Raw genomic sequence first — 72089 nt, forward strand, 5'->3', positions numbered from 1 at the left:
ATGTATGATGGGTATATGGGCACGGGACTATGGGATGGAGGATATGTATGATGGGTATATGGGCACGGGACTATGGGATGGCGAATATGTATGATGGGTATATGGGCACGGGACTATGGGATGGAGGATATGTATGATGGGTATATGGGCACGGGACTATGGGATGGAGGATATGTATGATGGGTATATGGGCACGGGACTATGGGATGGAGGATATGTATGATGGGTATATGGGCACGGGACTATGGGATGGAGGATATGTATGATGTGTATATGGGCACGGGACTATGGGATGGAGGATGTGTGTGATGGGTATATGGGCACGGGACTATGGGATGGAGGATATGTATGATGGGTATATGGGCACGGGACTATGGGATGGAGGATATGTATGATGGGTATATGGGCACGGGACTATGGGATGGAGGATATGTATGATGGGTATATGGGCACGGGACTATGGGATGGAGGATATGTATGATGGGTATATGGGCACTGGGACTATGGGATGGAGGATGTGTGTGATGGGTATATGGGCACGGGACTATGGGATGGAGGATGTGTGATGGGTATATGGGCACTGGATTATGGGATGGAGGATATGTATGATGGATATATGGGCACTGGACTATGGGATGGTGGATATGTATGATGGGTATATGGGCACTCGACTATGGGATGGAGGATATGTTTGATGGGTATATGGGCACGGGACTATGGGATGGAGGATGTGTATGATGGGTATATGGGCACGGGACTATGGGATGGAGGATGTGTATGATGGGTATATGGGCACGGGACTATGGGATGGAGGATGTGTATGATGGGTATATGGGCACGGGACTATGGGATGGAAGATATGTATGATGGGTATATGGGCACGGGACTATGGGATGGAGGATATGTATGATGGGTATATGGGCACCGGACTATGGGATGGAGGATATGTATGATGGGTATATGGGCACCGGACTATGGGATGGAGGATATGTATGATGGGTATATGGGCACAGGACTATGGGATGGAGGATATGTATGATGGGTGTATGGGCAGGGGACTATGGGATGGAGGATATGTATGATGGGTATATGGGCACTGGACTATGGGATGGAGGATATGTATGATGGGTATATGGGCACAGGACTATGGGATGGAGGATATGTATGATGGGTATATGGGCACGGGACTATGGGATGGAGGATGTGTATGATGCGTATATGGGCACGGGACTATGGGATGGAGGATATGTATGATGGGTATATGGGCACGGGACTATGGGATGGAGGATATGTATGATGGGTATATGGGCACGGGACTATGGGATGGAAGATATGTATGATGGGTTTTTTAAGCACAGGACTATGGGATGGAAGATATGTATGATGGGTATATGGGCACTGGACTATGGGATGGAGGATATGTATGATGGGTATATGGGCACTGGACTATGGGATGGAAGATATGTATGATGGGTATATGGGCACGGGACTATGGGATGGAGGATGTGTATGATGGGTATATGGGCACTGGACTATGGGATGGAAGATATGTATGATGGGTATATGGGCACGGGACTATGGGATGGAGGATATGTATGATGGGTATATGGGCACGGGACTATGGGATGGAGGATATGTATGATGGGTATATGGGCACGGGACTATGGGATGGAGGATGTGTATGATGGGTATATGGGCACGGGACTATGGGATGGAGGATGTGTATGATGGGTATATGGGCACGGGACTATGGGATGGAGGATATGTATGATGGGTATATGGGCACGGGACTATGGGATGGAGGATATGTATGATGGGTATATGGGCACGGGACTATGGGATGGAGGATGTATGATGGGTATATGGGCACGGGACTATGAGATGGAGGATATGTATGATGGGTATATGGGCACGGGACTATGGGATGGAGGATATGTATGATGGGTATATGGGCACGGGACTATGGGATGGAGGATATGTATGATGGGTATATGGGCACGGGCCTATGGGATGGAGGATATATGATGGGTATATGGGCACAGGCCTATGGGATGGAGGATATGTATAATGGGTATATGGGCATGGGACTATGGGATGGAGGGTGTGTGATGGGTATATGGGCACGGGCCTATGGGATGGAGGATATGTATGATGGGTATATGGGCACGGGACTATGGGATGGAGGGTGTGTGATGGGTATATGGGCACGGGACTATGGGATGGAGGATATGTGTGATGGGTATATGGGCACGGGCCTATGGGATGGAGGATATGTATGATGGGTATATGGGCACGGGACTATGGGATGGAGGATATGTATGATGGGTATATGATCACTGGACTATGGGATGGAGGATATGTATGATGGGTATATGGGCACGGGACTATGGGATGGAGGCTATGTATGATGGGTATATGGGCACGGAACTATGGGATGGAGGATGTGTGATGGGTATATAGGCATTGGACTATGGGATGGAGGATATGTATGATAGGTATATGGCCACGGGACTATGGGATGGAGGATATGTATGATGGGTATATGGGCACGGGACTATGGGATGGAGGATGTGTGATGGGCATAAGGCCACGGGACAATGGGATAGAGGATATGTATGATGGGTATATGGGCACGGGATTATGGGATGGAGGATATGTATGATGGGTATATGGGCACTGGATTAAGGGATGGAGGATAATCATTACAATTTGTTATAACTAACCACAGTTACTATGCCCGGGCAGCGCTGGGCTCTTCAGCTAGTTAAACATAAAGACATTGCCCGTATGCTACAAAGGTATAGCAAAGAGGAAAACACAGTCTATCACACAGAGCGTATATCTGGCCTAGTGCAGGACGCGGCGGGCAGCAGTGCGCACGGCCGCAATGGCAACATGTAAGCAACAACCCGTATGGGAGGCCGAACAAAGAGTACAAGCCAGCACAAGAATATGGTGCACAATAGAGTGAACACCAATACAGTCAAAGTATTACAATGTCTAACATAACATTGATATTATTATATTGGCGTGCCCTTATAATTGATGCTTGTGGAGAAGAGTCGCTGCAGATGGTCACCTGTCAACACCATGGCCCACAAATGGCTCTGGATGGTGTAAGAAACAAAAAAAAATGAGAACACATAAAACAAATATTAAAAACGTGAACATTCGGAATAGAGGGTATAGAGATGGACACAAAGAACTACGGAAGAATACAAAATAGGAAGGTTTATCAATCTTTACAGAAAACAGGCAAAGCTCAGGGACTCATTTAAGCCCTTGGGGGCCATGGTGTACACAGTGACAATCCATTTAGTTTCTCTTTGGGCAAGAAGCTTCTTATTGTTACCCCTCTGATCCCCATATGGATAATATAAAACCCCTCAACATAAGTGATTTGGCGTCACAATTGTGATATTATATCTGGAGAGCAGCGATGTCACCGGTGTCTTTATCAACGATTTAGATGAAGGAATTGAGGGTAAACTATTTGCTGATGACAAAAAGCTAGGAGGGATAGCTAATACTAGAGAAGAGAGAGGATTCAAAAAGGTATAAACTGGAGCAGTGGGCAGCAACTAACAGAATGGTTTTTAACAGGGAAAAATGCAAAGTACTACATCTGGACAATAAAAATGAAAAAAGCATATACAGAATGGGAGGTATAGGGCTAAGCAACAGCACATGTGAAAAAGACTTGGGTATACTAATAGATCACAGACTGAACATGAGTCAACAGTGTGATGCAGCAGCAAAAAAGGCAAATGCAATTCTAGGATGTATTAACAGAAGCATACAGTCTAGATCACCTGAAGTCATTATTGCCCTCTACTCCTCTTTGGTCAGACCTCATCTGGAATACTGTGTCCAGTTTTGAGCGCCACATTTTAAAAAAGACATCAACAAACTGGAGCAAGTACAGAAAAGAGCGACCAGAATGGTGACCGGTCTGCAAACCCTGTCTTATGAGGAAAGGTTGCAGGATTTGGGATTGTTTAGTTTGCAAAAGAGAAGACTGAGAGGAGACTTAATAGCTGTCTACAAATATCTAAAGGGCTGTCACATTGTAGAAAGATCATCTTTATTCTCATTTGCAGAAGGAAAGACTAGAAGCAATGGGATGAAACTGAATGGGAGGAGTCACAGATTAGATATTAGAAAAGACTTTTTGACAGTTAGAGTGATCAATGAGTGGAACAAGCTGCCACGAGAAGAGGTGAGTTCTCCTTCAATGGAAGTCTTCAGAGGCTGGGCAGACATCTGACTGGGATGATTTAGTGAATCCTGCTTTGAGCAGGGGGTTGGACCAGATGACCCAGGAGGGACGCCCTGATGTCCAGAGTCTGTGCCGCACGCAGCTGTAGTCAGGACGCCCTAGGTCCGGACTCTGTGTCGCACACGGCTGCAGTCGGGAAGCCCTGACATCCAGAGTCTGTGCTGCACACGTCTGTAATTGGGATACCCTGATTTCCGTAGACTGTGCTGCGCACGGCTGTAGTCGGGACGCCCTGACGTCCAGAGTATGTGCCGCACACCTCTGAAGTCGGGACCCCATAAAGTTCGGAGTCTGTTCCGCACACGGCTGTAGTCGGGACGCCCTTTTGTCCGGAGTTTGTGTTGCACATGGCTGTAGTCGGGACGCCGAGGTCCGTACTCTGCGGCTTTCCTATGGTCTCTGCTGCACTCGCTGTTTGCACTCTGTTTTAATCTGATGATCGTCCCCGGGTGGCTCAGCGCTGTGCTAATTGAATTGCTTTGGTCTCAGTCTCTCCTTTTATTGTTTCTGGGGGGCAGGCGGACATACTTATTTGATCAGTCTCAGGGAGCCCTCTAACCCCCTGCTGTTTGCTTAAAGGCACAGCGCCGCACAATTAAAAACCAATCAAACAATCTCAGAGACTTGCGCTCTGCCCCATCTGTGCCGTGTCCAAGGCCAAGAAGACAAGAACAGAAACTCAGGAAAAGCCGGAGATCAGCAGTGTCCAACAGATCACACGACACTACTCATACTGTCTGCTGAGCCGTGTATCTAATCCTCTCCTGTGATACTGACTGCTGAGCCGTGTATCTAATCCTATGCTGTGTGATATTGACTGCTGAGCCGTGTATCTAATCCTCCCGTGTGATACTGCTTGCTGAGCTGTGTATCTATTCCTATCCTGTGTGATACTGACTGCTGAGCCGTGTATCTAATCCTATCCTGTGTGATAGACCACTGAGCCGCGTATCTAATCCTCTCCTGTATGATACTGACTGCTAAGCCGTGTATGTAATCCTATACTGTGTGATACTGACTGATGAGCCGCGTATCTAATCCTCTCCTGTGTGATACTGGCTGCTGAGCAGTGTATCTAATCCTATCCTGTGTGATACTGGCTGCTGAGCCGTGTATCTAATCCTATCCGGTGTGATACTGACTGATGAGCCGTGTATCTAATCCTCTCCTGTGTGATACTGGCTGCTGAGCCGTGTATGTAATCCTCTCATGTGTGATACTGACTGCTGAGCCGTGTATCTAATCCTATCCTGTGTGATAGACCACTGAGCCGCGTATCTAATCCTCTCCTGTATGATACTGACTGCTAAGCCGTGTATGTAATCCTATACTGTGTGATACTGACTGCTGAGCAATGTATCTAATCCTATCCTGTGTGATACTGACTGCTGAGCTGTGTATCTAATCCTCTCCTGTGTGATACTGGCTGCTGAGCCGCGTATCTAATCCTATCCTGTGTGATACTGACTGCTGAGCCGCGTATCTAATCCTATCCTGTGTGATGACTGCTCAGCCATGTACCTAATCCTCTCCTCTGTGATACTGACTGCTGAGCCGCGTATCTAATCCTCTCCTGTGTGATACTGACTGCTGAGCAATGTATCTAATCCTATCCTGTGTGATACTGACTGCTGAGCTGTGTATCTAATCCTCTCCTGCGTGATACTGGCTGCTGAGCCGCGTATCTAATCCTATCCTGTGTGATACTGACTGCTGAGCCGCGTATCTAATCCTATCCTGTGTGATGACTGCTCAGCCATGTATCTAATCCTATCCTGTGTGATACTGGCTGCTGAGCCGCATATCTAATCCCATCCTGTGTGATACTGACTGCTGAGCCGTGTATCTAATCCTCTCCTGTGTGATACTGACTGCTGAGCCGTGTATCTAATCCTCTCCTGTGTGATACTGACTGCTGAGCTGTGTATCTAATCCTATCCTGTGTGATACTGACTGATGAGCCGTGTATCTAATCCTCTCCTGTGTGATACTGACTGCTGAGCTGTGTATGTAATCCTCTCATGTGTGATACTGACTGCTGAGCAATGTATCTAATCCTATCCTGTGTGATACTGACTGCTGAGCTGTGTATCTAATCCTCTCCTGCGTGATACTGGCTGCTGAGCCGCGTATCTAATCCTATCCTGTGTGATACTGACTGCTGAGCCGCGTTTCTAATCCTATCCTGTGTGATGACTGCTCAGCCATGTATCTAATCCTATCCTGTGTGATACTGGCTGCTGAGCCGCGTATCTAATCCCATCCTGTGTGATACTGACTGCTGAGCAATGTATCTAATCTTATCCTGTGTGATACTGACTGCTGAGCCGTGTATCTAAAGGGGGTTTTACACATAGCGATATCGCTAGCAATATCGCTAAAACGTCACTGATTTTGTGACGTCCTAGCGATATCGCTATGTGTGATACTTACCTCCGACCGGCTCCCCCGCTGTCCATCGCTGATCGCGCCAGATCAGGCAGCTCCATTTCTCGTCGTCTGCTTCCTGCAGCGACGTGTGGAGGTGGGCGGGAGGACGTCAGGATCGCTGTGTGTGAAAGGCGAGTATCGTGCGCTGCGTCGCTGCTGCATCGCTGTGAGATCTGCCTGTGTGACAGCTCACTAGCGATCATTTAGCGATGCACCAGCGATCCTGATTGGGTCGTATCGCTGATCGGATCGCTGGTGCATCGCTAAATGTAAAAGGGCCTTAACCCTATCCTGTGTGATACTGGTTGCTGAGCCGCGTATCTAATCCTATCCTGTGTGATACTGACTGCTAAGCCGTGTATGTAATCCTCTCCTGTGTGATACTGTCTGCTGAGCCGTGTATCTAATCCTATCCTGTGTGATACTGACTGCTGAGCCGTGTATCTAATCCCATCCTGTGTGATACTGACTGCTGAGCCGTGTATCTAATCCTCTCCTGTGTGATACTTACTGCTGAGCCGTGTATCTAATCCTATCCTGTGTGATACTGGCTGCTGAGCCGTGTATCTAATCCTATCCTGTGTGATACTGACTGCTGAGCCGTGTATCTAATCCCATCCTGTGTGATACTGACTGCTGAGCCGCGTATCTAATTCTCTCTCCCTTCGCTGTCGGCAACGCAAGGCACCGCTCCCCTCGCATTTTGCGACACATGGCACCAACCCCACGCAGTCGGGGCCGACTGCGCGGGGGTCGGTGCTGCACGGCACTCACCCCCTCGCTGTTGTCGATGCTCAGTACCACCCCCTCGCCGTCAGCGACGTACGGCACTCACCCCTTCGCCGTCAGCGACGTACGGCACTCACCCCCTCGCCGTCAGCGACGCATGGTACCACTTCTCTCAGTGGTGTTATCAGTAACACACACCCGCTGTACATTGCTCTGAGTTTATTGCCGTGTGTTGTACATCAGAGCCCCCTTCAGGCTGAGTCACGTCCATCATGAGGCGCCCGGTTCCTTATATGAAGCCGCTGTTGTCGCTTCGCCCACCATGACCGCGGTAAAGTCCTCCCTGTGGCGGCTTCAGGAGAACGATGCGTCCTCCCGAGACAGCGGCTCCATGATGTTCAGTCTGCGGCCCGTGCTGCCCGGCTCCACCACCTCCAGACGCAGTCGGGGCGGCTTCCTCCTCTGCAGCCCCTCGTCCTCCTCAGTTGTCCCTTTACCTTTGAGTACGTGTTTATCGGAGTCATCCACTGTGATCCTCAACGTACAGCCACGGGGAAGCAGGTCCTGCTCATAGGCCGCCGCCAGCTGGTTCACCACCCGCCGGTCCACCTGATGGACAGAAACAAGGTGTGAGTAAACCTGGGAGATACCTGGGGTCGGGGGCACTGGCCGTCACCCAGCGTTCCCAGGATCCTCTTCCTCAGTTCCCACAGTCTACCCGAGCGCTGGGGGCGCGGGTGTACCGGAGCACTGGGGAGAGCCACCATCACTCAGTGATGGATCGGTACCTCATGTTTGATGGAGCGGGCGCCGTAGTGCACATTGTATCCATCGGCCAAGACGTCCATCACTTCCCGGTCCCAGATCAGTGTGATGTCGTGCCGCTGTTTGGCCTGAGGAGGAGAAACACAGTAAATGATCGGCACCTGCAGTGGGTGATGGCGGGAGATGGCACACCGGGGATGTGAGAAGACAAGGTGGGCAATGGAGGCAGATGGCACACCGGGGATGTGATGAGACCAGGTGGGCGATGGCGAGAGATGGCACACCGGGGATGTGATGAGATGCAGCAGATGATGGCAGGAGTTGGCACCCCGGGGAGGGGATGAGATGTAGCAGATGATGGCACCCCAGGAAGGGGATGAGACGGAGCAGATGATGGAGGAAGATGGCACCCCGGGGAGGGGATGAGACGGAGCAGATGATGGAGGAAGATGGCACCCCGGGGAGGGGATGAGACGGAGCAGATGATGGAGGAAGATGGCACCCCGGGGAGGGGATGAGACGGAGCAGATAATGGTGGGAGATGGCACCCCGGGGAGGGGATGAGACGGAGCAGATGATGGAGGAAGATGGCACCCCAGGGAGGGGATGAGACGCAGCAGATGATGGCGGGAGATGGCACCCCGGGCAGGGGATGAGATACAGCAGATGATGGTGGGAGATGGCACCCCGGGGAGGGGATGAGAAGCAGCAGATGATGGTGAGAGATGGCACCCCGGGGAGGGGATGAGAAGCAGCAGATGATGGTGAGAGATGGCACCACGGGCATGAGATGACAAGCAGCAGATGATGGCATGAGATGGCACCCCAGGGAAGGGATGAGATGCAGCAGATGATGGAGGAAGATGGCACCCCGGGGAGGGGATGAGACGGAGCAGATAATGGTGGGAGATGGCACCCCGGGGAGGGGATGAGACGGAGCAGATGATGGAGGAAGATGGCACCCCAGGGAGGGGATGAGACGCAGCAGATGATGGCGGGAGATGGCACCCCGGGCAGGGGATGAGATACAGCAGATGATGGTGGGAGATGGCACCCCGGGGAGGGGATGAGAAGCAGCAGATGATGGTGGGAGATGGCACCCCGGGGAGGGGATGAGAAGCAGCAGATGATGGTGAGAGATGGCACCACGGGCATGAGATGACAAGCAGCAGATGATGGCATGAGATGGCACCCCAGGGAAGGGATGAGATGCAGCAGATGATGGCTGCATTGGGGTGCTCTGATGCGGCACCAGTAGAGAAAACTCCCCTGTAACAGGTGTCAATCACGTTTGCTGCCATAATTTCTACTATACCAATCCCATCACCCACGTCACTGCACAGGAGACAGTCGCCCACAGGCGGAGCCTCGTGCCTCCATTTGTCTGTGAATGGCGCCACTGTTCAGCGTCCAGAACGCTACATTCTCTACTCGTATCCAGTGACAACGCCGGGGCCAGAGAAACCGCGTAGGACCGCTGCAAATTACTGGACCCCAGCCCCCAGCAAAAAAAAAAGGGGGATCACTGCTTCTCATCTGAGAGGGTAAAGAAATGTATCAGAACAGAGAATGCAGCTCTGGAGGTGAACAGAGACACAATGTGACCTGATCATATCATATAATGTTATAAGACTGCAGCTCTGGAGGTGAACAGAGACACAATGTGACCTGATCATATGATATAATGTTATACAACTGCAGCTCTGGAGGTGAGTGGAGGATAAGACACAATGTAACAGCAGAATAGTGACTACAGCTCTGGAGGTGACTGGAGGATAAAACATGATGTAACAGCAGAATAGTGACTGCAGCTCTGGAGGTGACTGGAGGACAAGACATGATGTAACAGCTGAATAGTGAGTGCAGCTCTGGAGGTGACTGGAGGATAAGATAATATAACAGCAGAATAGTGAGTGCAGCTCTGGAGGTGACTGGAGGATAAGACATGGTGTAACAGCAGAATAGTGAGTGCAGCTCTGGAAGTGACTGAAGGATAAGACACGATGTAACAGCAGAATAGTGACTGCAGCTCTGGAGATGACTGGAGGATAAGACATGATGTAACTGCAGAATAGTGACTGCAGCTCTGGAGGTGACAGGAGGACGAGACCTGAGACTACTGCTCTTGATGTACATAGAGGATAAAATGTGACCAGATTACAAGATATGATGTAATGTAACTGCAGCTTTGGATGTGAGTATTTTACTCTGGTCTCATCCAAAGCTGCAATCTGAATTCAAAGTTATTAGAGATAATGTAGACGTCTTGTTCTTGCAGCTTTGGATGTGTGCAGAGGATGCGGTGGGACTTGTAGGCCTTGCTTCGGCTGGTGACGGGTGATGTGCATTTAGGACCAGTCTCGTGTCTTACAGACGCTCCATTATTTAGTGAGGGGCGCACGCTCCTGCCTGCGGCCGTCCTCTGACCCGTCCCCATTATCTTGTGGCCCTCGGGGGTCGCTCCAGCTCCCTGGTTGTCGTAGAAACACAAAATAATATTTCTAGGGTCGGATTTGGTATAATTAACAAGGAAAAAGGAAGAAGTGAGGGCAGACTGCTGTGACCTGGGGAGTCTTGGGGTCACCGTCCCCCGGTCTCTCGCAGCTTATAACCTTCTATCCTTGCTGTTCTGCTGTCTATCAGGACGAGCAGACCTTCAGTGTAAAGCATGGGGAGGCACAGAGCATCTAGAGTTCACACTGTCTGGAAGTCACAGACGGTACAGCAAATATGGAATCATCAATCATATCTGATGGAGCAGAGCTGCAGTGTAAAGCATGGGGGACGAAGCGTCAGCCTGGCCTCTGGTCACGTTACCTTTTTGGCCCACATGTTCAGCTCCTTCAGGACCAGCTGCGACAGCTCCGAGCGGCAGAAGGGCAGGAAATACACAATCTCGTTGATCCTCCCGAGGAATTCATCTCTGCGGAAGTGCGCCTGCGAACAAGAGAGCAAAAAGCTTAAAATGGGGTCACCGAGACCCCCCGAAGAACCGTGCACCTCTAGTCACATCCAGAGCTGCACTCACACTCTGCTGTGAATCTGTTAACTCAATGCTGACAGTGCAGATGGGGCTGCAAACTGAGTGCAGCTCCGGAGGTGACTAGAGCATAAATAGAAGTGACTGATAACAGGGAGTACTAGCTTGCACGCACTAGCCCTTCCCGTGCAGCAGAGCCGGGTGTGCCAACAGTCAGGTGGGCTTCTTTATCATCCTGTAATTCCATCAAGGCCTCGGTCTGCGGACCCCCGCTTCCCGCCCCGGGGGGATGACATCAGCAGCAGATACACGGAAACTGAATTATCCTGCAGATCTGGATATGCTCACAGAGATCCGCTCCTCCCAGCCGGCGTCACCCTGCAGCGATCACAGGGGGTGCGGAGGCTGCCAGGAAGCAGCACCCCCCAATAACCGGGGCTCATGCCAACCACAGAGCGGACAGCACAGGGTTAACACACAGAAATCCGGTAACCAACCAGAAAACAGCAGCACAGAGGATTTCAGGAGCTCTTACGTTGGGAAAAATCACTGACTGACCGATAAATAGGGCGAGGAGCAGGATTCCCAGCAGCACAGAGTATTACAGGAACACATTGTAACACTGACACGTAATGCTGCATCTAGTGGGGGCTGCCGCCCAGCGGATCAGCCCGGAGCGCCCCCATAACACCCGACCTCCTGCCTCATCTCTGACTGCGCAGGGTTAATGTGAGCGCTGCTCGCGGTCCTGGAATCAGGAGCAGAAATCATCTGTAATGAAGCCTCTGATCAGTCTGGGGTTTATGAGACGCCCATTAATTGTGCCGCCATTAGGAGCAGAGACCGACCCAGAAATTCTAGGAACAGCTCCTGCCTCCAGCAATCAGATTTTGGTCAGAAGCGCTGGGAAGAGTCCAAACCAGAGACCGAAAGCAGCAGGAGGCGCCGAGATCCTCCATCACCTCATATCATCTGCGGAGCCATGACACATGTGACTGTGAGCAAATGTACGCTACATCAGGACAGCAGAGATGTCACCAACCTACTGCATGACATCACCACCTCCATGTGGGGCATCACCTGTGGTCTTCCTGTATTATACCCCAGAGCTGTACTCCCTATTCTGCTGGTGCAGTCACTGTATACATACATTACATTACTGATCCTGAGTTATATCCTGTATTATACTCCAGAGCTGCACTTACTATTCTGCTGGTGCAGTCACTGTGTACATACATTACATTACGGACCCTGAGTTACATCCTGTATTATACTCCAGAGCTGCACTCACTATTCTGCTGGTGCATTCACTGTATACATACATTACATTACTGATCCTGAGTTACATACTGTATTATACCCCAGAGCTGCACTCACTATTCTGCTGGTGCAGTCACTGTGTACATACATTACATTACGGACCCTGAGTTACATCCTGTATTATACTCCAGAGCTGCACTCACTATTCTGCTGGTGCATTCACTGTATACATACATTACATTACTGATCCTGAGTTACATACTGTATTATACCCCAGAGCTGCACTCACTATTCTGCTGGTGCAGTCACTGTGTACATACATAACTGATCCTGAGTTACATCCTGTATTATACTCCAGAGCTGCACTCACTATTCTGCTGGTACATTCAATGTATACATATATTACATTACTGATCCAGAGTTACATCCTGTATTATACTCCAGAGCTGCACTCACTATTCTGCTGGTGCAGTCACTGTGTACATATATTACATTACTGAGCCTGAGTTACATTCTGTATTATACTCAAGAACTCAGGATCAGTAATGTAATGTATGTACACAGTGACTGCAACGCAGAAAAGTGAGTGCAGCTCTGGGGTATAATACAGGATGTAACTCAGGATCAGTAATGTATGTACACAGTGACTGCACCAGCAGAATAGTGAGTGCAGCTCTGGAGTATAATACAGGAGGTAACTCAGGATCAGTAATGTAATGTATGTACACAGTGACTGCACCAGCAGAATAGTGAGTGCAGCTCTGGAGTATAATACAGGATGTAACTCAGGATCAATAATGTAATGTATGTACACAGTGACTGCACCAGCAGAATAGTGAGTGCAGCTCTGAGGTATAATACAGGATGTAACTCAGGATCAGTAATGTAATGTATGTACACAGTGACTGCACCAGCAGAATAGTAAGTGCAGCTCTGGAGTATAATACAGGAGGTAACTCAGGATCAGTAATGTAATGTATGTACACAGTGACTGCACCAGCAGAATAGTGAGTGCAGCTCTGGAGTATAATACAGGATGTAACTCAGGATCAGTAATGTAATGTATGTACACAGTGACTGCACCAGCAGAATAGTGAGTGCAGCTCTGGAGTATAATACAGGATGTAACTCAGGATCAATAATGTAATGTATGTACACAGTGACTGCACCAGCAGAATAGTGAGTGCAGCTCTGGGGTATAATACAGGATGTAACTCAGGATCAGTAATGTATGTACACAGTGACTGCACCAGCAGAATAGTGAGTGCAGCTCTGGAGTATAATACAGGATGTAACTCAGGATCAGTAATGTAATGTATGTACACAGTGACTGCACCAGCAGAATAGTGAGTGCAGCTCTGGAGTATAATACAGGATGTAACTCAGGATCAATAATGTAATGTATGTACACAGTGACTGCACCAGCAGAATAGTGAGTGCAGCTCTGAGGTATAATACAGGATGTAACTCAGGATCAGTAATGTAATGTAATGTACACAGTGACTGCACCAGCAGAATAGTAAGTGCAGCTCTGGAGTATAATACAGGAGGTAACTCAGGATCAGTAATGTAATGTATGTACACAGTGACTGCACCAGCAGAATAGTGAGTGCAGCTCTGGAGTATAATACAGGATGTAACTCAGGATCAGTAATGTAATGTATGTACACAGTGACTGCACCAGCAGAATAGTGAGTGCAGCTCTGGAGTATAATACAGGATGTAACTCAGGATCAGTAATGTAATGTATGTACACAGTGACTGCACCAGCAGAATAGTGAGTGCAGCTCTGGGGTATAATACAGGATGTAACTCAGGATCAGTAATGTAATGTATGTACACAGTGACTGCACCAGCAGAATAGTGAGTGCAGCTCTGGAGTATAATACAGGATGTAACTCAGGATCAATAATGTAATGTATGTACACAGTGACTGCACCAGCAGAATAGTGAGTGCAGCTCTGGGGTATAATACAGGCTGTAACTCAGGATCAGTAATTTAATGTATGTACACAGTGACTTCACCAGCAGAATAGTGAGTGCAGCTCTGGGGTATAATACAGGATGTAATACAGGATCAGTAATGTAATGTATGTACACAGTGACTGCACCAGCAGAATAGTGAGTGCAGCTCTGGGGTATAATACAGGATGTAACACAGGATCAGTAATGTAATGTATGTACACAGTGACTGCACCAGCAGAATAGTGAGTGCAGCTCTGGATTATAATACAGGATGTAACTCAGGATCAGTAATGTAATTTATGTACACAGTGACTGCACCAGCAGAATAGTGAGTGCAGCTCTGGGGTATAATACAGGCTGTAACTCAGGATCAGTAATTTAATGTATGTACACAGTGACTTCACCAGCAGAATAGTGAGTGCAGCTCTGGAGTATAATACAGGATGTAACACAGGATCAGTAATGTAATGTATGTACACAGTGACTGCTCCAGCAGAATAGTGAGTGCAGCTCTGGGGTATAATGCAGGAGGTACACAATGCTGGAGCTGTATTCTGTGTGGTCACGGATGATGATGGCTCTCACCTTCAGGATGGGCCGAATGACGTTCTCCTTGAATTGTTTGGAGATGGTGATTTTTTCGGTCTGGATGTCGTCTGCAGGGGGAAGACAGTGCGGTGTCAGCATGTACCCCACCTCTGTGGATTAGGGAAGACTACTCCAGACTAGCAGACGTTACAGACTATCAGACATGGGATGCTCAGTCAGTGCCCCCCTTTATGGACCGTGCGCCGTCGCCGCTCACCCAGGTTGCCGGCCAGTCTGTTCTTGTTCATCTCTTGTGCCTCCTGTCGCAGCTGCAGGGCGTGATGGGCGATCTCATCGCTCCCGGCATTGCAGGTCATGATGAAGATGGCGTCCTTACATTCTATGGTCTTTCCCTTCCCGTCTGTCAGACGACCCTATAAGGATAAAAGGGTCACCAATGGAGAGAGGGGAGATACAGCACTGCCTCAAATACCAGCCTCACCGGGGGGTGGGCATGGTGCCATTACACTGTATACAGGGTGCCGGGCCCCGGTTATTATAGGGGCCGTGGCTGCGCTCGCTGACAGAGCCAGCGCAGGGTCCTGGGTGCCATTATTCTGTATACAGGGTGCGGGGTCCCGGTTATTATAGGGGCCGTGGCTGAGCTCGCTGACAGAGCCGGCGCAGGGTCCTCGGTGCCATTATACTGTATACAGGGTGCGGGGTCCCGGTTATTATAGGGGCCGTGGCTGAGCTCGATGACAGAGCCGGCGCAGGGTCCTGGGTGCCATTATTCTGTATACGGGGTGCAGGGCCGTGGCTGCACTCGCTGACAGAGCTGGCGCAGGGTACCATTATTCTGTATACAGGGTGCGGCGCCCCGGTTATTATAGGGGCCGTGGCTGCGCTCGCTGACAGAGCCAGCGCAGGGTCCTGGGTGCCATTATTCTGTATACAGGGTGCGGGGTCCCGGTTATTATAGGGGCCGTGGCTGAGCTCGCTGACAGAGCCAGCGCAGGGTCCTGGGTGCCATTATTCTGTATACAGGGTGCGGGGTCCCGGTTATTATAGGGGCCGTGGCTGAGCTCGCTGACAGAGCCAGCGCAGGGTCCTGGGTGCCATTATTCTGTATACAGGGTGCGGGGTCCCGGTTATTATAGGGGCCGTGGCTGCGCTCGCTGACAGAGCCAGCGCAGGGTCCTGGGTGCCATTATTCTGTATACAGGGTGCGGGGTCCCGGTTATTATAGGGGCCGTGGCTGCGCTCGCTGACAGAGCCAGCGCAGGGTCCTGGGTGCCATTATTCTGTATACAGGGTGCGGGGTCCCGGTTATTATAGGGGCCGTGGCTGAGCTCGCTGACAGAGCCGGCGCAGGGTCCTCGGTGCCATTATACTGTATACAGGGTGCGGGGTCCCGGTTATTATAGGGGCCGTGGCTGAGCTCGATGACAGAGCCGGCGCAGGGTCCTGGGTGCCATTATTCTGTATACGGGGTGCAGGGCCGTGGCTGCACTCGCTGACAGAGCTGGCGCAGGGTACCATTATTCTGTATACAGGGTGCGGCGCCCCGGTTATTATAGGGGCCGTGGCTGCGCTCGCTGACAGAGCCAGCGCAGGGTCCTGGGTGCCATTATTCTGTATACAGGGTGCGGGGTCCCGGTTATTATAGGGGCCGTGGCTGAGCTCGCTGACAGAGCCGGCGCAGGGTCCTGGGTGCCATTATACTCTATACAGGGTGCGGGGTCCCGGTTATTATAGGGGCCGTGGCTGAGCTCGCTGACAGAGCCGGCGCAGGGTCCTGGGTGCCATTATACTGTATACAGGGTGCGAGGCCCCGGTTATTATAGGGGCCGCGGCTGAGCTCGCTGACAGAGCCGGCGCAGGGTCCCGGGTGCCATTATTCTGTATACGGGGTGCAGGGCCGTGGCTGCACTCGCTGACAGAGCTGGCGCAGGGTACCATTATTCTGTATACAGGGTGCGGGGCCCCGGTTATTATAGGGGCCGCAGCGGCGCTCGCTGACAGAGCCGGCGCAGGGTTCTGAACATTAACATGCCATTTATTGCTGTGTGCGGCGCGTGGAATTGATTTTCCATTTGGCGGCTGCGGCGATGATCTATGCAGGGACGATTACTATATTAATCCTGGAGATGGGAAGACGAGGGGAGAGGACAAGAATAAAGTTTTATTAGTAGGAGGGGGAGCGCGTCCTCGGAGGAGACATCCTGAAAACTCATATGCTGCTCGCAGTCTCCAGCGCCGGCGGAGTAATGACATCCGGGGACCTCGTGTGTGACAGCCACAAGCACATGAAAGTGACAGCGTGAGAGAGGGGGAGACGCAACACCGGTCCAACATGTCCAGCAGAGCACAGTCCTGGCCGAGGTGACGGGAGCAGCCATCGCTCCGCATCTCACAGATCAGATCTCACAGACTGTGGTCAGTGATAAACACCAACATCACATCCAGAGGCAGGAAACCTGTCCTGAACGAATATTCTCATGGCCAAGTGCCTCTCCCTCAATATGCCCTCCTCCTCTCTCTGGACCCTCTCTGTCCTCCTCCTCCTCCCTCTGGACCCTCTCTGTCCTCCTCCTCCCACCGTCAGGTCTCTCTGTCCTCCTCCCTCCGGACACCTCTGTTCTCCTCCTCCCACAGTCAGGTCTCTCCATCCTCCTCCCTCCGGACCCCTCTGTCCTCCTCCCATCGTCAGGCCTTTCTGTCCTCCTCCTCTTCCCTCCAGACCCCTCTGTCCTCCTCCTCGCCCCTCCAGCCGGGAGGACTCTGGGGGCCGACAGAGTATAAGTATATCCAGATTTTTTATTTTTATTCTATTTTTCACAGGGATGTGGTACCCAGGGCCTGGGGGACAGTCTCCTCTCCTCTGGACCCTGGGTACCATCCGCACATGAAGTGCTCACTTTACGCATGGTGGGCACAGCCACATGCGTAAAGTGAGCGTTTCAGTGCAATCCTATGGCGGAGGAATCGCTGCGATTCCGCAGAATGGACATGCTGCGGATTTTACCGCTATGTGATTCCGCAGCGGTAAAATCCGCAGCATTAGCACAGCAACTGCGGAATCCCACAGGATTGCATGGGAATGCGTTTTGTTAGCGTTTTTTTTAAGCGTTTCCGCTGCAGTAACAAAAACGGCAAAAACTCTTAAAAAACACAACGTGGGCACCCACCCTTACAGTATGGCAGATCCTGAGGTTGTGCCACCATCTCCTGTCGTTGTGCGATGGAGCCCGTGGAGTAGTGCGGCCCCTCTGCGGTCCACACATATAAGCCCCTTTAGCTTTCTACTACACCCCACATCCGTTTACCTCGTCAAACAGCTGCAGCATTATGGTGAGCACGTCAAGGTGGGCCTTATCCACCTCGTCAAACAGGACCACCGCGTTGGGGCAGGCCTTCAGCTTCTTGGTCAGCTGGCCACCTTCCTCGTGTCCGACGTATCCCGGCGGAGATCCAATGAACTTGGCCACCTGCAGAAAGGCATCGGGCGGAGCAGGGGGGGCGTTATTACCGTCTGTCGCCCCCAATTTTATGGCAGTACCCCGCAGCCATCGTGCCCAATATCCCAGCAGGCTATGCTGGACTACAACTCCCATCAGGCCGTACCTCGTGCTTCTCCTGGAATTCGGACATATCCATCCTGATGAAGCCCTGCGAGGACAGAACGGTACGTCAGAGATCTGCGACTCCGCACGCGCTCACAGCAAATCACCAAGGCAGCATCCAAAAATTGGGCAAAAAAAGCTAAAATTTCTCTTTCTGCTCAAAAATTGGGAAAGTGGCCGTGGTTCACCTGTAAGCGAGTGGGCAAGAAAACTTAGGATTAACCTCCCACCCTCGACTTAGGAGCGAGGCCGGCGCCCCCAAGGCTTGGTGAATGGAGACCCTGGCCACGTTATATTGGGGGCACATTGCACTCCGGCCTCTTGTTCTGTCCATTACTTTGATTTTCCTCCAGACTCTCTGGACTATTGGTTTCCAGATTATCAGACTTCCACCATAATATACCCATATGTGTAATGCGCGGGGGCCGCCGTCACCTTCTTGATGTCCTTGTGCAGGTAGCGCGCCGTCTGTTTGGCCAGTTCTGTTTTACCTATCGGAAAAAAAAAATATCGCGTTACAGGGTGACGTCCACACCGATTCCGGATATCCCACCAGTATATGATCTGCAGGGCGCCGGGGGTCGCTGCCCCATCATGGGACCCTCTCGTCCTATCTTGTCCTGGCACAGAGACCCCCCCGACCGATGGTGATAAATCTGGCGTCCGCCGGGGACCGCCTTCTCCTAATGTTCTCATAGAGCGGCGGTGACAGTGATGGATGTGATCGGAGGACTGTAATATCACATATTGAGCTGCGTACAAGGGGGAGATCACGGGACCCCCTAATAACGGTAGAATGATGCAGCGGATGCGCGCATGTCGGTAATTAAAGGGTTACAATATTACACGTACTCCTATAATACCAATACACAGAATGGCAGGGTGGGGGTCCACACCAGCCCCCCGGTCCGTACCTTGTCCTCCATCCTGACAGGTTAATCGGCTGCTGCTAAATCCTGAGCCATGCGAGGCCGTAATACAGAGAAATTAGATTACGCGATTCAGCGGGGAGCGCGGCGCACACCGACACCGAGGACACGGCCACAATCCACGGGACAGGATGACTCCCATACAACCAGCCGCCATGAACGGCTCGCTCCCCAGCCATTATTTATACACTCGCTCAGCATTTCTGGCTTTTACTGTTTTACAATATTATTCTCATTCTTTTCTATTTATAATGACATTTTTAATATTTTCATGTAACTTTGCATGAAATCTATAAACATAAAATAAATAATTTGTTCTCCTTATACTTTTTGCGTTCATTACTGGTCTTTATAGAATTCTTAATTTATTATCTAATTGATTTTATATATATATCTATTTTGTATTTTCAGTTATTTATTAATTAGATAATGATTGATTATTTCGTTATTTTATTTATCCTATCTCCATTCTTTTTTGCATTCATACATTTCTGTTCTTTTCATCGTGTACACGTTCTTCATCTTCGCTGCTCTTTATACACCTGCGGGTTTTTTCTTCTATACATTTATTTTATGTTCTATTTTAAGCTATTTTATGACGTATCAGGTCGCGCTCACTATTTTTTATTACTCATAGTTTTTTCACTTGCTTTTTTTTAGCTGAAATTATAAATACAGAAAATGCAACAAATTAAAAACACAAACAGAGACAAAAAAAAGAAAGAAAATGAAGTCACCTATCCCCGAGGATCCCAGGAATAAGAAGACCAGGGGGTGCTCGTCGTCGGACCAGCCGTTCTCCTTCCTGCGGATGGCTGCAGACATGGAGAACACATATATAAATCAGTGCCAGAGCCGGGAGTGTAATTATCAGTAAGTATCCCGCGTTTCGCCGCTCTGCTCCCTCTCCGTCCTCGGGCCCATTAGTCGGGTAATGTGATTAGCGGGCAGAGCCCCCCAGGACGGTAATCGGGTTAGTATGGATATGGAGCGCGGCCACAGCCCGGCTCACACACGCTTTCCTGGATGTGCACTCAGGGTTGTCAGGGAGACGAGCGAGCGGGAGGAACGCGGAGGAGACGGGGAGGAGAGCGCAGAAGGGGTGCGGGGGTCCGGCGGGAGGGAGGGAAGGGCGCAGTGTCCTTCACCCAGAAGCCTTCAAATATGGTCACTGGCATATAGAAGGTGGAGACCACCAAACATTTACAGGGGTCTGCCAGAGACAACCAAACAAATACAGGGGAGACCACTAAACATATACAGGGCTCCTCCGGAGACTACCAAACATATGCAGGGCTCCTCCGGAGACCACCAAACATATACAGGGCTCCTCCGGAGACCACCAAACATATACAGGGCTCCTCCGGAGACCACCAAACAGATACAGGGCTCCTCCGGAGACCACCAAACACATACAGGGCTCCTCCGGAGACCACCAAACACATACAGGGCTCCTCCGGAGACCACCAAACACATACAGGGCTCCTCCGGAGACCACCAAACACATACAGGGCTCCTCCGGAGACCACCAAACATATGCAGGGCTCCTCCGGAGACCACCAAACATATACAGGGCTCCTCCGGAGACCACCAAACATATACAGGGCTCCTCCGGAGACCACCAAACACATACAGGGCTCCTCCGGAGACCACCAAACACATACAGGGCTCCTCCGGAGACCACCAAACACATACAGGGCTCCTCCGGAGACCACCAAACACATACAGGGCTCCTCCGGAGACCACCAAACACATACAGGGCTCCTCCGGAGACCACCAAACACATACAGGGCTCCTCCGGAGACCACCAAACACATACAGGGCTACTCCTGAGACCACCAAACATATACAGGGCTCCTCCGGAGACCACCAAACATATACAGGGCTCCTCCGGAGACCACCAAACATATACAGGGCTCCTCCGGAGACCACCAAACATATGCAGGGCTCCTCCGGACACCACCAAACATATACAGGGCTCCTCCGGAGACTACCAAACATATGCAGGGCTCCTCCGGAGACCACCAAACATATACAGGGCTCCTCCGGAGACCACCAAACATATACAGGGCTCCTCCGGAGACTACCAAACATATGCAGGGCTCCTCCGGAGACCACCAAACATATGCAGGGCTCCTCCGGAGACCACCAAACATATACAGGGCTCCTCCTGAGACCACCAAACATATACAGGGCTCCTCCGGAGACCACCAAACATATACAGGGCTCCTCCGGAGACTACCAAACATATGCAGGGCTCCTCTGGAGACCACCAAACACATACAGGGCTCCTCCGGAGACCACCAAACACATACAGGGCTCCTCCGGAGACCACCAAACATATACAGGGCTCCTCCGGAGACCACCAAACATATACAGGGCTCCTCCGGAGACCACCAAACATATACAGGGCTCCTCCGGAGACTACCAAACATATGCAGGGCTCCTCCGGAGACCACCAAACATATGCAGGGCTCCTCCGGAGACCACCAAACATATACAGGGCTCCTCCGGAGACCACCAAACATATACAGGGCTCCTCCGGAGACCAAACATATGTAGGGCTCCTCCGGAGACCACCAAACATATGCAGGGCTCCTCCTGAGACCACCAAACATATACAGGGCTCCTCCTGAGACCACCAAACATATACAGGGCTCCTCCTGAGACCACCAAACATATGCAGGGCTCCTCCGGAGACTACCAAACATATGCAGGGCTCCTCCTGAGACCACCAAACATATACAGGGCTCCTCCTGAGACCACCAAACATATGCAGGGCTCCTCCTGAGACCACCAAACATATGCAGGGCTCCTCCGGAGACCAAACATATGTAGGGCTCCTCCGGAGACCACCAAACATATGCAGGGCTCCTCCACAGAGTCCGCTCCTCAAACATACAGGATTCCTCCAGAGAGAAGACAAGTCACATATACTGGGGTCCTCCGGAGACACTGCCCCTACACTCTCAACATGCAGAGGTCCTCCGGGGAGACCACGCTTCACACTTACAGGGGTCTTCTGGAGAGAAAAGTCTTTTCACATACACAAGGGTCCTCCAAAGTAACCTCTCACAAATATAGGGGTCCTCCGGACACCACCAAACATTTACAGGAGTCTTTCAGAGAGATTGACCCCAACACATACAGGGGTCGTCCAAAAAGACTACCAAATATATATGTGGTCCTCCGGAAAGACCACCATACAGATACAGGCAGGTAAAGGTGGGTTCTGACGTGTGTGTGGACTCACATCCCTCCTGATGACTGAATCCCCCCCCCCCCAGTCTCACCTCCGTCCTCCCCCAGTCTCACCTCCGTCCTCCCCCAGTCTCACCTCCGTCCTCCCCCAGTCTCACCTCCGTCCTCCCCCAGTCTCACCCCCGTCCTACCCCCCAGTCTCACCTCCGTCCTCCCTCAGTCTCACCTCCGTCCTCCCCCCCTGTCTCACCTCCATCCTCCCCCAGCCTCACCCCCGTCCTCCCCCAGTCTCACCCCCGTCCTACCCCCCAGTCTCACCTCCGTCCTCCCCCAGTCTCACCTCCGTCCTCCCCCCGTCTCACCTCCATCCTCCCCCAGCCTCACCCCCGTCCTCCCCCAGTCTCACCCCCGTCCTACCCCCCAGTCTCACCTCCGTCCTCCCCCAGTCTCACCTCCGTCCTCCCCCAGTCTCACCTCCGTCCTCCCCCCCTGTCTCACCTCCATCCTCCCCCAGCCTCACCCCCGTCCTCCCCCAGTCTCACCTCCGTCCCCCCCAGTCTCACGTCCGCTCAGCGGTTACTGGATTGTGTTTACTTCAAGGATATGACAAGACTCGTCCTCTCCCTCCCCGGGGGGCGCACAGACGCGGCTTTTATTTCCTACATTTGTATCGGTGGCGCTGCGCCCGCGGCTCTATTGAACGGATAAATTCTCTGTATTGTTTTACACAAATCAATAGCTCCGCAGTTATCAGCCCTCAGCCGGGGGGTAATAAATGTGGAGTTATCAGATCTATTCATTTCAGGGGGTGAAGCCGAGTGTCCTAAACTTACAGCCTGGGAGGAGGATGAGGGCGGCCATAGTTCTCCTCCTCGACTCGCATCAGTTTCTGGGAAAGCTGGATGAAAACTAAGTGCTGCGGAATATGTCGGCGCTATAAAAATAAAATTTATTATTTATTATTATTAATATGGCTGCCGCTACAGTGTGAGCAGAGGATGTCACCCAGCTTTACCAGACTCCTGATCTTAGTCTCCACGCAGAGCTCCTAGGGTACAGATATATCACAGCAGAACCAGCTTTGGAAAGCTGGATGACTCCCCACAGGAGATCCAGATTCGGAACAACAGTCACTCAGCTTTCTTAGACTCCTGAATGGAACGTTTCTGTCGTCACACATCAGTGATGGCTGATCAGGAGTCTGAGGAAGCTGGAAGTCTGATAATAAGGCTGGAACTACATCTGCTGCGGAGTCACCCAGCTTTCCCAGACTCATCACACAACTTGGAAACCCCTGATCACAAGGCGCTCATCATGTCTCTATGTACATATCATCAGGGTGGTGACACATCTGTTTGCCCCCTTATGGCTGCCACTAACGCCCAAGAAGGGATAGTAACTCAGCTCGCCTGGACCTCTGAGAAGCACAGAGTCATAGTCATGTCACTGAACATCTCATATCCCTCCAGGAGCCTGGGAAAGCTGGGTGACAAGACCTGTGGATACATCCATCTTGCTTGGATCCAGACCCTGAGTGGTCGCTTGTTACACAAAAATGCATTGCCAGTTATAGAGGTGGTCACTCCGGATCCCAGGAAAGTTGTGTGACCAATGCACCATTCCCTGGAGGGTCGGGGGCGTGAGTGGTATCTATGGGGGTGCAGATTTGTGCTGGACACTCGTAATTTTACACTATTATTTGCTGAATTGCATCTCGGCCGGCACCGGATCACTGATTTCTGGTCTCATCTGTGGGTCGGATCGGGTGGATCTAGTGCAATCTCCTGATCAGTATAGAGACAGGGTGCAAAGGGTTAATCCTTCCCCTCCTCGGCCGACACAGAAATCTGCACAACGCCTGGCGCTAATGAGAATCCATCCCATCCACTTAGCTGTGTGCAGAGCAGAACGGCCAGGGACAGCTCCGCCCGGTGATGCCCCGCGGTGGGGGGAGGCCGCCTGCCCAATAATTCAATCAGGACCAGCATAAAGAGAGCGGCAGTAATGGGCACAGACACCACCTGTGACGGCCGCAGACACCGGCCATTCATCACCCCACGACAATTAGCTGCCACAGCCCGAGGGCAGAGCCGGGGCCCCGCTGCACCGCAGTGCACTCTGCTGCGCCTCACCTACGTGCAAGGTGGAGGGAGCAGCACGAGCACAGGACTGCGCGGCACAGGTGGGCACTTGACCTGCGCGGCACAGGTGGGCACAACACCGCCGCCCGGCACACGAGGGCACAACACCACCGAGAGGCACACGTGGGCACACCACTGCGCGGAACAGGCTCTGCACAGCGGCCGCCATCATCACGTACAGGCAGAGTCTTGTATGGATTCAGACACCTTCATGCGGCCCCGGTGAGCAATAACGCGCCCGCAGGATGGGGCCCCGGAGAGACACCGGGCAACGAGCTGCCCTATATATAGCAGTTGGGATGGGTCCGCGCCGGATCACCCCCCAGGGGGCAATACAGTTTATGAAAGTAGTAAAGATCTCAGCTCTGGAGGAACGAAGCAAAGACTAAAAATAACGGGCCGGCGAGCTGCGGGCTTCACAAGGAGCGGCCCCTCTAGGATCCAATGTGTGGCCCCTAACACCGTCCACTCCGGAGGAGGAGATTTTTCAAGATCTCTGCTTGCTGTCAGTGACTAGGAACCGAGGTTGAAAACCATCTGGATCATATCGTGCTTCCACAGCTGAGGGTGCGTTCCAATGCATCAGTGCAGTTAATATCTCAGCAGCACCATTCCTCTGCTTACACTGTAACGATCCCTCAGCTGTGTGAGGACTACATGTGCTGCCAATTACCTGCGCCCACTGTGGCGATGGCGCCCTCCTGACCCACGATGTGCTGCCTCAGACGCTGCTCCAGGGGAAACCTCCGACGCTCCTCCAGTTCTCGCTTCCTCTGCGCCACCTGAAACTGTATAAAAAAATCCAAAAGTCTAATGTAAAACAGGGACGAGATCTCCGCGGGCAGTCAGTGAATGGAAACTGGGGCGGGATTCTCCGTCCTGACCTCGGGGTCACGTTTTGGTTGCATCTGACTTCCATCACTACGACCGCCCCATTCCCCACACAGGAAACCCTATAGTGCATGCGCTTTGCCATTCAGGAGTCTGGGCGAGCTGGGTGCCATCACTGTGGCTACTGTTATGGCCTATTAATGGGGTTTCTACCAGTCATCCCACACTCCTGAGTGGCAAGGTACTGCGGAGCAATGTGGAGGAAGGGAGTGGGGTATGATGATGACGAAGCGAAGGAGACCGCCCCCCCGGAGGAGTGATCACCCAGCTTTCCCCGACGAGGACGTTCCTTAGCCCTAGCTGGGGGCTTCTGACCTTTACTTGTATTCGGAAGCACATAAGAGTCAAGGATTATGCAAAACAAAACAAAAACAGCCACAATTAACGCCCGAGTGACCAGTGCTCACAGTTTCCATGTCCATGTGAGTAGCTGAAGCATTTTTCCTAGCCTGTTCCTTTAAGTTTTTCACATTTTTTGTGTTCTTATTCATACAAACACAAAAAGGTCAAGAACCATGTAAAATGTCACTACGATTGACGGATCGCCGCCCATTTCCATCAGAGCAGTCCTAGCGCTTTTCTGCTCCTTTACGTTTTTCACATTTTTTTTATTATTCGTACATTGTTGCACCACGAGAGGTCAATCGGTTAAGAACCAAGCGCGCAGTAATAATACGGCGGGGACCATCTGATCCACAGTTTTGTTTGTTGACATCGATCTTTTTTCGGAGACTGTTTCTTTATGTTTTTCACTTTTTTTCTCGCATTGTTGCAAAAAGTAACAACACGGCGGCGACCCTCTGATCGCCATCTTTTTCTGGGGTCGATTCTTCACATTTTATTCCTCCAGGGGGACAAGAATAACGTCACAAAGAATCATCATTTTCTCACATGGGAGGCATAAATAATTTTTTGTGACTGTTTCTTTAAGTTTTTCACTCCCCCCCCAACTTTTAATTCTTATACTGTTACATCTTGGGCTTAGCGGGGGACATTGGGGGACCCTCTACTGGCACCTGGATGTGGGGTCCCTAGGCTCCGTCACCCCAGGCTTAGCGGGGGCATTGGGGGACCCTCTACTGGCACCTGGATGTGGGGTCCCTAGGCTCCGTCACCCCAGGCTTAGCGGGGGCATTGGGGGACCCTATACTGGCACCTGGATGTGGGGTCCCTAGGCTCCGCCACCCCAGGCTTAGCGGGGGCATTGGGGGACCCTATACAGGCACCTGGATGTGGGGTCCCTAGGCTCCGCCACCCCAGGCTTAGCGGGGGCATTGGGGGACCCTATACAGGCACCTGGATGTGGGGTCCCTAGGCTCCGTCACCCCAGGCTTAGTGGGGGCATTGGGGGACCCTATACTGGCACATGGATGTGGGGTCCCTAGGCTCCGTCACCCCAGGCTTAGCGGGGGCATTGGGGGACCCTATACTGGCACCTGGATGTGGGGTACCTAGGCTCCGTCACCCCAGGCTTAGTGGGGGCATTGGGGGACTCTATACTGGCACATGGATGTGGGGTCCCTAGGCTCCCTCACCCCAGGCTTAGTGGGGGCATTGGGGGACCCTATACTGGCACATGGATGTGGGGTCCCTAGGCTCCGTCACCCCGGGCTTATCGGGGGCATTGGGGGACCCTATAATGGCACCTGGATGTGGGGTCCCTAGGCTCCCTCACCCCGGGCTTATCGGGGGCATTGGGGGACCCTATACTGGCACCTGGATGTGGTGTCCCTAGGCTCCCTCACCCCGGGCTTATCAGGGGCATTGGGGGACCCTATACGGGCACTTGGATATGGGGTCCCTAGGCTCCCTGCCCTGAGATCTTTTGTTTGGGGTCTACTCCATTCATTTATCAGAGGAGAAGAAAACACGACAAATGTAAATGTCTGTCGTGGCGGCGAGTAAATAAAACGTATGTGGCGGCATTAAATACTCCCGTCTATTCATTCTCGTCTGTGATTAAAATGAGCCATAAATTCCGGGGGAGTCCCAGAAGAGAGGGGGATACAGAATCGCTACCTGCCAGCAGCCTGTCCCCGTCAGCCAGCCGTTCATCACCGGCGCCGTCACCCAGCTTTACGGCTTTATAAGCAGATTCATCTCCCGCGCCCAGAGAAATATGGCGGAGAACAGGTCGTCTCCCCGTGTGATCGCTTATTTATGAGGGAGATACATAATCCACCGCACTGTACAGATGACAGACGCCGAGACACCGCGCTCATCACAGCCCAGAGCGTAAAGCTGGGGGTCGGGGAATTGCACTGTGAGCGATTGCCTTCTTACTGGGATGTGAGCAATTCCCTGCAACTATCGGTATATCACATTACAGGTGACTTCTGTCTTATGGAAGTGCACTATAAGCAATTGCCAATATATTCTATACAGGAAATATTTGGGAACGGCATTAAAGCAATTTCCTCTCTTATGGAAAGTGCATTATAAGAAGTTATGAATGTACGATTATATTTTTAGGAATTGTATTATGAGCGATTGTCCTAATATTAGGAGAGTTTATCGACGGAAACCTCCTTCATATTAGTGACATTCACTGTAAGTGATTCCCTTCCGGTGGGGGACGGGCGGGGGCTTTATTATCAGCAACAGGGAACATTAGGGAACTGCACTAAAAGCGATAACCAAGTAATATTCAGGTAGAGACAACCATAGAACGTGCGGAAAATTAAAGGTTTTTTTGTGGGACCGAACTCCTGTGCTGCGTGTAATGGGGTCACACACGGGCGAAGTGCGGGTCACGTAAGACTTTCCTTTGTGCCGCCATGCGCTGGTCATTCGTTGCAGTGTGACAGCGTGAAATGCTCTCCAGGCAGTTATAACTCCACAACCCCTTTAAAAAGGAACAATGCCTTCAATGCTCCCTTAAAGGGGAACTTTCCTAAACCTTTTCTCCAATCGGCCCCCTTTCTTAAAGACACCCTTGATGGGAAAATTAAAGACATTCTTAAAGGGGCACTTCCTTAAACGCCCTCCCCATCTTCAGCCGAGGAGTATGGGGACACCAGAGAATACTAGCGGCGGCGCCACATTTGGTATTTACACTAAGCGGGAAAACATCGGTGCACAAACTTTAGGTAAGATTCAAGCACCGTTCCAACAGATCTCGGGACTCCATCCTTCACCCTTCTCTAGACCTCTGCTTGCCGCCAGAGAACAGAACGAGTCTGCGGCAGTGAATCCATCCGGGGCTCGTCAGCGGAGCCTTCGGGGGGAGTCCGGCGCCCGGACAGCACAGACCCCCCGGGACTGTATGTTAGGAAACTGCTTACGTGGCAATTCTGGGGTTATCGCGGACACCGCCCGCACACGCACCTTGCTCTCCCACTCTTTCAGCATCCTCTTCAGCTCTCCTTCCCTGGCGTAGTCCAGGGGCGTGTGGCCCATCTCATTCTTCTGCATGGGGTCCGCACCTTTTGGGGGGGGGGAGACATAAGAGTCACATGATAATTTAATGCAATGATCTCCAACATGGAGATTTCTGCAGTGGAACTACAACTCCCAGAATGCCCCGGCAGCCTGGTGCACACACTGCCTGTCCATGCTGGGTGGAGTAGTCTCCAAACAGTGAATAGTTTTGAACGTTTTAACCCTTTATTTCTGGGTTTCTCCGCTTGCTGTCAGTGACCAGTCAGAGGCTGAGGACGCCTTCTGACCTAGGCCTGTTTGTTACAATGTATCAGTGCAGGTGACCTCTCTCATCCTGGAGGACAGGGGGCAGATTGAGGACCAGATACAAGTGTAGCGAATCTTCAGCTGTGAGAAGTTTTTGTTACAGCTGTATCAAGTCTTCGCCTGCCCCCGACCCCCGCTGATACATTGTAACAAACAGGCAGCACAATGATGACATGATGAGATTCGGGGGTCTGGATGGCTTTCCTTTTCTCAGTCCCCTCCGGCAGTCTGAGGGTTAAAGCCCATAAAGTGGCCGGGATATAAGGGCCATTGATTAGAGGCCGGGGTGGCCGCTCTCTGCTGTGGCCCCGGCTGACAAGACTGATCGCTGAGCAGCGAGCGCGCTGGCGTTAACGTGTCCCCGGCCGCCGGCTGATGACAGCCCAGAGGCCGCACATCTATTCTCTTCCTCGGGATCAATCGATGCGGCGCTCCAATATTAGCTTAATCCCCCTGTTAATGGTCCGGACCACATGACTAATTGCAGCAATAATTGATAGGACCTGACCATGAGGAGGAAAAGGGGGGTGTTCATCGATTCGCCTGGCGCACGACCAGCAGCGATCGGATATTACACCTTCATAAATAACACGTGTCATCGGAGCGGGAGATGCGGATGCCGGCCCCCCGGGCTCTGCAGGTCAACGGCCTCAGTGCCCCCATAACGAGACCTGAACACTGCCCCCATGCTGCCGCTCATGAACGCTTGGCCCTCTCTTACTCATCTCCCCATGTCTCAGTCTTCACCGCACATCTGGCATTATATTCAGGAACCAGGAGGCTCAGGATGAACAGAGGCCGCTGGAGGAGATCCTGGAGGTGTGGCTTATTACGCTTAGAAAATACCAGCAATGATCTGATTGGCTGATAATGGCCACACCCCTCCGCAGACTGCTGAGCAGATTCTAGAACATCCCTTTAATTGCTAGTCTAGATGCCGGATCATCAGATGTCACACAAGACCCAAGGTCCACTGTATGCAACGGGACCCCGATAATCCGGCATCTTGACAAAAATGGTCCCCACTAGGTCAAGAGGGGCCCCTGAGGGTCTCCCAGGACTCCACGGAGGGGCCCGTGCAGGTGTAGACACTGCAGGATATAGTCGCCTAAACAGTGGTCGTCACCCAGCTCTCCCAGACTCCTGACCTGACACCGAGAAAGCTGGGTTACAGCACCTGTGATTATCACCCGGATTAACAGATAATCTGGAGATCATCTGTTACCCGCAAAAGAAAAGCCGTCCGGAGAATGCCGGATTAATGGAATTTTACTACAATAACTGCAGTGACTGGAGGACGTCAGTCTGTAAACTGGGGATGGGCAGGAAGACAATGGCCGCCTGTGCCGGGGCCGCGGGGGGCTAATTGGCGGAGGATCAGGCGGCCCATTGTGCTCACGCCGAAGGGTCTACAACCTTAAGACCCCGTAATAGAGCGGGCAATTAGTCACCACCCACGGAGAGGGCCGTGTTATAGATGACGGGCACCTGGCCGGCACCGCGGGCGGCGAGGCATTAGCCGCGGCATCTTAGAATATTTGATAAATGAGGCGCCGCTCGGTGCCTCCGCTGGAGAAGGTCACTCATTGGGGAAATATGTTTCTGTCGCTGCTATTGAAAAAAGTTTATGTCGGTGACAGCCCCGCATTACTCAGGTTTTATTAACTCCGGCCTCCGCGCCATTTGTCTTTACGACTCGTGGCTTCCGGGGTCCCTGTCAATCGCCGGTTAGGGCCCCGCACCAGCCCAGGCCCTCCGCTGCTCACCGCCGGACGGACGTCAGTGTCCTGCAGGGGCCGCGTAAAGAGACCCTTAAATTCCTGATAAACACCAACAGCTGTTTTATCTGTGCCAGGGAAAGCTGGGTGACAACCAATATAGCCGCCATTAAATCTCCAACATGCTCCCAAGCCAACTGTCAGGGGGGTTTAATGTAGGGATGTCAGCTTCTCGCAGCTGGGTGTCTGTTACAGTATCATAGAGGCTCCCAGCCCCTAAAACGCTGTTCATCCTGAGCCTCCAGGTTCACTGAATGCAACAAAGAAGGGTACAGCAGAGCATGGCCTAACTTGGTGTGTAGTCAGTGCAGTCTGTGGAAAGTTGGGCAATGGCCCCTCCGGTCAATGACCCCCAACATCTGTTACACAGAACAAGAGACGACTTCACAGACGTCCTGGAATCCAGGTTAACCAGTCCTCGGCAGCGGGCACCGCGCCCTGCGCCATCTGGAGGTCTAGACACCTGGGGGGTTTGTGTATGGTTGAAGGTGAAATGGAGCCGATAAGATGGAGGTAAACAGCCCCCGGACGCCCATCTGTCCCCCGAGCACTCACTGTCCCTGCAGCATCACCTCTGTGCATCGATGCACACGTCCGGCAGCAGGCTGGCGCTGAGTGGGTTAATGTGCGGAGGTGCCCGGTCATGCACTGGCCACAAGTCCAGCAAAGGTCAAGCGAGAGAATGAGAGGACAGCGGGGCCCCGGGCATCCTCAGCTCAGCTGCCTGTTTAAGTGGCCCGATAATGGCTTATGCCCCAGAGGGCGAGGAGGGTCCCAGACGGACCTCAGACAGGCAGGTGGAGAGGAAGTGGAGGACAAAAGGTGGAGCACTCACCCGAGCAACACCTTCCCTCCTGCTGCCACCTGACACATACTCACAGGACAGGGCCTGGAAGGAGGCATACAGGGACGTGCCAGTCCCAGGCAGAGGCTGCGGGGCCCATACGGGGTCCACAGGGGGATAGGCCACAGCCCAGACGGGCACCACCGGGGGAGAGGCCACGACCCAGAAGGCAGCATACAGGGATGTGCAAGGGAGAGGCCGCGGCCCCAACGGGGCCCATGGGGAAGAGGCCATGGCCCAGAAGAGCAGAAGAGGCCCACAGGGGAGGAGAGGCCATGGCCGAGAAGGGGACCACTGGGGAGGAGAGGCCACGGGGCCCAGATGGGCCCCACGGGGAGGGGGGGAAAGAGACCACGGGGCCCAAAAGGATCCCACGGGGGGGAGAGGCCATGGTCCAGAAGGGGCCCACGGAGAGGAGAGGCCATGGGAGCCAGACGGGCCCCACGGGGGAGGAGGACACAGGGCCCACAGGGGGACAGGCTGTGGCCCAGAAGGGGCCCACAGGGGGAAGAGGACACAGGGCCAAGAAGGGGCCCACGGGGGGAGAAGACACGGGACCCAGACGGGGCCCACGGGGAGAAGCAGATGTGAAACAATAGCTGCAGCACATGGTACATATATCTCTGTATACACTATATATATTTAGCACTCACCCGCCTCCAGCAGAGCCCGGACCGTCCCGTAGTCGTCCATCAAGACAGCGTAGTGCAGCGCGGTGCAGCCCCGGAAGCTGGTGCGGTTATTCAACCGGTTACTGAACTCATCCTCCCGCGTCACCAGAACTACAAGGAGAGAAGAGGTCATCACATCCATCGATCTCACCACCACCACCTCCATCCTCCTCACCACCACCACGTCTATTGTCCTCACCACCACCACATCCGTCCTCCTTACGACCATCACTATCGTCCTCACCACCACCTCCATCCTCCTCACCACCATCATCCTCACCACCACCTCCATCCTCCTCACCACGTTTATCGTCCGCACCACCACCTCCATCCACCTCACTACCACCACCACCCTCCTCACCACCACGTCCATCTTCCTCATCATCAATATGCAATGCCAATTCCTTTACCCATCTATAGACCTCTGCTTGTTGCCATTGAATAGAAGCCTTCACAGATCCGTCTTGGTCAAGTGTCGGACACACAGCCTCATGGCTTGTTAGATTCGCGGCGTGCAGTGGGCCGCCAAACCAGATGTCTACCTAGCCTAGTCATATACTATGATTCCAGAGAATCCATGTGAATGCGACGAGCAGATGACGAATCTGTACTAACAAATGATTCAATTCAATGACTGGAAGCAGAGATCCTGCCCGGCAGGACGCCCACATGGTCCATCCACCGACACCTCTCTCGTGATGGAACGATCCGTGGATGGCGGCACGGACAAGAACATTAACCACTGATTAGAGTGGAAGAATCCATTATTCTTTTGCTCGGGGGTGTTTGCCCTCTCAACCTTTCACCCCAGCAGGTCAAATACCCAGGGAACCCAGGAAAAGGAGAAATCAAATAATGCGAGAAAGGAGTACGCATGAAGCAAAGATCCCGAGCACAGGAGTCACAGGAGCGGAGGATTATAGCACTATACGGTGCCTGAAATCTCTATATACAACAGACTCATCATCCACAGCACAAGAAATGAAACACAGAAACCGGATGAGCACAAAGGAGGGCCACAATGGCTGATAACAGGGAGTAATAGATTGCAGTCTCCTGTCCTACAGTCTCCTCCCCAGTAATGGCTGATAACGGGGAGTAATAGATTGTAGTCTCCTGTCCTACAGTCTCCTCCCCAGTAATGGCTGATAACGGGGAGTAATAGATTGTAGTCTCCTGTCCTACAGTCTCCCCCCCCAGTAATGGCTGATAACGGGGAGTAATAGATTGTAGTCTCCTGTCCTACAGCCTCCTCCCCAGTAATGGCTGATAACGAGGAGTAATAGATTGTAGTCTCCTGTCCTACAGTCTCCTCCCCAGTAATGGCTGATAACAGGGAGTAATAGATTGTAGTCTCCTGTCCTACAGTCTCCCCCCCCAGTAATGGCTGATAACGGGGAGTAATAGATTGTAGTCTCCTGTCCTACAGTCTCCTCCCCAGTAATGGCTGATAACGAGGAGTAATAGATTGTAGTCTCCTGTCCTACAGTCTCCTCCCCAGTAATGGCTGATAACCGGGAGTAATAGATTGTAGTCTCCTGTCCTACAGTCTCCTCCCCAGTAATGGCCGATAACGGGGAGTAATAGATTGTAGTCTCCTGTCCTACAGTCTCCTCCCCAGTAATGGCCGATAACGGGGAGTAATAGATTGTAGTCTCCTGTCCTACAGTCTCCTCCCCAGTAATGGCTGATAACGAGGAGTAATAGATTGTAGTCTCCTGTCCTACAGTCTCCTCCCCAGTAATGGCCGATAACGGGGAGTAATAGATTGTAGTCTCCTGTCCTACAGTCTCCTCCCCCAGTAATGGCTGATAACAGGGAGTAATAGATTGTAGTCTCCTGTCCTACAGTCTCCTCCCCAGTAATGGCCGATAACGGGGAGTAATAGATTGTAGTCTCCTGTCCTACAGTCTCCTCCCCCAGTAATGGCTGATAACAGGGAGTAATAGATTGTAGTCTCCTGTCCTACAGTCTCCTCCCCCAGTAATGGCTGATAACAGGGAGTAATAGATTGTAGTCTCCTGTCCTACAGTCTCCTCCCCCAGTAATGGCTGATAACGGGGAGTAATAGATTGTAGTCTCCTGTCCTACAGTCTCCCCCCCCAGTAATGGCTGATAACAGGGAGTAATAGATTGTAGTCTCCTGTCCTACAGTCTCCTCCCCCAGTAATGGCTGATAACAGGGAGTAATAGATTGTAGTCTCCTGTCCTACAGTCTCCTCCCCCAGTAATGGCCGATAACGGGGAGTAATAGATTGTAGTCTCCTGTCCTACAGTCTCCCCCCCCAGTAATGGCCGATAACAGGGAGTAATAGATTGTAGTCTCCTGTCCTACAGTCTCCTCCCCCAGTAATGGCTGATAACAGGGAGTAATAGATTGTAGTCTCCTGTCCTACAGTCTCCTCCCCAGTAATGGCTGATAACGGGGAGTAATAGATTGTAGTCTCCTGTCCTACAGTCTCCTCCCCCAGTAATGGCTGATAACAGGGAGTAATAGATTGTAGTCTCCTGTCCTATAGTCTCCTCCCCCAGTAATGGCTGATAACGGGGAGTAATAGATTGTAGTCTCCTGTCCTACAGTCTCCCCCCCCAGTAATGGCTGATAACGGGGAGTAATAGATTGTAGTCTCCTGTCCTACAGTCTCCTCCCCCAGTAATGGCTGATAACGGGGAGTAATAGATTGTAGTCTCCTGTCCTACAGTCTCCTCCCCCAGTAATGGCTGATAACGGGGAGTAATAGATTGTAGTCTCCTGTCCTACAGTCTCCTCCCCAGTAATGGCTGATAACGGGGAGTAATAGATTGTAGTCTCCTGTCCTACAGTCTCCTCCCCCAGTAATGGCTGATAATGGAGTAATAGATTGTAGTCTCCTGTCCTACAGTCTCCTCTCCAGTAATGGCTGATAACAGGGAGTAATAGATTGTAGTCTCCTGTCCTACAGTCTCCTCCCCCAGTAATGGCTGATAATGGAGTAATAGATTGTAGTCTCCTGTCCTACAGTCTCCTCTCCAGTAATGGCTGATAACAGGGAGTAATAGATTGTAGTCTCCTGTCCTACAGTCTCCTCCCCCAGTAATGGCTGATAATGGAGTAATAGATTGTAGTCTCCTGTCCTACAGTCTCCTCCCCCAGTGATGGCTGATAACAGGGAGTAATAGATTGTAGTCTCCTGTCCTACAGTCTCCTCCCCCAGTAATGGCTGATAACGGGGAGTAATAGATTGTAGTCTCCTGTCCTACAGTCTCCTCCCCCAGTAATGGCTGATAATGGAGTAATAGATTGTAGTCTCCTGTCCTACAGTCTCCTCCCCCAGTGATGGCTGATAACAGGGAGTAATAGATTGTAGTCTCCTGTCCTACAGTCTCCTCCCCCAGTAATGGCTGATAACGGGGAGTAATAGATTGTAGTCTCCTGTCCTACAGTCTCCTCCCCAGTAATGGCTGATAACAGGGAGTAATAGATGGTCGGTGTTCCAGCTTCTCTGTGGTTGCAGGTGCACTTGTCAGCTAGGACAGATGCAGCCCCAGGGGGGCGCTCTCAGAGGATGATCTTAGTATTGATTACCAGGGTGGATAATCAGCAGCTGCACTCAGATTTCTTCTCCGCAGGCTCCGATCAATGATCGCTCATCCACCTGCCCCGTCTGCAGGACACGGAGGATCTCACCCTCCAGAGTCGCCCCCTGCTGGAAAGATGCTATATGGAATTTTTTTGTTTTCTAGAAGAGTTGGGTCACTCATACGAAAAAAACTGTGGGTTCAGCATCCAACTCCTCCAGACGCCAGAACATCAAATCTGCCCGGTCATGCAGTAATAGGGACGGAGAAGATACAGAACGAGACACTTACGCCATTCAGGATACTTCGAAAGTTGAGTGACTGGCTGTGTTGGAGCTATGCTGAGCACTTCAGGACCCAGTAGGCATCCAGCTTTCCCATAATTTAAAACCTGCTTTGTTATTCAGTAATCATGCAGGATTTTGGGAAAGCTGGGTGATGGCACCAGCGTATTAATGGGTAATAAAACTCTACCCAGCTTTCCTAGACATCAGAACATTTCTGTCCCTGATAAAAAAAGGCTACGAAAGAAGAAGAAATAAACCTCAGCAAGCCAAAGATCGAGGCCCCTGGGAAAGCTGGGTGAGTGGTCAGTGCGGGGCTCGGCAGCTGCTGCTCGCATATTACAGATCGTCACATTGATCATTCACGGCATTGGGAAAGCTGGATGACAGCTCCTGATAAGTGACCAGTCCACTCAGCTTTCCCAGGAACAGACGTAGAGGATGAAGAAATCCCTTGTCTTAAAGGGCCGCACGCATCGATTTAACCCAATTAGATAAAATGAGAAGAAACAATCACACGAGTGACTCTGTACACGGGATGGAAAACTTTACCCGGGGTGGGGGCCCCACAGAGGGTTAACGGGCCCCCGGTGCCGACTGAGCCGCGTGTCAGGGAAGATGAATCTGAGACACTAGGCAGGAGAGCGGTAAAGAGATTAAAGTCTTATTATTACGGGGCGTCTGCCCCCTCCCCCGCCCTCCGCCATGACAGCTCAGTCATCATCTGTGAGAAATACCGGAGCGCGGCATTATGATGGCAAACTCGATAAAGCGTCAGGGGGAGCCGCGCCGCCCATCCATCACCGCTCGCTGCCGGCCGCGCAAATGTCTGCAATAGATTTCTGGTGAAGCCGCAGTTTAGAGGATTTTATGAAACAGAAATATGTACAGAAGGCGGCGGGCGGGGGAGGGCGGCGTCACCGACAAAACGGCGCAAGAGCTGACAATCACATCCAACGCTCCTCACTAAAAACCCTGAATGTACAGACCGAGGCCACAGGGATCTAAGGGGTCTCTGCACAACACGACCACAACATGACCACGAGGTCAACACCGCGACCCCGGGACACAATGCAACAAAGTGTAACACCTGCAGCCAATCAGAGGCGCTTAAGAGTCTGTCACCCCGCCCACTGGACTCCATAGAGGACTCCACTCACATCACCCTGTACTGTAATAAGATGTGATATCACCGCTCCTCTTATATCCCCCTGTACTATAATAAGATGTGATATCACCGCTCCTCTTATATCCCCCTGTACTGTAATAAGATGCGACATCACCGCTCCTCTTATATCCCCCTGTACTATAATAAGATGCGATATCACCGCTCCTCTTATATCCCCCTGTAGTGTAATAAGATGTGATATCACCGCTCCTCTTACATCACCCTGTACTGTAATAAGATGTGATATCACCGCTCCTCTTATATCCCCCTGTACTATAATAAGATGCGACATCACCGCTCCTCTTATATCCCCCTGTACTGTAATAAGATGCGACATCACCGCTCCTCTTATATCCCCCTGTACTGTAATAAGATGTGATATCACCGCTCCTCTTATATCCCCCTGTAGTGTAATAAGATGTGATATCACCGCTCCTCTTATATCCCCCTGTACTGTAATAAGATGCGACATCACCGCTCCTCTTATATCCCCCTGTACTATAATAAGATGCGACATCACCGCTCCTCTTATATCCCCCTGTACTGTAATAAGATGCGACATCACCGCTCCTCTTATATCCCCCTGTACTGTAATAAGATGCGACATCACCGCTCCTCTTATATCCCCCTGTAGTGTAATAAGATGTGATATCACCGCTCCTCTTATATCCCCCTGTACTGTAATAAGATGTGATATCACCGCTCCTCTTATATCCCCCTGTACTGTAATAAGATGTGATATCACCGCTCCTCTCATATAACCCTGTACTGTAATAAGATGCGATATCACCGCTCCTCTTGTATCCCCCTGTACTGTAAGATGTGATATCACGGCTCCTCTTATATCCCCCTGTACTGTAATAAGATGTGATGTCACTGTGTCTGTGCAGATCTAGAAATGTATGTGCAGCTCTGGGTGTGACTGGAGTACTGCGCTCTCTCTCACGCTGCCATAGAGCTTCCGTCATACGCCCCAATCTCACCTTGCAGTGAGTGCAGATTTTTCTCCTTTGCCACCTCATAAACGCTGGAGAAGTCATCTCCCAGGTTGGGGTCGGCTCCTGCACAAAGTAACGACTTCACCGCACTGAAAAGAGAGAAGAGGAGCGTGAGAGCGAACAGAAGAGCTGACACTCCGCGGGCATACCCTATGTATAACCATAAGCTACAGTCACCTCCAGAGCTGCAGTCACTATTCTTCTTTAACACATGATGTGGAGGATAGCACATGATTAACAGCAGAATAGTGACTGCAGCTCTGGAGGGGACTGGAGGATAAAACATGATGTAACAGCAGAATGGTGACAGCAGCTATGGATGTGACTGGAGGATAAGATATAATGTGACAGCAGAATATTGAGTGCAGCTCTGGAGTTAATTGGAGGGTAAGACATGATTTAACAGCAAAATAGTGACTGCAGCTCTGGAGGTGACTGGAGGATAAGACACGATGTAACAGGAGAATGGAGACTGCAGCTCTAGAGGTGACTGGAGGATAAGACACAATGTAACAGCATAATAGTGAGTGCAGCTCTGGAAGTGACTGAAGGAAAAGACACAATGTAACAGCAGAATAGTGAGTGCAGCTCTGGAGGTGACTGGAGGATAAGACCCAATGTAACACCAGAATAGTAAGTGCAGCTCTGGAGGTGACTGGAGGATAAGACACAATGTAACAGCATAATAGTGAGTGCAGTTCTGGAAGTGACTGAAGTATAAGACACAATGTAACAGCAGAATAGTGAGTGCAGCTCTGGAGGTGACTGGAGGATAAGACCTGATATTATAGAGATACACGATCTCGTTTCCTTATAATCCGTGTTCATCAGTACAGTTTGCACCATTGGACGCTGAGGGTCCAGTAATCCGGATCTGGGGGGATGTTTGCTATATAGAGGGGTATATAATGAGGTTTAGCTCGCGGGGGGCACGGCTTGCTGCACTTCACTATTGATCCCGCCATACATTCATGGTCATACACATTCATGGTGGGTCGATACTGACGAGGGTCCACGTGTGAGTCGGCAGCGCGGGTGCTGGGCAGCTGGGACCACTCATCCAGGAGGTCTCTACAGAGGGACAGTGGGGTGTGACATGCGGGCGGCCCACTGATGTCCTCCTCTAATTACCCCCACCACGGAGGCTCGGCCGGGGGAGGGGCTGCTGCGCCCCCTGCAGTAATCACCTCTGCACAACAGTCAGGGTCCTTTAATTTGTCATCTGATAATCCGGCACTGACCAGTCACAGAATGTGTGACTGACGCAAGGCAGTCCCTCAGATTAATGTCATCAATGCCGCTGCATCACCGGACACGGGGGTCTCATGAATGGCACAACATCACAGAGGAAAGATGGTACCGGAGCCACACAGACGGAGAAAAGGAATGACGTCCAATAATCCGGCATCAGCACCCAATATCATCAGATTAAAGTGCAGAAAACGAGAACACAGAATAGGATCTCACAAATAAAACACAATAACCGAGGATCGGCTGCAGCAGGACAAGACGGGGCCGATGATAGATCCGTGGGGTCCGGCCGCCAGCACCGATCACCGAGGATCGGCTGCAGGACAAGACGGGGCCGATGATAGATCCGCGGGGTCCGGCCGCCAGCACCGATCACTGAGGATCAGCTGCAGGACAAGACGGAGCCGATGATAGATCCGCGGGGTCCGGCCGCCAGCACCGATCACTGAGGATCGGCTGCAGGACAAGACGGGGCCGATGATTGATCCGCGGGGTACGGCCGCCAGCACCGATCACTGAGGATCAGCTGCAGGACAAGACGGGGCCGATGATAGATCCGCGGGGTCCGGCCGCCAGCACCGATCACTGAGGATCAGCTGCAGGACAAGACGGGGCCGATGATAGATCCGCGGGGTCCGGCCGCCAGCACCGATCACTGAGGATCAGCTGCAGGACAAGACAGGGCCGATGATAGATCCGCGGGGTACGGCCGTCAGCACCGATCACTGAGGATCAGCTGCAGGACAATACGGGGCCGATGATAGATCCGCGGGGTACGGCCGCCAGCACCGATCACTGAGGATCAGCTGCAGGACAAGACGGGGCCGATGATAGATCCGCGGGGTCCGGCCGCCAGCACCGATCACTGAGGATCAGCTGCAGGACAATACGGGGCCGATGATAGATCCGCGGGGTACGGCCGTCAGCACCGATCACTGAGGATCAGCTGCAGGACAATACGGGGCCGATGATAGATCCGCGGGGTCCGGCCGCCAGCACCGATCACTGAGGATCAGCTGCAGGACAAGACGGGGCCGATGATAGATCCGCGGGGTCCGGCCGCCAGCACCGATCACTGAGGATCAGCTGCAGGACAAGACGGGGCCGATGATAGATCCGCGGGGTACGGCCGCCAGCACCGATCACTGAGGATCAGCTGCAGGACAAGACGGGGCCGATGATAGATCCGCAGGGTCCGGCCGCCAGCACCGATCACTGAGGATCAGCTGCAGGACAAGACGGGGCCGATGATAGATCCGCGGGGTACGGCCGTCAGCACCGATCACTGAGGATCAGCTGCAGGACAATACGGGGCCGATGATAGATCCGCGGGGTCCGGCCGCCAGCACCGATCACTGAGGATCAGCTGCAGGACAAGACGGGGCCGATGATAGATCCGCGGGGTCCGGCCGCCAGCACCGATCACTAAGATCAGCGTCGTCCACACGGACTCCCCGAGAATCCCAGAATTCTACTGATTTAACAAATCAACATCAAAGTGTAAAAATAATAAAAAAATAAAATGTGTCCGGGGAGAAGACGAGCACAGAATGTGGAGACCCCGCGTATGAGGACCCCCTCTACTCCCATACATTATACACACCTTAATATACGAGAAGTTTCTGTACTAATACATAGATATACAGTGCTCAGCAGAAATGAGTACACCCCTGCAGATGTCAGAAAACATTTCGCTTCCTTTCAGAACCCACATTATCTGTGGGAGATTGCACTACACAAATGTCAATCACTGACTGCAAACGAGATATGTTATTTTACACTAAAAAATGTTTTTAACAAACTCATTAAAAGACCATGTTGCAAAAATGAGTACACCCCAATGAAATTCTCAGTAGTAAAGCTAAAGTTTAGATTAAAAAAATTCTACTTAAGAACTCACCTATAGATCAGTCGAACGCTTCATTATACCAGTGTCTAGCAAATGGGCGACTATAAGGCTGAGTGCTGACGGACTTTTTTGCCCGAGATTTTTTCCGCGCAGAATGGAAGAAATCCGCAGGTCAAATGACCTGCATTTTTCCTGCGGATTTCTTCCATTTTTAATGCGGTTTTCCTGCTGTTTTTGTGCGGTTTTCCACTGCGGATTCCCCCCTGCGGATTTGGAGACAGGGGAGGTGGAAAACTGCACAAAAGAAGCAACATGCTGCGGATTTTGTACCGCGGAAAAATCCGCAGCGTCTGCACAGCGGTTTTTTTATTCCATTGAATTTAAGGCTACTGTACATCACAATGCGGATATGCAGCGTTTCTGCGCGGAAAAATCCGCTGCGGATCCGCTATATATCCGCATCGTGTGCACACAGCCTAAGGGGTCGACACTTAAAAGAAAACCCTTGCCCATTTCATGGTGTCAGCAATGGCACCACGTGGAAGAGAAATGTCACAAGACCAAGAAGAAAACCCCTTCCAATGTCATGCTCTCAGCAATGGCACCACATGGAAGAGAAATGTTACAAGACCAGGAAAAGTGACAGCAACAAGATCAGCAAAGCTTTACCATAAGTTAGAATACTTAAAAATCATGGGGGCCGTACAAAACACTAGATGTAGGGAGTGCTTTGAATCAAATAATTTGACCAAGGGGCTGCTCACACCAGCGTATGTTTTCTCAGGTGAGAGAATTGGGCTGATTATGCTGATGAGACTCGCCTCAAACTCTGTCAGACTCTGATCAGAGTGTCATCTGAGTGTGATCTGTTGTCTCACATGAGAGAGTCGCAGGTCAGGTGCGAAGAAGACTGAGAACGAATTTCTCCATCCCCCTCATTGTCTCTGAGCGCGGATATTGGACAGGGGGGACATTCGAGTGCAGGGCGAGGTGTCACATCCTCCCATAGACGTGTTTAGCTGCGCACGGTCCGATCATCGCACGCTGTATGCTGCCATTGTCTCATGCTGAATCGGATCTGCACTGCCCCACACTATGTAACATGGGGATGCGTGCGGTCCAGTGACATCACATAGCGCTCGGCCACGTCAGACTCCAGTGTGAACGAGGCCCGACACCGACGATCTACTGATGAAAGGTTCAGGAGTCGCCTCACTGCCAGAATATGGGGAGAAACCTTCTACCAAACTCAGAACTGTCAGAAGGTCGGGAATGGTTCAGTTCAGTGAGATATTGATGAAAGTCTGACTGTTCAAAGGGGGTGTACTCATTTATGCTGAGTACTGTATGTAAATATACATTATCTGCATGGTTAACGGGTGTGCATATATATATATATATATATATATATATATATATATATATATATATATATATATATAAGAAGGCGGTCACCAGATACCGATGATGGAGGAGATGAGCGGCCACCAGATACTGATGGTGGAGGAGACGGGTGGTCCCTAGATACTGATTATGGAGGAGACAGGAGGTCACCAGATACTGACGATGGAGGCGACGGGTGGTCACCAGATACTGATGATGGAGGCGACGGGCGGTCACCAGATACTGATAGGATTTACATTTTGATAATTAATACCAATGATAGACAGCAGGAGAGCAGGAGAGCTGGGTGGATGGACATACCATGTGAATGCTAGGTGCAGAGGCCGACAGGTATGTCCATCCACCCAGCTCTCCTGCTCACCTGCTGTCTGTCTATGAAGGACACACAGTGCGTCACCCAGCTTTGCACATAGACTTGCCTCTGCACCTAGCATTCACATGGTATGCCTTTCAGCTAACCCCAGCTTACCCCAGTGTTATTTATGACCTTGTTTACTCTGGCTTGATCATATACATCTGGTCCACTCTTAATTGTCTGACCAAAATGAGCAGAGACCACTCCTCTCTGCTTCACACCTGACTGCACTTAGTTGTACATATATTGCAGAGCACAAGTCTGCATTGTGATTGCTATAAGTGTGTGCTAGAAGTGTGAAGATTAATTTAGGAATTAAAACCAGAATTGGAACTGAAGGTAACTGTACACAGTCACTGTAAACAATGTTTCTGTTTGTTTTCACTTTCACCCCAATAATCCTTCACTTTCTGCTAATTCCCCTAATCCCTACTCCTAGTAAGGAACTGTTCATCTCTTCTTCAATCCTCCCCATCCACCTCACCTCCGCCTCAAAACTGTTCCTTAACATACAATCCTCTGTCTCCAAACAAAGACAGCCCCCTCATGCCCTCTCCTGCTCCCACCTGCTAACACTTTCTCTGCTCCTTCTCACTGCTGGCGATATCTCCCCAAATCCTGGTCCTCCTCACCACATTCCCACAGTCATTTCTACCTCCCATCCACACTATCACAACCTTCCGTAACCTCTCCAACCTTATACCCATTCACCCAGCCCCCGCTTCCCCAGTCCCACTAACAGGAGCTCTGTGGAACGCTCGCTCTGTCTGCAACAAGCTTTCCTACATCCATGATCTTTTTGTTACTACCAAACTCTCCTTCCTCGCCATCACCGAAACCTGGCTCACCCCTTCTGACACAGCCTCTCCTGCTGCACTTTCGTATGGCGGCTTCCACCTTTCTCACACCCCCCGCCCCAGCAGCAAACATGGTGGAGGAGTTGGTTTTCTCCTGTCAGATACCTGCTCCTTCACCCCAATCCCACTGCCACCCTCTGTTACCCTCCCTTCCTTTGAGGGGCACTCTGTGCGCATCTACTCCCCCTCCAACCTCCAACTGGCTGTCATCTACCGCCCCCCAGGGCCAGCCACCACCTTCTTTGACCACTTCACCACCTGGTTACTTCATTTCCTTTCCGCGGACATCCCTACTATCATCATGGGCGACTTCAACATCCCCATTGACACTTCCCTCTCAGCTGCCACTAAACTTCTATCTCTCACTTCCTCCTTCGGCCTCACTCAATGGTCCTCTACAGCCACCCACAAAGATGGCCACACACTGGACCTCATCTTCACCCGCCTCTGCTCCCTATCTAACCTCTCTAACTCACCTCTTCCTCTCTCTGACCACAACCTGCTCACATTCTCTTCCCTCTTCACTCCATGTCTACAATCCCCACCCCACAAACTTTCACACCCTCGCAGGAATCTTAAACACCTTGACCTACACTCATTCTCTGAATCCCTCCTCCCTCTTACAGATATAAGTTCCTTACACAATGCGGATGACGCTGCCGCTCTATATAACACCACAATAGCTGTAGCTTTGGAATCCGCTGCCCCACTTACACATACCAAAACTCGCAAAATCAACAGACAGCCCTGGCACACCAGCCTGACCAAAGAGCTGAGGCGAGCTTCCAGGGCTGCTGAGCGCAGATGGAAAAGATCCCACTCCAACAAGCACTTCATCGCATTCAAACAGTCCCTCACTACTTTCAAGACCACACTCGCCACAGCTAAACAAACCTACTTCTCATCTCTCATATCCTCCCTGTCTCACAACCCTAAACAGTTATTCAACACCTTCAATTCTCTCCTCCGCCCCCCAGCACCTCCTCCCTCCCCACTCATCTCAGCTGAAGACTTTGCCTCATTTTTCAAGCAGAAAATTGATAACATCAGGGACAGTTTTGGTCAACAACCCCCAGAGCCCTTCCTCCCGACTTCCCAGCCCTCCACCTTCAAAACCAACTTCTCCACCATTACAGAAGATCGACTCTCCACTCTACTCTCAAGATCACATCTCACCACCTGTGCACTCGACCCGATCCCATCCCACTTCATCCCAAACCTCACCACAGTCTTCATCCCAACCCTAACCCATCTCTTCAACCTGTCACTAACAACTGGTGTTTTCCCCTCAAGCTTTAAACATGCCTCCATCACACCTATCCTCAAAAAGCCCTCTCTTGACCCATCCTCTGTATCTAGCTATCGCCCTATATCACTTCTCCCATACGCCTCCAAGCTACTGGAACAACACGTCTACCTTGAACTGTCCTCCCATCTCTCTTCTTGCTCCCTCTTCGACCGCTTACAATCTGGCTTCCGGTCACACCACTCCACTGAAACTGCCCTTACTAAGGTCACCAATGACCTCTTAACTGCCAAGAGCAAGCGACACTACTCTGTCCTCCTCCTCCTGGACCTGTCGGCTGCCTTTGACACAGTGGACCATTCCCTATTATTACAGACCCTCTCATCCCTCGGCATCACAGACTTGGCCCTCTCCTGGATCTCATCATACCTAACAGACCGGACATTCAGCGTCTCCCACTCACACACCACCTCCTCACCTCGCCCCCTATCTGTCGGAGTCCCACAAGGTTCAGTCCTTGGGCCCCTGCTGTTCTCTATTTACACCTTTGGCCTGGGACAGCTCATAGAATCTCATGGCTTTCAGTATCATCTTTATGCTGATGACACACAGATCTACATCTCTGGACCAGATATCACCTCCCTACTAACCAGAATCCCTCAATGTCTGTCCACTATTTCATCCTTCTTCTCCACTAGATATCTGAAACTCAACATGGACAAAACAGAATTCATCATCTTTCCCCCATCTCACGTGACCCCCCCTACGAACCTATCCATTACAGTAAATGACTGCCCACTCTCCCCAGTCCCACAAGCTCGCTGCCTCGGAGTAATCCTTGACGCTGATCTCTCCTTCAAACCACATATCCAAACCCTTTCCACTTCCTGCCGACTTCAACTCAAAAATATTTCACGCATCCGTTCATTCCTCACCCAAGAATCTGCAAAAACCCTAGTCCATGCCCTCATCATCTCTCGCCTTGACTACTGCAACCTCATGCCTGTGGCCTCCCCTCAAACACTCTCGCACCCCTCCAATCTATTCTAAACTCTGCTGCCCGACTAATCCACCTGTCCCCCCGCTATTCCCCAGCTTCTCCCCTCTGTCAATCCCTTCACTGGCTCCCCATTGCTCAGAGACTCCATTACAAAACCCTAACCATGACATACAAAGCAATCCACAACCTGTCTCCTCCATACATCTGTGACCTCGTCTCCCGGTACTTTCCTGCACGCAACCTCCGATCCTCACAAGATCTCCTTCTCTACTCCCCTCTTATCTCCTCTTCCCACAATCGCATACAAGATTTCTCTCGCGCATCACCCCTACTCTGGAACTCTCTACCCCAACATATCAGACTCTCACCTACCATCGAAACCTTCAAAAAGAGCCTGAAGACCCACCTCTTCCGACAAGCCTATAACCTGCAGTAACCACCGATCGACCAAACCGCTGCACGACCAGCTCTACCCTCGCCTACTGTATTATCACCCATCCCTTGAAGATTGTGAGCCCTCGCGGGCAGGGTCCTCTCTCCTCCTGTACCAGTTATGACTTGTATTGTTTAAGATTATTGTACTTGTTTTTATGTATACTCCTCCTTACATGTAAAGCGCCATGGAATAAATGGCGCTATAACAATAAATAATAATAATAATAATAATAATAATGATTTGTTCTCACTTCCACGTCTGCAGCTTCGGCCTCTGCAGCGCTTCTTTCCACACCTGCCTAGCACTTTTGCACGGCGCTGTACATGAGGAGATAGAGAAGGTTCCCGGCAGAGATCAGACGCGGCTCTGACACTTCTCTTGCACTTAGGTTCTGCTCCGCCGATCACCTGGAAGAGTAAATAGTGTCGGGGGCTCGGCGGCCATTGTCCGCGCCCCTCAGTAACAGGATGAGACATGAAAGCAGAACAAACACGGAGCGGGAAGCCTCTTATGTGACGGCCTTGTGGGCTCCTCCTGGCATTGAGCTTGTCAGGGGCTCTTGTCAAAAACCGGCGCCACACACGAACTCATCGCACGGGTCGTGCCGCTCGAGAGCGGATATCCCGCCATTGTGCGCCGGCCTAATCCTGTGTTGGTCCAAGTCATTTACGTCCTTTTTGTCACTTATGAACTTGACACATCAGAAGTCACCGGAGCGGATCGTGCGGAGCGGCGCAAATTGGATTTCTGTTCAGACGACTCATCAGATCGGGTCGGCAAACACTGGAGAGAGATGATCGCCCTGGGAACCGAGACAATATGGGGCGAGGGGGGACGGGACAAAGAAAGCGGGCGACAGGCGAGCCGCGAACCCCACAGGCTCCATGTGCCAAGATGGACGCCGAAAGTGCTGCCACCGCCGGGGGTACGGGAACCGCAGATCTCCAGCCATCGTCTGAGCACCGGCTGGAAAAATAACGAAGGGGGGGGGCGACAAAAAACTAAAAGGGGGAGAATCATGGGTGTGGAGAGCGGACACATCACCTACCTCCCCGGCGGTGGCGGAGAAAGCGGGGAGGTGCAGCTCAGCAGTGACGGCTCCTGCATAGGGGGGAATTGTCCTGGTGACAGCGCTCAGCCGCACGCACGGAGACCCCCCACAGCTGTAGCCCCCCGTACCTGTGATTCCTCCGGATGGCGGCCACCATCAGCGCCGTCCAGCCCAGCCGGTGTCTGCCGTTGGGGTCCACCTTCTCCCGCAGTAATCTAGGAGCAGAGGACAGGACGCCATCATTATGCAGGGTGGTGTCTGGATGTGGCCCCCGCCGGCCCCCCACCACTATCAGTAAGCAGCAGCTCCTGACTCCATCACCGTCCTCACAATTACTCTCATTTATAAAGATGGCGGCGTCTACACGTGGCAAACCTCCGCGGCGCTCACCTCTCCACATCACTGACGTCACCAGTCCGCACCGCCTCCAGCAACTGCTCACCTGGGGAAGAGAGAGAGGACAGTCACAGGGGAGGGAGCGCAGTGTCCTACTCCAGTCACCACCAGAGCTGCAACCACCAGAACACACAGGAACAGCACTGGGTGCACTACTGAGACCAGGAAACGAGTACTGGCACTGAACCAACACGGGCAGCAGTGAGTGAGCAGCCTGAGAGCCAACAGGAAGTCAGCAGCATTGTGAATACAGCTCTGGAGGTGATCACTACAGGAAGCAGCATGGAGCACGGAATACAGAACTGCAGGAGGTGGAGGACAAGGAGAACGAGGGCGCCCCCCGCAGGACATCACAGGTATCAGATCTACACCGCAGGACGAGGGCGCCCCCCGCAGGACATCACAGGGATCAGATCTACACCGCAGGACGAGGGCGCCCCCCGCAGGACATCACAGGGATCAGATCTACACCGCAGGACGAGGGCGCCCCCCGCAGGACATCACAGGGATCAGATCTACACCGCAGGACGAGGGCGCCCCCCGCAGGACATCACAGGGATCAGATCTACACCGCAGGACGAGGGCGCCCCCCGCAGGACATCACAGGGATCAGATCTACACCGCAGGAGGAGGGCGCCCCTCACAGGACATCACAGGGATCAGATCTACACCGCAGGAGGAGGGCGCCCCTCACAGGGATCAGATCTACACCGCAGGACGAGGGCGCCCCGCCGCAGGACATCACAGGGATCAGATCTACACCGCAGGACGAGGGTGCCACCCGCAGGACATCACAGGGATAAGATCTACACCGCAGGACGAGGGCGCCCCCCCAGAGGACATCACAGGGAGCAGATCTACACCGCAGGACGAGGGCGCCCCCCACAGGACATCACAGGGATAAGATCTACACCGCAGGACGAGGGCGCCCCCCCAGAGGACATCACAGGGAGCAGATCTACACCGCAGGACGAGGGCGCCCCCCACAGGACATCACAGGGAGCAGATCTACACCGCAGGACGAGGGCGCCCCCCGCAGGACATCACAGGGATCAGATCTACACCGCAGGACGAGGGCGCCCCCCCAGAGGACATCACAGGGAGCAGATCTACACCGCAGGACGAGGGCGCCCCCCGCAGGACATCACAGGGATCAGATCTACACCGCAGGACGAGGGCGCCCCCCCAGAGGACATCACAGGGATCAGATCTACACCGCAGGACGAGGGCGCCCCCCACAGGACATCACAGGGATCAGATCTACACCGCAGGACGAGGGCGCCCCCCGCAGGACATCACAGGGATCAGATCTACACCGCAGGACGAGGGCGCCCCCCGCAGGACATCACAAGGATCAGATCTACACCGCAGGACGAGGGCGCCCCCCAGAGGACATCACAGGGAGCAGATCTACACCGCAGGACGAGGGCGCCCCCCAGAGGACATCACAGGGAGCAGATCTACACCGCAGGACGAGGGCGCCTCCCACAGGACATCACAGGGAGCAGATCTACACCGCAGGACATCACAGGGAGCAGATCTACACCGCAGGAGGAGGGCGCCCCCCGCAGGACATCACAGGAAGCAGATCTACACCGCAGGACGAGGACGCCCCCCGCAGGACATCACAGGGAGCAGATCTACACCGCAGGACGAGGAGGCCCCCCACAGGACATCACAGGAATCAGATCTACACCGCAGGAGGAGGGCGCCCCCCACAGGACATCACAGGGATCAGATCTACACCGCAGGACGAGGAGGCCCCCCACAGGACATCACAGGAATCATATCTACACCGCAGGAGGAGGGCGCCCCCTCAGGACATCACAGGGATCAGATCTACACCACAGGACGAGGGCGCCCCCCTCAGGACATCACAGGGATCAGATCTACACCACAGGACGAGGGCGCCCCCCACAGGACATCATAGGGAGCAGATCTACACCGCAGGACGAGGGCGCCCCCCCACAGGACATCACAGGGATCAGATATACACCACAGGACGAGGGCGCCCCCCGCAGGACATCCCAGGGAGCAGATCTACACCACAGGACGAGGGCGCCCCTCGCAGGACATCCCAGGGAGCAGATCTACACCACAGGACGAGGGCGCCCCCCGCAGGACATCCCAGGGAGCAGATCTACACCACAGGACGAGGGTGCCCCCCGCAGGACATCCCAGGGAGCAGATCTACAGCGCAGGACGAGGGCGCCCCCCGCAGGACATCACAGGGAGCAGATCTACACCGCAGGAGGAGGGCGCCCCCACAGGACATCACAGGGATCAGATCTACACCGCAGGACGAGGGCGCCCCCCACAGGACATCACAGGGAGCAGATCTATACCGCAGGAGGAGGACGCCCCCCTCAGGACATCACAGGGATCAGATCTACACCACAGGACGAGGGCGCCCCCCACAGGACATCACAGGGAGCAGATCTACACCGCAGGACGAGGGCGCCCCCCACAGGACATCACAGGGATCAGATATACACCGCAGGACGAGAGCGCCCCTCGCAGGACATCCCAGGGAGCAGATCTACACCACAGAACGAGGGCGCCCCCCGCAGGACATCCCAGGGATCAGCTCTACACCGCAGGACGAGGGCGCCCCCCGCAGGACATCACAGGGAGCAGATCTACACCGCAGGACGAGGGCGCCCCCCGCAGGACATCCCAGGGATCAGCTCTACACCGCAGGACGAGGGCGCCCCCCGCAGGACATCCCAGGGATCAGCTCTACACCGCAGGACGAGGGCGCCCCCCGCAGGACATCACAGAGAGCAGATCTACACCGCAGGATGAGGGCGCCCCCCACAGGACATCACAGGGATCAGATCTACACCGCAGGAGGGCGCCCCCCACAGGACATCACAGGGAGCAGATCTACGCCGCAGGACATCACAGGGAGCAGATCTACGCCGCAGGACATCACAGGGAGCAGATCTACGCCGCAGGACATCACAGGGAGCAGATCTACGCCGCAGGACATCACAGGGAGCAGATCTACGCCGCAGGACATCACAGGGAGCAGATCTACACCGCAGGACATCACAGGGAGCAGATCTACACCGCAGGACGAGGACGCCCCCCGCAGGACATCACAGGGAGCAGATCTACACCGCAGGACGAGGGCGCCCCCACAGGACATCACAGGGAGCAGATCTACACCGCAGGACGAGGGCGCCCCCCACAGGAATCAGATCTACACCGCAGGACGAGGGCGCCCCCCACAGGACATCACAGGGAAAAGATCTACACCGCAGGACGAGGACGCCCCCCACAGGACATAACAGGGAGCAGATCTACACCGCAGGACGAGGACGCCCCCCACAGGACATCACAGGGAGCAGATCTACACCGCAGGACGAGGACGCCCCCACAGGACATCACAGGGAGCAGATCTACTCCGCAGGACGAGGGCGCCCCCCACAGGACATCACAGGGAGCAGATCTACACCGCAGGACGAGGGCTCCCCCCACAGGACATCACAGGGAAAAGATCTACACCGCAGGACGAGGGCGCCCCCCGCAGGACATCACAGGGATCAGATCTACATCGCAGGACGAGGGTGCCCCCCACAGGACATCACAGGGAAAAGATCTACACCGCAGGACGAGGACGCCCCCCACAGGACATCACAGGGAGCAGATCTACACCGCAGGACGAGGGCGCCCCCCACAGGACATCACAGGGAAAAGATCTACACCGCAGGACGAGGACGCCCCCACAGGACATCACAGGAATCAGATCTACATCGCAGGACGAGGGTGCCCCCCACAGGACATCACAGGGAAAAGATCTACACCGCAGGACGAGGACTCCCCCCACAGGACATCACAGGGAGCAGATCTACACCGCAGGACGAGGGCGCCCCCCACAGGACATCACAGGGAGCAGATCTACACCGCAGGACGAGGGCGCCCCCCACAGGAATCAGATCTACACCGCAGGACGAGGGCGCCCCCCACAGGACATCACAGGGAAAAGATCTACACCGCAGGACGAGGACGCCCCCCACAGGACATCACAGGGAGCAGATCTACACCGCAGGACGAGGACGCCCCCACAGGACATCACAGGGAGCAGATCTACACCGCAGGACGAGGGCGCCCCCCGCAGGACATCACAGGGATCAGATCTACATCGCAGGACGAGGGTGCCCCCCACAGGACATCACAGGGAAAAGATCTACACCGCAGGACGAGGATGCCCCCCACAGGACATCACAGGGAGCAGATCTACACCGCAGGACATCACAGGGAGCAGATCTACACCGCAGGACGAGGGCGCCCCCCACAGGACATCACAGGGAAAAGATCTACACCGCAGGACGAGGACGCCCCCACAGGACATCACAGGAATCAGATCTACATCGCAGGACGAGGGTGCCCCCCACAGGACATCACAGGGAAAAGATCTACACCGCAGGACGAGGACGCCCCCCACAGGACATCACAGGGAGCAGATCTACACCGCAGGACGAGGGCGCCCCCCACAGGACATCACAGGGAGCAGATCTACACCGCAGGACGAGGGCGCCCCCCACAGGAATCAGATCTACACAGCAGGACGAGGGCGCCCCCCACAGGACATCACAGGGAAAAGATCTACACCGCAGGACGAGGACGCCCCCCACAGGACATCACAGGGAGCAGATCTACACCGCAGGACGAGGACGCCCCCACAGGACATCACAGGGAGCAGATCTACACCGCAGGACGAGGGCGCCCCCCGCAGGACATCACAGGGATCAGATCTACATCGCAGGACGAGGGTGCCCCCCACAGGACATCACAGGGAAAAGATCTACATCGCAGGACGAGGACGCCCCCCACAGGACATCACAGGGAGCAGATCTACACCGCAGGACATCACAGGGAGCAGATCTACACCGCAGGACGAGGGCGCCCCCCACAGGACATCACAGGGAAAAGATCTACACCGCAGGACGAGGACGCCCCCACAGGACATCACAGGAATCAGATCTACATCGCAGGACGAGGGTGCCCCCCACAGGACATCACAGGGAAAAGATCTACACCGCAGGACGAGGACGCCCCCCACAGGACATCACAGGGAGCAGATCTACACCGCAGGACGAGGGCGCCCCCCACAGGACATCACAGGGAGCAGATCTACACCGCAGGACGAGGGCGCCCCCCACAGGAATCAGATCTACACCGCAGGACTTGGGCGCCCCCCACAGGACATCACAGGGAAAAGATGTACACCGCAGGACGAGGACGCCCCCCACAGGACATCACAGGGAGCAGATCTACACCGCAGGACGAGGACGCCCCCACAGGACATCACAGGGAGCAGATCTACACCGCAGGACGAGGGCGCCCCCCGCAGGACATCACAGGGATCAGATCTACATCGCAGGACGAGGGTGCCCCCCACAGGACATCACAGGGAAAAGATCTACACCGCAGGACGAGGACGCCCCCCACAGGACATCACAGGGAGCAGATCTACACCGCAGGACATCACAGGGAGCAGATCTACACCGCAGGACGAGGGCGCCCCCCACAGGACATCACAGGGAAAAGATCTACACCGCAGGACGAGGACGCCCCCACAGGACATCACAGGAATCAGATCTACATCGCAGGACGAGGGTGCCCCCCACAGGACATCACAGGGAAAAGATCTACACCGCAGGACGAGGACGCCCCCCACAGGACATCACAGGGAGCAGATCTACACCGCAGGACGAGGGCGCCCCCCACAGGACATCACAGGGAGCAGATCTACACCGCAGGACGAGGGCGCCCCCCACAGGAATCAGATCTACACCGCAGGACGAGGGCGCCCCCCACAGGACATCACAGGGAAAAGATCTACACCGCAGGACGAGGACGCCCCCCACAGGACATCACAGGGAGCAGATCTACACCGCAGGACGAGGACGCCCCCACAGGACGCAGATCTACACCGCAGGACGAGGGCGCCCCCCGCAGGACATCACAGGGATCAGATCTACATCGCAGGACGAGGGTGCCCCCCACAGGACATCACAGGGAAAAGATCTACACCGCAGGACGAGGACGCCCCCCACAGGACATCACAGGGAGCAGATCTACACCGCAGGACATCACAGGGAAAAGATCTACACCGCAGGACGAGGACGCCCCCACAGGACATCACAGTAATCAGATCTACATCGCAGGACGAGGGTGCCCCCCACAGGACATCACAGGGAAAAGATCTACACCGCAGGACGAGGACGCCCCCCACAGGACATCACAGGGAGCAGATCTACACCGCAGGACGAGGACGCCCCCCACAGGACATCACAGGGAGCAGATCTACACCGCAGGACGAGGGCGCCCCCCACAGGACATCACAGGGAGCAGATCTACACCGCAGGACGAGGGCGCCCCCCACAGGAATCAGATCTACACCGCAGGACGAGGGCGCCCCCCACAGGACATCACAGGGAAAAGATCTACACCGCAGGACGAGGACGCCCCCACAGGACATCACAGGAATCAGATCTACATCGCAGGACGAGGGTGCCCCCCACAGGACATCACAGGGAGCAGATCTACACCGCAGGACGAGGACGCCCCCCACAGGACATCACAGGGAGCAGATCTACACCGCAGGACGAGGGCGCCCCCCACAGGAATCAGATCTACACCGCAGGACGAGGGCGCCCCCCACAGGACATCACAGGGAAAAGATCTACACCGCAGGACGAGGACGCCCCCCACAGGACATCACAGGGAGCAGATCTACACCGCAGGACGAGGGCGCCCCCCACAGGAATCAGATCTACACCGCAGGACGAGGGCGCCCCCCACAGGAATCAGATCTACACCGCAGGACGAGGGCGCCCCCCACAGGAATCAGATCTACACCGCAGGACGAGGGCGCCCCCCACAGGACATCACAGGGAAAAGATCTACACCGCAGGACGAGGACGCCCCCCACAGGACATCACAGGGAGCAGATCTACACCGCAGGACGAGGACGCCCCCACAGGACATCACAGGGAGCAGATCTACACCGCAGGACGAGGGCGCCCCCCACAGGACATCACAGGGAGCAGATCTACACCGCAGGACTAGGGCGCCCCCCGCAGGACATCACAGGGAGCAGATCTACACCGCAGGAGGAGGGCGCCCCCCGCAGGAGCAGATAATAGTGAGCAGATAATAGGGAGCAGATAATAGTTTGCTCTTCTGACCTTTGTGGTCGTCGCCGTCGCTATCACAGCTGACCAGCAGGGCGGCAGCAGCGAGCGCGGCGGCCTCGTAGCGTGGAGATTCATCCCGATCATAGCGCGCTCTCTGGCGGCCTCCAGTGGTAGCATGGTGATACAGCAATGCATGCGAGTGAAGGTTGACGAGCTCGGAGCGCCCTCCAGTGTTCAGCAGCGGGTACTGTAGTCTGGTAGTTACACGCAGCCTCACAACCTCCGCTCTCCCCGGACAAGAGGTGAGGAGGCGGGAGATACCGAGCCGGGACACTCGGGAGCTCCACATGAACGGGCACTACTCGGGGTACGTATATACGAAGCGGTAAGACGGACCCTTCCTGTCACTCTCCTATACCGCTGGCTCTGACCTGAGACGTCACCACCGCGCTGCATTCTGGGAGCTGAAGTCCTCAGTCAGAGAATTAGGCAGCGATACAGTAAACAGGAACTACATTTCCCGACGTGTCAGACAGGAGCGTGGTGTGACGTTCTGGGGCATGCCGGGAAGTGTGTTTTTTTGGCTGTTACGTCAGCTGAGGTCATTCCTTGTTGATGTAATCAGAGTAAAATGTGAGTGAAGGGAGATTTACATGAAATCAGCAGCAGAATGTTCTAGAACGTCCACAAAGGCTGATGTATGTGCGCGCTATTGCTGCGATCAGTGTGGGGTGTGTGGTTATTACTGTCTCACCTCTTAATTAGGACGAAATCATGGCGGCTGCCGCTCATCCGTCCGACACAGCCGACCGTAAGCAGCGGCTAGGGAGCAGAGGGTTAATGATCACATGACCGTTCTAACGGCCTGAGGTGTGATGCTAGCAGCACCGAGGACGGCCACCAGAGGGCAGACGCCCCACTCACCTGCGGCACCGAGGACGGCCACCAGAGGGCAGACGCCCCACTCACCTGCGGCACCAAGGACGGCCACAAGAGGGCAGACACACCTGCGGCACCGAGGACGGCCACAAGAGAGCAGACGCCCCACTCCACCACACTCACCTGCGGCACCGAGGACGGCCACAAGAGGGCAGACACGCCCCACTCCACCACACTCACCTGCGGCACCGAGGACGGCCACAAGAGAGCAGACGCCCCACTCCACCACACTCACCTGCGGCACCGAGGACGGCCACAAGAGGGCAGACACGCCCCACTCCACCACACTCACCTGCGGCACCGAGGACGGCCACAAGAGAGCAGACGCCCCACTCCACCGCACTCACCTGCGGCACCGAGGACGGCCACAAGAGGGCAGACACGCCCCACTCCACCACACTCACCTGCGGCACCGAGGACGGCCACAAGAGAGCAGACGCCCCACTCCACCACACTCACCTGCGGCACCGAGGACGGCCACAAGAGAGCAGACGCCCCACTCCACCGCACTCACCTGCGGCACCGAGGACGGCCACAAGAGGGCAGACACGCCCCACTCCACCACACTCACCTGCGGCACCGAGGACGGCCACAAGAGGGCAGACACGCCCCACTCCGCCGCACTCACCTGCTGCACCGAGGACGGCCACCAGAGGGCAGACACGCCCCACTCCGCCACACTCACCTGCGGCACCGAGGACGGCCACCAGAGGGCAGACACGCCCCACTCCGCCGCACTCACCTGCGGCACCGAGGACGGCCACCAGAGGGCAGACACGCCCTACTCCACCACACTCACCTGCGGCACCGAGGACGGCCACCAGAGGGCAGACGCCCCACTCACCTGCGGCACCAAGGACGGCCACAAGAGGGCAGACACACCTGCGGCACCGAGGACGGCCACAAGAGAGCAGACGCCCCACTCCACCACACTCACCTGCGGCACCGAGGACGGCCACAAGAGGGCAGACACGCCCCACTCCACCACACTCACCTGCGGCACTGAGGACGGCCACAAGAGAGCAGACGCCCCACTCCACCACACTCACCTGCGGCACCGAGGACGGCCACAAGAGGGCAGACACGCCCCACTCCACCACACTCACCTGCGGCACCGAGGACGGCCACAAGAGAGCAGACGCCCCACTCCACCACACTCACCTGCGGCACCGAGGACGGCCACAAGAGAGCAGACGCCCCACTCCACCACACTCACCTGCGGCACCGAGGACGGCCACAAGAGAGCAGACGCCCCACTCCACCGCACTCACCTGCGGCACCGAGGACGGCCACAAGAGGGCAGACACGCCCCACTCCGCCGCACTCACCTGCGGCACCGAGGACGGCCACAAGAGAGCAGACGCCCCACTCCACCACACTCACCTGCGGCACCGAGGACGGCCACAAGAGGGCAGACACGCCCCACTCCGCCGCACTCACCTGCTGCACCGAGGACGGCCACCAGAGGGCAGACACGCCCCACTCCGCCACACTCACCTGCGGCACCGAGGACGGCCACCAGAGGGCAGACACGCCCCACTCCGCCGCACTCACCTGCGGCACCGAGGACGGCCACCAGAGGGCAGACACGCCCTACTCCACCACACTCACCTGCGGCACCGAGGACGGCCACCAGAGGGCAGACACGCCCCACTCCACCACACTCACCTGCGGCACCGAGGACGGCCACAAGAGAGCAGACGCCCCACTCCACCACACTCACCTGCGGCACCGAGGACGGCCACAAGAGAGCAGACGCCCCACTCCACCACACTCACCTGCGGCACCGAGGACGGCCACAAGAGAGCAGACGCCCCACTCCACCGCACTCACCTGCGGCACCGAGGACGGCCACAAGAGGGCAGACACGCCCCACTCCGCCGCACTCACCTGCGGCACCGAGGACGGCCACAAGAGAGCAGACGCCCCACTCCACCACACTCACCTGCGGCACCGAGGACGGCCACAAGAGGGCAGACACGCCCCACTCCGCCGCACTCACCTGCTGCACCGAGGACGGCCACCAGAGGGCAGACACGCCCCACTCCGCCACACTCACCTGCGGCACCGAGGACGGCCACCAGAGGGCAGACACGCCCCACTCCGCCGCACTCACCTGCGGCACCAAGGACGGCCACAAGAGGGCAGACGCCCCACTCCGCCGCACTCACCTGCGGCACCAAGGACGGCCACAAGAGGGCAGACGCCCCACTCCGCCGCACTCACCTGCGGCACCGAGGACGGCCACCAGAGGGCAGACACGCCCCACTCCACCGCATTCACCTGCGGCACCAAGGACGGCCACAAGAGGGCAGACACGCCGCACTCCCCTGCGGCACCGAGGACGGCCACAAGAGGGCAGACGCCCCACTCCGCCGCACTCACCTGCGGCACCGAGGACGGCCACAAGAGGGTAGACACGCCCCACTCCACCGCACTCACCTGCTGCACCGAGGACGGCCACCAGAGGGCAGACACGCTCCACTCCGCCGCATTCACCTGCGGCACCGAGGACGGCCACAAGAGGGCAGACGCCCCACTCCGCCGCACTCAACTGCGGCACCGAGGACGGCCATAAGAGGGCAGACACGCCTCACTCCACCACACTCACCTGCGGCACCAAGGACGGCCACAAGAGGGCAGACGCCCCACTCCGCCGCACTCAACTGCGGCACCGAGGACGGCCACAAGAGGGCAGACACGCCTCACTCCGCCGCACTCACCTGCGGCACCGAGGACGGCCACCAGAGGGCAGACACGCTCCACTATGCCGCACTCCCCTGCGGCACCAAGGACGGCCACAAGAGGGCAGACGCCACACTCCGCCGCACTCACCTGCGGCACCGAGGACGGCCACCAGAGGGCAGACAAACTCACCTGCGGCACCGGGAACGGCCTCCAGAGGGCAGACACGGTCCACTGCGCCACACTCACCTGCGGCACCGAGGACGGCCACCAGAGGGCAGATACGCCCCACTGCCGCACCGAGGACGGCCAGGAGAGGGCAGACATGCTCCACTCCGCCACACTCACCTGCGGCACCGAGGACGGAGGATAACATGATGTAACAGCAGAATAGTGACTGCAGCTCTGGAGGTGACTGGAGGATAGAGCACGCCCAGGAAGAGGAGGAGCATCTGTGCTGAGCATCTGCAGGCTAGGGCCTTGCTAAGCTCCTGGGAAGGGAGGTTTTTTCCTGCAAGGACTTTCCATCTGCCCCCTTCCCAGGAAAGAGGACTTTCCCTGGGACTGAGCGCCGGGGCTGTGCCCCTGGCTCCCACCCTCCGGCAAGCCAGCTGGGGGTGGGGGGCCTCAGCACCATCCGGAGGCCAGGGTGCAGCCAGCCAGTCCCAGGGAGATGGGGAAGAGACGGAGCCAGGAGATCGCAGGACCCAGGAGCCCCGGGACACCGGGCCCCCCGAAGCTGGTACTGTGGCGGCTCCTCCTCCCGGAGGAGTGGCGGCCCAGAGCAGAGGTGCAGTGGCAGAGCCCCCCAACATCTGGGGCTCCAGAGCTGAGGGAGAGCCATCCACCATCTACGCCTCCCGCATCCATGCGCACCTCTGCGAATATGAGGAGGCCGCCAAACAGCTGAGAAAACTCCGGGAGGAGTTAAGGGGAGCACGAGCGGTGGCTAAGAACCGGCTCCCCGCCTCGAGACGAGCTGAGGTCTCCGCCACGGTGGAGAGGCTGAAGGGGGCTATCAGGGCCTTGGAGGAGATACGGGCGGCTATCCTGAGTGGGAGCGGCCCCTTTGCAGAGAAACTGAAAAACGATGACCGGTTTAGAGCCATGACCGGAGGGTCTCCTGGGGGGTCGGGAGGCCCCTGCCAGGTGGAGGGCCAAGAGGAGGAGGATGGCGGAACATCTACGCCTGCCCCACCTGAAGGCCTGGTGAGCAACAACACCCAGGTAACATGCAGCGGGGTTGCCCCTGAGCAAGTGGCTCTCCCACCGGACTCCAGTTACTCGGAGGAAAGTGGGGGCGAGGGGGAGGCTGGTGGGAGTGGGGACAGTAGTAGTGAGGGGGGCTGCCTCGTCCTACAACAGGTGAGGCAGATCGAGTCCCCAGAGCGGTTTGGCACACTGCTCTTTGGGGATGAGGTCTGCCCTGAGGACGAGGCAACCGGAAAGAGGAAAAAGAAAAAAAACAAGCGCAAGCCAAAAAACACCGTGGCTGACAAACTTATGTTTGTCCCTCTTTCCGGGGTCCCTCTGTCCCGCTGTATGGAACCCGCTGCCCACCCCGGCTCGGGCCCTGTGGTGGGTCCGCAGCGGGGGCGCGGGGAGAGTGATGTGTGCCTGGACCTTACCGTCACATCTGGTGGTGGCGGTGAGGGTTCAGGCAGCGACATGGAGGTCGGTGCTGGTGCCAGTGGTGTAACAGCCGCTGGCGGTATTGGCGGTAGTGGTGTCCGGGCTCAGTCCCCGGTGGCAGGGGGGGCTGGCCTGGCGCTCAGCACGGGTACAGCCAGGACCGCACCTCCGGCGGTGAGTGCTGGGGTCTCTGGATCCCCCACGCACGGGTCCGTTAAGTCTGGTCCACTTATGGGGGTCCAGAGACCTAGAAAGGGCGTGGAGGCTGCTGTGAAGCAGCAGCTAAAAAAATGCAAGGGGCTGGTAGCTCCTCTGACGGCGCCCGTGGCAAGAGCGGGGTCCCCGGCGCGTAGACCCAAAAAGGGGTCCGTGCTGGGGGCACCGCCGCCGCTGGGCGACGAGGGGGAGTGGCCAGCCCTGCCAACATCAAGTGGTGGGTTCAGGGGCGCAGTGACGGTCCGTGAGGGGGGCGTGGCCTCCCCGAGTGTTGCCCAGCCTGCAAAGGCTGCGGCATGCGGGGGGGGCGTGTCCTCCTCGGCCGCTGTCCCGCCCGCTGTGCCCGCGTCACCTGGGGAGGGCGTGGCCTCGCAAGGGGTCACTGCTCTGCCCGGGGTGGCTGCGGCCGGCGGGGGGGGCGTGGCCTTGGCGGGCCCACTGCCTCCTGTCCCGCCTACCCCCTCAAGCAGCATAGTGCCCCCAAAAGTCGGTAGGGAGTTGTCGGGGTCCCCAGCCCGCTTACCTCCATCTGGTGGTGCGGGGGCTCTGGCGCTCCTTGGGAAGCCGGCGGGGGCGAACAGCAGAGGGCAGGGTGCGGTGGCAGTGGCCGTCCCTGTCCTCAGTGCAAAGACACCGCAAAAAGAAAAAAAAGTGGAGCCAGAGAACCCAGGAGCTGCTGCTGCTCCCAGGCTCGGGCAGGGCGTACTGAGTGCGCTCTGCTCGGAGGTATTTAAAGGGGCAGCGGCACTCTTGGACAAGAGTTGGAGCAGTGCCAGCAGCTCCAAGGAGCAGAGCACTGGCCAGTCAGGGCCCCCAGCAGGCAGGCAGGGGTACTGCAACACCAAGTCTGCTAATGTAAATAGTGGTCTATCTGGAAGTGAGAGTGGGAGTGAGATAGGAGATATTTTTGAAGAGCTGTTTGAGGACATAAATGGTGATGTGAGCGATATGGATGAGGGAGTGAGTGCGAGTGTGAATGTGGCAGTAAATGCTGGAGTGAGTGCCGGAGCGAGTGGAAATAATAAAAGAGTGAACGGGAGAATGAATGAGGGTGCTGGCACAAGTGGTGGTAGTGGTGGGAGGGCTGGCCCGTCTGCCCCCCCATCCGCGAGGCCCCAACGTAATTATGCGGGGGTCGCGGCTGGGGGTCGGGGTGGTTCCGGGGGGGTCTCCTCGCCTCCGGGCTCCGGGGACGGCGGTTTGCACCGCCGTTTCCTGGAGGCCCTCCAAAGGGGAGAAAGATCGATCATGGTAGAGGGGAGGACAGTGGACCTGTCTTTCTGGATAGAGAGACATGGCCTAGCAGCCTTCCAAAATCAAAGGGAGGGAGGGACTGTTTGGTCTCTCCCCACAGCCGGGCAGGGGCCGCCAAGAAGGAATGTGGTCCGTCTTAGGTGGGGGGGCAGTGAAGCTTGTCCACCTAGGAGCAAGGTGGTGGAGCTCCTCCTTAAGATGGGCTTCGGGGCGAATGACATCTTTGCCCTGATACACCCTTCGGCGTCCCGCTTCTTCGACGTCAGCTTCGTGCGGCCAGAGGGGCTTGAGCTCTTCTGGTCAAACTACGAGCTGGTGCGAGAAGAGCCCGGATGGCGAGACTTCGTGGCTCAAGCGGTGTCTCGCCAAAATTCCGTCAAGCGAGTGACCGTGGTTACATGTAACGAGTCACTCGCAGGCGTGGACATCATGACGTGGCTTTCCCGTTACGGGGAGGTCACCGAGGTCCCAAAAAAGAACAGGGACGAGTTTGGCATCTGGTCGGGGGGCTGGACCTTCATGGTCAAATTGAAGGTTTCCGGCGGCACGGTCACCCACATCCCTTCCTCGGCGTTCCTGGGAAGGGACAGGATCCTGGTCTTCTACCAGGGGCAACCGAAGGTCTGCCACAAGTGCGGCGACCCCACTCACTTCAGCGCCAACTGCAAGGTGCAGAAGTGCGCGTTGTGTGGTGGGGTAGGTCACCTGGCTGCCTTGTGCAAAGACATTCGGTGCCACCTGTGTGGTGACCTGGGTCACCCTCTCAGCCGCTGCCCTCGCTCTTTCTCTAATGCCGCCACAGGCCCGGTGGGGGGAGACCGCGGGGGGGCAACCCCCGGTGGCGCTGCTTCTGCTGTGGCAGGTGGTGGCGAAGGGGGAAGGGCTGAGGGGCCAGTGAGGAAGGGCAATGCTGCAAGGGGCCCCGCGTACCAGCGGAGGCAGGAAAAACGCCAGGGAGGTAAGGGACAGGTGGAGCCTCGGGCAACCGGGGTGATGCCTGCTCCTCCCTCCAGGCCCGTGGCCAAAGCCTCTGAGGCCCTGGGGGAGAGTGCGGTGAGTGAGGAGATCAGGAGGATGGGGAGAGAGGAGAAAGCGGCTGACTCGGACAATTCCTCTCAGTATGAAAGTGTTGATGAGGATGTCCAAGAGCAGCCTACAGCACCAGGTGGCAAAACCAGGCGTGCCAAGCGCAAAGCGGTGGGGAGGAAGGCTGACAAGCCTTCAAAGTCCCCCCCACCCCCGACCACAAGGGTGCATACGGAAGGGCCCGCTGACCCCCCTCTGATCAGACTCTCCAACCGGTTCAGCGCCCTCGGGGGTTCAGATGATGAACCGCAAGACGAGGGTACTGGGCCGGGGGCAACACCGGAGGGTCCTTCAGGGGATGGCGGAGTCCGTCCCTCAGGGGGCATTGCTCCTCCTGAGGGGGGGACAGACCTGGAACCCGGGGGCGAGGACACCGGGGGGGGTGGGATGGACACGTCGGGAGCTTCCCTGAAAAGGAAGGTGTCTGACCCCTCCCCAGGAGGAGGTAATAGCGGGGTAGGGAAGAAATTGGCCATCCAACTCGATCACCCATGATGGCTGAACTCGCCCCGTTGACGCTGGCGTCTATTAATGTCGCCAGCATTAAGTCAGATGCGGCTCGCTTCACGGCCTTTGATTTTTTCTCCCGGATTGAGGCAGAAATTTTATTCTTGCAAGAGACCAGACTAACAGACATGGGGGCCATCTATAAAGCACGGAGGGAGTGGAGGTGCGGGCCCTCATACTGGTCTCTTGCGGCCGAGCCGTATAGCGGGGTGGCAGTCCTTTTTAAGACTGCAGCAGTTGAATGCCGACGGGTTACTGAGTTGGAAATGGGGAGGTGCCTGATCCTAGATGTCTTCATGAGGGGACAAGAGCTCCGGCTCATCAACATCTACGGCCCGCAGTCCAAGTGGGACCGCAAATGTCTCTTCCTGAGGATCAAGCCCTTTCTTTTTACGAGCCGACAGGTGGTCTTCGGTGGGGACTTCAACACCATTACGAGGTCCCGTGACCGGGGGGGTCCCGGAGATCGCCTGGCTTATGATAGCGTCGCGTTGAATAGCATAGCCAGTGAAGCTCGCCTGGTGGATGCCCACATCCGGCACACTCCAGGTCACGGAGGTTTCACCTACCATAGGGGTAGCTGTAGGTCTAGAATAGACAGGTTTTTTTTGAAGGAGGACGCCATCTTTTCTGCTGTGTCCGCCGTTGAGGTGGAGTTCTCCGATCACTGTCTAATTTTCTTTTCTCTGAATGTTGCAGAGACTCCTCGGATGGGAAGAGGGCTGTGGAAGCTCAATTCGTCCCTGCTGGAAGAAGCGGAGGTGAGACAATCCTTCGAGGATTTTCTTCAGAGCCAGGTACCGCTGTTGGATCTCTGTAGTAGTAAGTCAGAGTGGTGGGAGATCTTCAAAAAGCGGGTGGCGGGGTTCTTCCGTCAGCTCTCGAGCCTCAGGAGTCTGAACAGGCACCGCTTGTACCAGGCTCTGGGGAGGAAACTCGAGCAGCTTGTCTCGACTGGAGGTGACCGAGAGGAAATCTCCAGAGTGAAATCTTTGCTCAAGAGGTGTCAGTATGATAGGCACACATCCTTGGTTTTTGAGAGGGACTTCGGGAAGTACCGCTCGCCCGACCCTTACAGAAACTGTAAGATGTCAGTGAATTGTAAGATGGTGACAGGACTGATCGACAGTACGGGGTCCCTGAACAGATCCAAATCAGGGATCCTGGAGGTGGTCAGATCCTTCTACTCACACCTCTTGGAAAAGAAGGATCTGGATCGGGACAGGATGTCGGCTTTCCTGGCTGAAGCCATCCCTGAGCCAGGGGGTGACCCCTCTCTTGGTGTTTTGGCAGAAGAAATCAGGGAAGAGGAAGTGAGACTGGCCATTGATGGGCTTCGGCTCAAGAAATCGCCAGGTCCGGATGGCTTAACATCTGAGTTCTATAAGACTTTTAGGGACTCCTTGGTCCCCCTCTTGACAGGGGTCTTTAATGAGTGTCTCTCCTCGGGCACTCTTCCCGGCTCAATGAGGAAGTCAGCCCTCATTATTCTGTCAAAGGGTAAGGATCCGTCCCGAATCGAGAACTGGCGTCCCATAGCGCTTCTCGATACGGACCGGAAGGTTCTGGCCAAGGTGCTGTTTAATCGGCTGGTGAAGTTTGCACCCCGGCTCCTTTCAGGGGCCCAGCATTGCTCTGTTCCAGGCCGCAGTACTTTTAGTGCTGTGCTCGGTGTCCGAGAGGCAGTGGAGCAGGGTAGGGCAGGTCACTGGAAGGGGTACTTGCTGTCATTAGATCAAGCGAAAGCCTTTGACCGGGTCAACCACGAGTACCTCTGGTCCGTCCTTTTGAGGTATGGTCTGCCTGGGAGGTTTGTAAAATGGTTAGAGATCTTGTACCAAGGGGCTGAGACTTTTCCGCTGGTGAATGGTTGGTCAGGTCGTCCTTTTGAGGTGGGTTCTGGGGTCCGTCAGGGCTGTCCGCTGAGCCCGCTTTTATACGTGTTCGCGATCGATCCCTTCTTAAGGAGGGTAGATCGTGGACCGTTGGCGGGAGTCGGGATGGACCGGGCGGGCTCTGGCTCCTCTCTGAGGGTGGTGGCGTACGCCGATGATGTTTCCCTGTTCGTATCCTCGAGAGGGGAGGCGGACTGGGTCATGTCGGAGGTAGTGCGCTACTCGGAGGCATCCGGGTCCATGATCAACCGGGATAAGTGTGAAAGTCTCTGGCTGGGAGGGGGAGATCCTAGTTTTGATCTCCCGGACACCCTTCCAGGGCCCCAGGCCACCGCCAAAATTCTAGGCATCGAATTTGGCCCCGGGGACTACCCCCAGCAAAATTGGGAGGGCAGACTTAAGATCGCCGCCCAAAAGGTGGACCAATGGAAGGGTTGGTCTTTAACCCTGAGGGAAAGGGTTGCCCTGGCTAAAGGCTATCTGCTACCTTTATTGATATACCTGGGCAGTGTGTGCATCTTGCCGGAACCTCTCTGGACGCGGGTCTATAGCCTGTTCTTCCAATTGTTATGGGGGAATAGGCTTAACCTAATCAAGAGGGAGGTTACATACCGTACGAGGAGACTAGGCGGGTTGGGTATGGTCAACCCGGTGGTGTTTCTAGTAAACACCTTTCTTAAGACTAACATCTCTAACCTCTGGCTAGAGAGGGCTCCTCCGTGGGTAGTCTCCTGCAAGGGTTGGCTTTGGCCTTTCTTCCAGGAATGGGAGACAGGAGGGCGGGTGAAGGACCTACGCACACCTCATGGGCATCTTCCGGCTTACGCTACCCCGGTTCTGAAGGTGATCCGCCGGTGGGGTCTGGGAATGTGGGAAATCAGGACCATGTCGAGGCAGTGCCTTGACAGGAGGGTCCTGTTGACCCATTTCCAGAAGCCCCTGGCCCTTAAGGATTGCCCAGGCCGGGATCTGGAGGTCGGGCTGGGGCTTTTAAATTCTAAGCGGATCCCCATGAAGTTTTGGGACTTGACCTGGCGTTGCTTCCACGGGAGGCTGTATGTAAGGGACAACTTGAAGTGCAGGAACTCCGATGACCGGGGTTGCCCTCGTGAGGAGTGTGGCGACGTGCTGGAAAGCATGGAGCACTTCCTGCTTCATTGTCCCTTTAATGCAGAGGTTTACAACAGGGTGGGTGCCTCCATACGTTGGCCGCGGCTGGCGTCCCTCTCCTACACTGAATGGGCCTATGGAGCGTTTAGATCACTGGGTGGCCGGGACCCGTGCACTTTATTCCTAGTCAGTGCAGCGGTTAGGTTCCACACTTGGAATGCACGGTGCCTAGTTACGACGCGGAAAAAAACCCTCCCAAGGGATGAGGTGGTAGGAAACATCTTGGGTGACCTGGTGAAGGTCCGTTCTTTGGAGTTCGAAAGGTTGGGTGTGAGGAAGGCCTCTTGGCTTTGGAGAGGCCTCTCCTTTTAAAAACGCACTCAAGGGAGAGCTAGCTCCGTGTGAATGAGGGTAGGGATAGCATAAGTTTCACTGGGTGTGTTAGGGACAGAAGTAGGGGCAGATAGGGACAGGGAGGGACAGGCACTGAGGGACAGATAGAGAGTTAGTTATGATAAGTTAGGTAGAGTAGGGGCAGGTAGGGACAGATAGGGACAGGTTTCTTTTTTTAGGGACAGAAGTAGGGACAGTCTTAGTTCTTGAGGGATAGGATGAATGTGTTAGTGAGGGATGGAGCCTCTAGAACCCCGTTTTCCTGGTGGTGGGCTGGTGCATGCCACCTTAGCTTTTTGTTTTAAAAACAGGACATATAATGGATATTGGGCTTACAGGTGCCAAACTTGGGCCTTGGGTATGTAAATGCTGTGTTTAGTTTGTATATTAATGCGTAAGTAGATGGGATGGTATTGAGAGTTTTGGAAAATGTCTTTTGGTTGTGCTTTGGTAAAAGGAAAAACATATAACACACGTTTTTTTTTTTGTTTTTTTAGTTAGAATGTGTGGATGGGGTGTAGTCAGGTTGGGAGGGGGGTGCATGGGGGGTGGTGGATGGATGACCGGATGCCAAGAGCAACATGAAGGAGCAGAGGAGCAGGGCAGGAGAAGTAGACTCTGCGGACCCTGGAAATAATTTTTGTGTGGAATCAAAAGGCCATAAACTTTCGTGGACCAGATTTTGCAGTGACAAGGCTACAAACTTGTAGGACCTGCGGTGCAAGGTGGTGGGAAAAAAAGGCTGCGAACTTGTTGCCATGTGTGGGAGAGGGAAAAAAAAAAAAAAAAAAAAAAAAAAAAAAATCTTTGCTGTGTAATAGGAGGTAAGGTTTGTCGGCCAAAGTGGCAGAGTTCTTGTTTTTTTCAAGGCGGAGGGCCAGGAAAGGGTTATTTTCGTTTGGTTTTTGTAAATAGTAAAATTGTAAATAGTAAACTAGTAAAATCGGTGAGGTGTGAATGGGGGTGAATGGGGGTGAATGGAGTGAGAGTGGGGAGAGGGGTTTATGTTTCTTTGTATTCTCTTTTAAGTGGATTCCTGCTGGGGGACCCTAAGCTGCCGAGCTCAGTGGAGGACAAGGAAAGGATTTGGACTTTCAGTTGTTTGCGCATGTTTTGCACATTTTATGTCTGTCTATGTTGGTTTTCTTTAGTTTATGTATTGTGGTTTGTTTTTGAGTGTAATTTTGATAATTTTGTAAAATAAAAGAGTTGGAGGATAAGACATGATGTAACAGCAGAATAGTGAGTGCAGCTCTGGAGGTGACTGTAGGATAAGACACGATGTAACAGCAGAATAGTGACTGCAGCTCTGGAGGTGACAGGCGGATAAGACACGATTTAACAGCAGAATAGTGACTGCAGCTCTGGAGGTGACTGTAGGATAAGACCATGTAACAGCAGAATAGTGAGTGCAGCTCTGGAAGTGACTGGAGGATAAGAGACGATGTAACAGCAGAATAGTGACTGCAGCTCTGGAGGTGACTGGAGGATAAGACACGATGTAACAGCAGAATCGTGAGTGCAGCTCTGGAGGTGACTGTAGGATAAGACACGATGTAACAGCAGAATAGTGACTGCAGCTCTGGAGGTGACAGGCGATAAGACACGATTTAACAGCAGAATAGTGACTGCAGCTCTGGAGGTGACAGGCGGATAAGACACGATTTAACAGCAGAATAGTGACTGCAGCTCTGGAGGTGACTGTAGGATAAGACCATGTAACAGCAGAATAGTGAGTGCAGCTCTGGAAGTGACTGGAGGATAAGAGACGATGTAACAGCAGAATAGTGACTGCAGCTCTGGAGGTGACTGGAGGATAAGACATGATGTAACAGCAGAATCGTGAGTGCAGCTCTGGAGGTGACTGTAGGATAAGACACGATGTAACAGCAGAATAGTGACTGCAGCTCTGGAGGTGACAGGCGATAAGACACAATTTAACAGCAGAATAGTGACTGCAGCTCTGGAGGTGACTGTAGGATAAGACCATGTAACAGCAGAATAGTGAGTGCAGCTCTGGAAGTGACTGGAGGATAAGACATGATGTAACAGCAGAATAGTGACTGCAGCTCTGGAGAAGACTGGAGGATAAGACATGATGTAACAGCAGAATAGTGACTGCAGCTCTGGAGGCGACTGGAGGATAAATTATGATGTAACAGCAGAATAGTGACTGCAGCTCTGGTGGTGACTGGAGGATAAATTATGATGTAACAGCAGAATAGTGACTGCAGCTCTGGTGGTGACTGGGAGGATAAGACAATATAATAGCAGAATAGTGACTGCAGCTCTGGAGGTGACTGGAGGATAAGACGATGTAACAGCAGAATAGTGAGTGCAGCTCTGGAGGTGACTAGAGTGAAAGCTGTGATGTAGCTGGGGAGTAGGTGATACATAGTTCTTGTCCCTATCAGTGTTACATTTTTGCCCAGTTTTGTGTTCTTTTCCTGTAGACATGAAGGTGTTAATGGTGATTGACCGCAGCGGTGCCGGAGCCGCGACCACAGAGCCTCCATTGTTCACTATTGATTGTCAGCCGCTGGTGCATTGATCACTGCAGGGTGAGTACTGACCCGATGTTCCAGCACATTCCTCCTCTGCGATTCTACTCACAGAAATCGCAGCTTTACCTGCCGGCTTCCACTTTAAGAAAATCCCAGGCACCAGCTTCTGTTAGTCCTTAGAGAGAGCCAGTAGTGTAAAGTATGGAGGAGTAATACATGTTAATACAACGTATGCACCAGTGTACACTAGATACTATATTGGAAAGTGGATGTATGAAAACCTCCATACTTTACACTACAGGATGTATTGTGAGAATTTTTATAATGATGCTAAGTAGAAGCAAAGTCAGTATGACAACCTGTGCTTCAGTCCCTGGTGTCCAGAGGTTTAGTGTCTCAGTCCCTGGTGTCCAGAGGTTTAGAGTCTCAGTCCCTGGTGTCCAGTGGTCTAGTGTCTCAGTCCCTGGTGTCCAGTGGTTTAGCGTCTCAGTCCCTGGTGTCCAGTGGTCTAGCGTCTCAGTCCCTGGTGTCCAGGGGTTTAGTGTCTCAGTCCCTGGTGTCCAGTGGTTTAGTGTCTCAGTCCCTGGTGTCCAGTGGTTTAGCGTCTCAGTCCCTGGTGCCCAGTGGTTTAGCGTCTCAGTTCCTGGTGCCCAGTGGTTTAGCGTCTCAGTCCCTGGTGTCCAGTGGTTTAGTGTCTCAATCCCTGGTGTCCAGTGCTTTAGTGTCTCAGTCCCTGGTGTCCAGTGGTTCAGTTCTCAGTCCCTGGTGTCCAGTGGTTTAGTGTCTCAGTCCCTGGTGTCCAGTGGTTCAGTTCTCAGTCCCTGGTCCCCAGTGGTTTAGTGTCTCAGTCCCTGGTCCCCAGTGGTTTAGTGTCTCAGTCCCTGGTCCCCAGTGGTTTAGTGTCTCAGTCCCTGGTCCCCAGTGGTTTAGTGTCTCAGTCCCTGGTCCCCAGTGGTTTAGTGTCTCAGTCCCTGGTGTCCAGTGGTTTAGTGTCTCAGTCCCTGGTGTCCAGGGGTTTAGTGTCTCCGTCCCTGGTCCCCAGTGGTTTAGTGTCTCCGTCCCTGGTCCCCAGTGGTTTAGTGTCTCAATCCCTGGTGTCCAGTAGTTTAGTGTCTCAATCCCTGGTGTCCAGGGGTTTAGTGTCTCAGTCCCTGGTGTCCAGGGGTTTAGTGTCTCAGTCCCTGGTGTCCAGGGGTTTAGTGTCTCAGTCCCTGGTGTCCAGGGGTTTAGTGTCTCAGTCCCTGGTGTCCAGGGGTTTAGTGTCTCAGTCCCTGGTGTCCAGGGGTTTAGTGTCTCAGTCCCTGGTGTCCAGGGGTTTAGTGTCTCAGTCCCTGGTGTCCAGGGGTTTAGTGTCTCAGTCCCTGGTGTCCAGGGGTTTAGTGTCTCAGTCCCTGGTGTCCAGGGGTTTAGTGTCTCAGTCCCTGGTGTCCAGGGGTTTAGTGTCTCAGTCCCTGGTGTCCAGGGGTTTAGTGTCTCAGTCCCTGGTGTCCAGGGGTTTAGTGTCTCAGTCCCTGGTGTCCAGGGGTTTAGTGTCTCAGTCCCTGGTGTCCAGGGGTTTAGTGTCTCAGTCCCTGGTGTCCAGGGGTTTAGTGTCTCAGTCCCTGGTGTCCAGGGGTTTAGTGTCTCAGTCCCTGGTGTCCAGGGGTTTAGTGTCTCAGTCCCTGGTGTCCAGGGGTTTAGTGTCTCAGTCCCTGGTGTCCAGTGGTTCAGTTCTCAGTCCCTGGTGTCCAGTGGTTCAGTTCTCAGTCCCTGGTCCCCACCAGTTTAGTGTCTCAGTCCCTGGTGTCCAGGGTTTTAGTTTAGTCCCAAGTCTCCTGGCAATAAGTAGAATTGTAAATGCAGCTCTGAATGTGACTGCAGTGTATAGTGCAATCTGTCCCAGCAGAATTATGATTGCAGCTCTGGATGTGACTGCAGCATTCTGTGTAGATTTAATCAGTGTGCTGCCGGTGGAGCTGGAGACGTCGTGTCATTATTTGCGGGTTTCGTCGCGGCATTTTCCAGGCTTCCACGTCCTCAGTGGATCTGTCACCAGTGACTCCGGTGCTCGTGTCGGAGCGGCTGGAGCCGTGCGCCATTATCGAGGAGACTCCCCGGAGCTGAATAGAGGGGGATTCCGGGGTCCTGGCGGCTGGTTATGGCCATGAGCGGCTCCTGTCCCTT

At 54.2% G+C, this 72089-nt stretch overlaps 1 protein-coding gene across 4 annotated transcripts; it reads right to left on the reverse strand.

The window, feature by feature from the left end:
• Positions 1-7642: 7642 nt before the first annotated feature.
• Positions 7643-56219, reverse strand: CLPB (ClpB family mitochondrial disaggregase). 4 transcript variants are annotated; one of them, XM_073548477.1, is made up of 16 exons: positions 56137-56219; positions 48552-48603; positions 48290-48376; positions 38698-38801; positions 32687-32815; positions 29052-29149; positions 25507-25621; positions 20229-20306; positions 18998-19053; positions 18564-18608; positions 18266-18427; positions 15214-15370; positions 14994-15064; positions 11021-11140; positions 8227-8331; positions 7643-8047 (listed from the first exon to the last, which is right to left on the reverse strand). In XM_073548477.1, the coding sequence occupies exons 1-16, from the start codon at positions 56159-56161 to the stop codon at positions 7793-7795; spliced, it is 1659 nt and encodes a 552-aa protein (XP_073404578.1). In that variant the 5' UTR covers positions 56162-56219; the 3' UTR covers positions 7643-7792. The 4 variants fall into 4 exon arrangements, with proteins under 4 accessions (XP_073404578.1, XP_073404575.1, XP_073404577.1 ...); XM_073548474.1 differs by lacking the exon at positions 56137-56219 and adding an exon at positions 55757-56130; XM_073548475.1 differs by lacking the exons at positions 7643-8047; positions 8227-8331; positions 56137-56219 and adding exons at positions 10407-10673; positions 55757-56130.
• Positions 56220-72089: the final 15870 nt, after the last annotated feature.

The sequence above is a fragment of the Dendrobates tinctorius genome, unplaced genomic scaffold (assembly GCF_039654945.1).
Source record: "Dendrobates tinctorius isolate UK_male_01 unplaced genomic scaffold, ASM3965494v1 ptg000157l, whole genome shotgun sequence".
In the NCBI taxonomy this organism is placed as follows: domain Eukaryota; kingdom Metazoa; phylum Chordata; class Amphibia; order Anura; family Dendrobatidae; genus Dendrobates; species Dendrobates tinctorius.

Bases quoted from the DNA above. Each gene is read 5' to 3' on its own strand.
- CLPB (XM_073548474.1), bottom strand. From the start codon at position 56,054: ATGTGGAGCTCCCGAGTGTCCCGGCTCGGTATCTCCCGCCTCCTCACC. The intron at 19,054-20,228 runs GTGACTTCATTT...TTTTTCCGATAG, and splicing joins CCTGGGATCCTCGGGGATAG to GTAAAACAGAACTGGCCAAA. The intron at 15,371-18,265 runs GTAAACGGATGT...TTATCCTTATAG, and splicing joins TGCTGCAGCTGTTTGACGAG to GGTCGTCTGACAGACGGGAA.